Source organism: Humulus lupulus, chromosome 5, assembly GCF_963169125.1.
Source record: "Humulus lupulus chromosome 5, drHumLupu1.1, whole genome shotgun sequence".
In the NCBI taxonomy this organism is placed as follows: domain Eukaryota; kingdom Viridiplantae; phylum Streptophyta; class Magnoliopsida; order Rosales; family Cannabaceae; genus Humulus; species Humulus lupulus.
In genome coordinates, this window is record NC_084797.1 from 105,890,603 (window position 1) to 105,962,691 (window position 72,089).

The following is a 72,089-nucleotide window of genomic DNA, read 5'->3' on the forward strand; positions in this document are numbered from 1 at the left end:
TTGCAGTTATGAAGATAGCTTCAGAGCATAATCTTGCAGATCCTTTCACAAAGACTTTATCTATAAAATCTTTTAAGGAGCATGTAAGAAACATGGGAATGAGAGAGATGCATCATTTGCTTTAGGGCAAATGGGAGATTGTTGGAAAAGTGCCCTGAAAGCATATGTAGTGACATTGTTTTTATGAATTGAATTTGTTATGCATATATTTTATGGACTATATTATTCTATGATAATATTAAGTAAATATCAGGAAAATTCCTAAGTTCATATATGTGATCTCAAACACGTATTGGTACTGGAGGATTGTGTTTGAGATAAATGAACTTGAATAGTTCACAGTAAAATAAAGTTATGGAATCTTTAGATTAATTACTGCAAGTACGATCCACTAGTATTATGAATACATGTGATCTAGATCCGGATCACTAGTGTGGTAGGACACTTTAGTGGAGGTTATTTATATATTAGAGAATATATAGAACTGGACCAGATATGTTTATTAATACTTAGTTAAATACCGTTTCAAAGTATTAATTAAATATATCAACTGATGATCATATACAAATAGATCTTAATCCTGAAGTTACTATGAACTCCTGTTTATGTTATATGAGTTCTTTGATTCACTTGTTAGGGTCTATCATAATGATCAGGCTAGAAACTTTTGTTTTGGGAACTCATTAATATAGATGGCTGGGGACATAGTATACAGATATGGAATCTATACCTTCTCGCAAGAGATTGAATGATGGTTCTCTTAAGGGTTGACTTTTGGGACTGAAAGATTATTGAGCTCAAATTCATAATTTAGTTATGAATTAACCTTCACTTGTAGAGTCAATGGTACTTAAGGAAACAAGAGATAATTAAAAGGGTAAAATGGTAATTTTATTCCCGATTAATTATGAACCATTATTAGAGGGTCAAGTTGTATGCAATGATTATATCAATGGACGCTCTATGATTATAAAGTACTCAGTAAATGAAATGTCTATAATTACAAGAGTGCAGTCTCATATTTATAGTGGAATAATCATGAGATTAATAAATTAAGATTATTTAATTAAAGAGTTTAATTTATAATCTCAAATTTATTGGAGCTTGGAATTATAGGTCCATAGGTCCCCATAGCGGCTCTATCAACACTGTTCAAGGTAAGAGTTGATATGAAGGGAAAACAGTTTAAAGACATATTTAAGAAGAAATTTGTTCTTCAGGCCCAATATGCAATTATATGATAATAGTGATTAATTAATTAATTAATTACAAATTAGTTGTAGTTAACAAAATTAATTAATATTTAATTATTGTATTATTTTCAAAATTATATTAAATAATTAAATTAATTTCAAATTTTAATTAAATAATTAATTAATTATAATTTTCGAAATTATAATAAATTAAATATTTATTTTTGAAAATTTTGGATTTAATTAATTGGTAGAATTAATTAAATATTTTTATTTGAGTGGGAGATAATAATCTGATAAGTTCAAATTGGATTTGAATTTGAAAGATTAATATTTATTCAAATAATTAATTATATTTGATAATTAATTAAAAAGATAATTAATTTGAATTCAAATTTCAATTAGTTATCACGTTGTTAGATCTTATCTGACAAAGTATTCTGAATAAATAATTAAATAAAAATTGAAAAACCAACATCCCTAAAATTAGGGAAGCTACACGTGCACACACAGTCCATGGACTGTGTGTGGCGTGTAGGGAAATTTTCAGTTACTTACTTGATACCAGTTCGATTGTCATAATCATAACTACTTACCTTACTTATGAGCATGGGAACCTCCTTATGACAACAATCTTAAGTAACATTCTAGACCTAGACTTCAACTGTATACTTAAGTCTTAAGTTAAGACTAGTCATGCCATGTTGTAGCAAAACACTCATAAGTTGTCTTACCAGTTGTCCTTAGGAGAGAAGCAGGGTGTTCGGTTAATTATGTTTATATCTTTAAGTTGAGAAATTAATGAAGAACTTAACTTAACTAATTTTCAAGCCTCTAAAAATATTTGCTCTTAATTCTAAATGGTTACACTAAACCCTTGAAATTTATGGTCTTATCACATTTTTCGGAAAAACATGCCTATATATAATGGTGCCAAAAATTTGGAAATAAATTCACAATTGCTTAAAGAGACCTTATTCTTAAACCTATAGAAAACTTCCATTACCGCTTTCTTATTTACCTTACAAAATAAAAGTATTAAACGCTATCTCTCGATTTATTAAAATTGTAAAGGAAAATGTTCTGAAATTAGAATTACCATGTTTAAATCTTTTTAAAAAAATGTAATAGTTTTATTTATTGAGAAAAGTTCCATCTTTTGTAGTACGTTACAAAATTTTGGGTATTCGGACCCTTTTTTCCTTATTTGAAAAATAGATATTTATTTTACTAATCTTTTAAATTAAAAAGCCCAATATTTTAGTAAATTAAGAAACCCATAATTTTTACTATCCAAAAAGATTTTATTTTCTAAAATAACCAAATAAAATATAACCCTTAATCTACTTAAAGATTTTTCAATAAAATATAAAATTTCATTATATTTAAGCCACTTAAATGTTAACCCTTAATCAATACTGTTGACTTGGTTTTTCGCCAATAGTCGATTAAGAAATCTAATAGGGATATTAGTGCTAAATTTTAAACCATAAAAAAAATAAGAACTGTCTCGTACACACAAAACTTTTACATGGTTTAGTGGTTAAAATTCACCTAGTCCACGAAACAGTATTATTATTTTTCTCTTGCAATTTCTACAAAGTTTTAGTAATACAAAAAGGCATCCTCTTTCCCTGTCCATTACTCCTAATATTTATAGGGGAATTTTCGGGACAGATATGGGGATCCGCGTAAATAAATAAGTTATACATTTAATACAGGTTATTCCATTAACATGGGATATGATTTGGTAACGGAATAGAATATACTCCTGATATCTCAGATAATAAATGATAAATATGCAATACAGTCTGGGTATTAATGAGCGTATTACGAGCCTCCGGATCAGTTGGGATCCTTTAGTATGTGCTCTATCTAAGTTTCCACGAGCTGAATATCTCACCCGAACTCGTGTTCAAAGACTATCTAAACCTTAGCTAGTTTTAAGCTCAGAGCGCCCAAATTTGGATTTTCCCATTATAGGTCTTGAACTAGATTGTTATCCTGAGAGGCGGTCGTATAATAACTTTTATATCATGTACGAACTGGATTGAGTCTTGAGTTGCTCACATCATTGTAAATTAGATATCCTACTTGGATATTTTTCCACATATTCATCTTCCAGCTGTACTCGAGCTGAGTAATTGAACTTGTGCTAATGTTAAGTTACAACATTTGCTCCCCAAGCTCGTGCTCATGCTCGATATTGTCACTTTATGACATGCACAATAGGGGCTTTTATGCTTCTACCATGTAAAATCGCGCCTGCCCACTACTCGAGTATTGGACACGTGGCTGTCTGTACTTGGTGTTCGTTCTGTTTCGTGGACTGTGAACTATCCTGTCAACTTTTTACAGCCGTATGGTTCATTTAATCTTGACCTTTGGATCTTGAGTTAACCCCACCTAATGGCCCGAACTAATTCCCGTAGTTTACGTATAAATAGGGTGATCAGACCTGAACCCTCACCACCTTTGCATTCAAAAAGAGCCCTTTTCAAAAAAAAAAATTCACTTTTTCTTCTCCAACTTCTCCCAAAAACTCTTCATCACCTTCCGGATTCTCAGAAGCTTTCAAGGAGTTTCCTCTGGACGTATCAACACTTTCTTTGGACTGATCATATAAACTGTAAGTATTTCCTCACCTTGTATGAAATTTTCAATTCTTTGCTTTCCAATGAGTTATTTTTGTGAAAAATATCCTTTGCTCAATGTCGATTAGGTTACGTCTGAGTGTAAATAGGAAATAGGGTTTGGTTTAGGTTAATGAATGATACTAGGCTTATTTAGAAATAAGGATTTCATAAAAGTGTACCAATTTTCTGGGTTTTTCAAAGAAAATTCTACTGGTAAATCGATTTGAATACTTGTTTGGGGGTGTAGAAGCTGAAGGGATTTTAGGTTTGGTCTTGGGTAGCTTAAAGGATACGATTCTTGAAGAGGTTTTGCATTAAACTACTTTCAGGAGAAAAGTAGTGGATCTGACGAGTCTAATACACGAATCCCGAAGTATCAGGGAGTTTTAAGAAATTGAAGCGGGTGGTACCATGCTTTGAGGATAGAACACTGCTTAGCTCATACAAATTTTCAGATCCCAAAAATAAAACACTTAAACCCGAGGATTTTCGTACCTCCACCACCGTAGCTAGTAATCATCTTAGGTCGCCACTAATAGGACACCCCGTCATCAGGCGATCTAAATTATGGCCCCTGCAAAGAAAAACACCACGAGCTCCTATCCTTTAAGAAAAGACAAGGGAAATCAGGTCACCTCTTGACTCTCCCATCCCTCATTTCGGCCCTATGGTGGAGAGGAATATCGTGCTCAACCCCAACGCATTCTTTGGGCTGAGCACATAGCATCCTGGATCACGACTCAAGGAAAAGTTAACAAGATTCTACTAAGTCATGGGATTGAGATGGGAGCTGATGGCCTACATGCCCGACCTGCGCTGGAAGGAGAGTGGAGCTACGCCCCTCTCCAAGATGACTATAGAGCTTGGATTAATGAGCAATTAAAGGCAGGTGCCTTCCTCCCCTTGGCCCAGTATTTTGTAGACTTCCTAAACTATGTCAAACTGGCCCCATTCCAGCTTCCACCAAACTCATATAGACTTTTGGCGAGGTTGAATTATTTGTTTTCGAGGCATGAGTGGGAGGTCCCCACTCAGGCAGACATTATGTACTTCTTTTGCCTCAAGGCCAGTCTCGACCAAAAGTGGCGAGGTGATGATTTTTACTACTTCACTCGATTTCCCAACTCAATATCTGTCATCGTCCTCCCCAGCCACCCAAATGACTATAAAGACTTGTTCTTTATGTCAAATGGGTTCAAGAACTACGAACATCGATACATCAAATGTTCTTTTAATTCTTCTATCTTTATGAATTCAGCACGTGAACTTTTTATCACTTTTACACATTTTTTTATTCTACCTGAGTTATTTCCTTGTGCAGCTATATTTGCAAGGACAAAGCGATCTAAGACCCTTAGAGGCCAATATGAGACCTTGTCTAGTCTTCCTCCGACAGAGAAAGACTATCATCAGGTTATGAATGACGTTACCATGGTGGCCTGCAAGTTGATTAGCAAGGTCTAGACGTTGGCTCTTAGGACTCGATATTCTCTTCCTGTCATCCTCGAGCTCCCCCTCCTCAAGAAGCCTTGCCAGGCGATGAAGAAATTGAAGATAAGGAAGACGTGGCACTGTTGGTGGGAAAAAAGTGAGCTCCTGAGGATAATCAGGGGGCTGACCCAGAATGAGTTGTGTCCGGGGCAGCAGCCGGCCCTTCTGGCCAAGTTAACCCATACCCATACAAAGAGTTAGATCGGGCTGCTACCAGTTATAGACTAATTCGATTCAACCCTAACTAGCTCGTTAGTCATCATCATACCGATCTAGACCTAAACACAACCCTCCTCTAGTGTGTGGATCATTTTGTGATACGCTATGACCACATTTACCCTAAACGTAACATCGTGGTTGACAACACTCTCAATTTTAGGTCCACCATTTTTCAAGAGTATTATACAAACCGTAGGACTTGGCCTTCCTTGTGTTAGGGTGTATAAGTCCCTAGTTTTAGGAAGTACGTAGATGAGTCCATCCCCGAGGAAGGACATGAACCCCTTAGGACCCAGGAGGTCATAATTTTAGATTCTCCCCCACCTACATTAATCAAAGAGGTAGAGGTTGTGCCCAGCCAGGTCAATAACCCCGAGCTGATTGTAATAGATTCCTCCCTTAGCCTGGAGGGTAGGGTTCTTACTTCTTTAATCTGAATTCCTCGTTCGCTCTTTTTCAGATGAAGAGATGGAGCTGCCAGAAGCCCCAGGTTTGAGGGGTGCTTTTAAGGCTGGTGTGGCCGGAGCTGGTCCCGTGGTGAAGAGAGCCAGAGTGACAAAGAAAACAACTCTGAAGACTGGGGGTACCACCGAGTCTCTGGCTAAACAGAAAGGTGCCAGCTCCACCCAAGAGCAGCCACAAAAGAAACTCCCCTCAACTCTGGTTACAACAATCACGGTTCACCAAGCCCATCCTCCCCTTCCTCGTCATGTACCACCCTCAAATCCTTAAGTGATCCAAGGCGAGGCTCCAACCATCTAGATCCTGGTCAAGCCACTCGACCTGGAAAAAATCCCTGACGCTTTTCGGGGTACTATGTATGAGGTGGTAAACAATTTTGGCCAGCCATGCTAACAGAGCCCATGTCAGAGACATAAGGGCTATAGAGGAGCGTACTCCTGAGGACATCCTTGAATCTTTCATGGGGATGAACCTCACTGTGAGTCTTTCTCACTCTCCTAACTTATTTTTTTCTCTTTAGTATTTTTTTTATAAACTACCCTTGACTTGCCTAATTCTTTTCCAGTCTATCCTGGCTCAATTACGAGGAATAGCTCGGGTTAAAGCCAGGGACGAGGAACTCCAAGCTACCCTGAACGATGCTCAAGAGGGCGAACAGACTGCCAAAGCTGCCCTGGTTTCCTCCCAGGAGAGCGAGCGGTCTACAAAAGTTGCCTTTTCTGCCTCCCAGAATTAGGTCGTGAAGGTGAGTCGTCGCGTGTACAAGCTTCTGGCCGAAAAATGAAGAACTCAGGAAGAAGCTAAACGAGGTCGAGGTCAAGGCCAAGGAAGAAGTTGCACAGTCATCGACTTAAATGGAGGAGATGCTTTACCGTTGCTGGGCTTTCAACCAAGATGGAAACTTCTCCTTTATGCAGCCCGAGCGGTGAGAACCATATCTTGCTAGGTTAAAGATTCGGTTCTGACCGGAACCATCGGAGACCACCGAAGCCTCTAAAGCTGTTGAGGGAGATGGCGAGGAGGAGACTTCTCTGAAGCGAGCTGACGGACCTCAGTGATTTATTTTTCACTTTTATTTTTTTTTAGCTATTGTAACTAAGTACATTGGGGCCAAAACAATTGCCTTCAGGCTCACATCGAGATTTTTGAATATACATCAAACTTGTGATCTATTTGTATTTCCCTTAGTCTATTATTTTCTCATGTTTATGAATCCTTAGATTCTTGTACATTCGAAATCTTAGGGGTTGACTTTAGATCAAGATAGATCTTATTGATATCTTAGTTGTATCCAAGATTTTTCTCACTTATTTGCATCATACCTGTTAAGAATCAGGCCTCGCACCTGGTTATATCTAGGGTTATATAGATTTCTCAAACTTAGTTCGCATTTGGTCTTTTGAAAATACAAGCTTTAAAAAGGCGTTGAATAATCAATTTTTCCAAACTCTAAGTTTTAATCTTTATCTGAATAAGTTAACTCTCTTTAATTATGTGCCCCCAAGCAACTAGAACGTATAAACGTTCTTGGTTGTTTTTAGAAAGTGAGCTCATCATAATTGTAAAATCCTTTTAATTTAGACAAAATATTTTAAAATGTTTAAAGAAAATTAGTAACATATCTCCATATTGGTTTTTGGATTAATTAGCAATATTTTCAGCTGATTTTGTAATGTGAAAATATCTTTAAGTGTGAATATATTTGCTTCCTTATTTATCACAAATAATCAATTTTTGGTAAAAATATATTGTGCAAATATCTTGAGATTATTTTCAGGGATTATGTTTATTTTGGAATAAAGAAGGTGTCGAAAATAAACATGGTCAAAAGAAATGACCATGTTCATTCTGCCAGATAAAACTGATTACGTTGCTGACTCATCAGTTTCATTTTCTGTCGACACAAAATTCATCTGGCTGGCTGATTTCCTAAATCAAAGGAATTCAAAAATTGATTTCAAATACACCAGAAAATGATGGCTTTGGACGATTTCCCTGCCTATAAATATCTTGCCAAGGCCTTTGGAATTTTCACCTCTTCCATTTTGAATATTTGTAAACATTACGTTATTTTGAAGAGTGTCTTTATTTGTAGAGATTAAGTTTGTTCACCTTAATCTTTGTGAGAGTGCTGAGTGTACTTGTGGATATCTATCCAGTCCATTGTAAACAGATAGTGTCTATTGTGAACGTGTGCATAAGGATCTTTGGGAGAAGATTCTATCGAAGTCTCACTTCGGGAGGAAGTGTGCACTCGCTATTCTTTGAAGGGAGTTCAAGAGAATCAACGTTTCATCAAATCAGATTTGTAGAGAAGAGTACAACAAGATTGCGGCAATAGTTTAAGAGGAAGTCTTACATTGTTTAAGTCAATGCTTTTGTACACATTGTTTCTTTTCTAATTGGTTTATTCTCTGGGCGTGGCCCCAAGGAGTAGGTTATCCGAAAGGGTTTCTGAACCTTGTAAGAATTTGGTGTGTTCATTATTGTTTTGCACTGTCTATTTATTGTGTTCAGTTTCTGTCGTTACAAGTTCGGATTCTGACCCGATAGAACTGTTATCTGTGTAAACAGTTAATTACCATTCCGCACTTTAATTAATTCACATGGTTTAATTAATTGGGTAATTACTAAAAATGGAATTTCAATTGGTATCAGAGAGGGTCACTAAACTCTTAGTGCGATCATGTATTTTTCCGTTTGTTTTGTGCCTTGTGAAATGTCTATCTTTGCAGAAGGTGGATCTATAACTCGCCCTCCATTGTTGAATGATACAAATTATCCATACTGGAATGTAAGGATGAAAGCTTTTATCAAATCCCTTGAAGAAAGGGCTTAGAGATCAATATTGACCGGTTGGACACCACCTGTCGAGACAGATTCGAAATTCGGTAAGACACAGGTGAAATATGAACTTGAATGGTCTAATGAAGAAGATAAATAGTCAATTTATAATAATAAAGGTTTACATGCAATTTTTAATGGTGTTGGTAAGAGTTATAGAAAATTGATTTCATCTTGTGAGTCTGCCAAAGATGCTTGGGAAATCCTTCAAACTCAATTTGAAGGAACCACTGATGTTAAGCGATCTAGGCTTGTAATGTTGACCACAAGATTTGAAAACCTTCGCATGTCTGACAAAGAAACCCTCACTGAGTTTTATGAAGAATTGTCTGACATTGCTAATGAATATTTTTCTTTAGGAGAAAAATTGTTTGACTCTGTTTTGGTTAGGAAAATTGTTACATCTCTTCCTGACAGGTTTCAATCCAAGATCACAGCCATTGAGGAGGTAAAGAACCTTGACACCTTGAAAGTTTAGGAATTGATGGGATCTCTTCGAACTTTTGAACTTAATCAAAAGATTCGGCAACAGAAACCAATTACCGTGAAGGATAAATTGATTGCCTTGAAATCTTCCAAAGAGAAAATGGAAAGCTCAGATGAGGAAGATGATGATGAAATGATCTTGTAATCGAAAAAATTTAAGAAGTTTATGAAAAATATTGGTAACAAGAAAAACATGTCTAAATCCTCCAAAGGTAATAATTTTTCAAAACCTTTTGAATCTACTAATAATAAAGGTATTCAATTTAGGGAGTGTGAAGGTTTTGGACATATTCAAGCTGAATGTGCCAATACCTTACAGAAAAATAAGAAGGTCATGGCAGTCACTTGGAGTGACCAGGACTCTAAAAGTAGTGATGAGGAAGAAAAGTCTAATCTTGCCTTAACTTCTGTTTTTTCTTGCTTACCTCCTTCTGTGCAGGTGAATGAGAACCTTGTTTGTTTAAATAATACTATTTCAGCAGATGAGGGTTCCCATGGTGATTCGGATGAATCCAATTTGGATGAGGATTCTTTGAAAGAATCATACAAAACATGTATGATCAATGGTTGAAAGTATGTTCAGATAATCATTTGATGGCAAACAATAACAAAGTTCTCAAGAAGATAAATGAAGAACTTGACTCTCTTGTTAAAAAATATGAAATTAAGATTGTTGCTAAAGATTCTGAAATTAATCGTTTGTCTAATGAAGTTGATAAAATTGTGAAAGGTGTCAAATTGCTTAATCATAGATCTATGGTTTTGGATGATGTTCTGCTTGCAGGTCAAAAAGCTTGTGATTTTTCTAGGTTAGGATCAAATGGATCTAAACCTAAAGGAAAAACAATTTATATTTCTGGAAATCTTCCTATTGTTTCGACAACTGACCTTTCTGCAAGAACAACTCAAACTCATGTGGAATCATCTTTTCATTCTATCACAACACATGAGAAACAGACCAGAAATTTCGAGAATAAAAAAACTGGTCATTTTATTCCAAGTTGCAATTTCTGTGGAGTGAAAGGTCATATTTGACCTAAATGTTTTACCTTGATGAATTTTCTTCACAAAAAATTCTTTAATCATCATGGTAATTTGAGACAAATGCCATTGAAGCAAAGGACTCCACCTAAGAAAGTTTGGGTGAAGAAAAATAAATTCAAATGTCTTGCTGCCTTTACTTGTCTTAGAACATGTGCTTCTAACTCTTGGTTTTTTGATAGTGGCTGTTCAAGGCATATGACAGGTAACAAAAGCATACTCACTGACTTCAAGACTTTGAAAAATGGGGAAGTCACATTTGGAGATGGTATGTCTTGTAAGGTACTTGGTAGTGGCACTCGAAATTCTGAAGGACTACCAAAGTTACAAAATGTTCTTTTGGTTGATGGACTTAAAACTAATCTAATTAGTATAAGTCAAATTTGTGACCAAGACTTGTTTGTCCCAGTTCGGCCCTAACACACCGTCCTTTAGATCTTTATCTGCTAAAAATACCCTTCAGAGAACCAGATCACCTAATCCAATTCTGTGTCCCTTAACCTATTAATTGAAATAACGAGTGATCTTCTGTTGATAATGGACGAGCTGCAATTGTGATGACTCTCATTTTTCTTTGATTAGATTGAGGGATGCACTGAGTAGCTCGTGATTATGATCTTGATCAAAGGTATTTTGTCTGTGAGTCGTTACCATTGCCTCAATTGGGAGCATAGCCTCGCTTCCAAATATTAGGGTAAAATGAGTATGTCGCATGGAGGTTCTATGTGAGATCTGGTAAACCAGAGTACTTGTGGGAGCTACTCGAGCCATAATCCCTTGGCCTCATCTAGTCTTTTCTTCAATCTTTCCTTCAAAGTTTTGTTTGCGGCCTCGACCTGCTCATTGGCTTGTGGGTATGCTACCGACGAGAAACTCTTGGTTATGCCATATTTTTCACAAAAGTCTGTGATGAGATTACTATCAAACTGAGTTCTGTTGTCTGATAAGATCTTTTAAGGGAGTCAACATATGATATTCTTTATAATAAAATCTAGGACTCTCTTCGAGGTGATAGTTTCCAATGGCTCAGCCTCTACCCATTTCGTCAAATAATCGATTGCAACTACTGCATAATGAACTCCTCATTTTCCTGTTGGATGGGAACCGATTAAGTCAATTCCCCATCTGCAAATGGCCAAGGGGAAGAAATCATGGTTAGCTCGATTGGAGCAGCTCTGGCAACTATGAAAAAATGTTGGAATTTGTCACACTTGCACATATGAGATCAAGTCCTTTGTCAAAGTGGGCGAAAAATAGCCCTGCCTCAGTACCATTAGAGCTAGGTTTTGCCCCCTAGCATGATCTCCGCAAAAGCCTTCGTGTATTTCTTGCAAGAAAGTCTGTGCTTCCTCGGGCAGAACACATCCCAGGAGGGGCAACGAATGCCCTCGTCAATAATGGATCCCCTCAATCATAACATACCTTGGAGTTTGATACAGAAGCTTTCTCGCATCCTTCCTATCATCAGGTAGTCTTCCAGTTGTGAGGTACTCCACTATGGGAGTCATCCAGGTCAGTTTTATGTCAATCATTCTGACCTCAACCATTCCTGCTACTGTACTTGGGCTTTCCAGGAACTCCACCAGAATTGTATTCAATGTATCTACCTCTTTGGTGGTAGCAAGTTGAGCAAGAGCATCAGGATTGGAATTCTGCTCGCGAGGTACTTGCTCAACAGAGCTAAACTCAAACTCAGACAACTCTCCCTTTACCTTAGTGAAATAGGTCACCATCTTGATGCCTCAAGCTTGGTATTCTCCCAATATCTGATTGACCACGAGCTGAGAATCACTATAACATTGGATGGCTTTTTCCTTGAGCTCTTTTGCCAACCTTAGCCCTACCAGTAGGGCCTCACATTCTACTCTGTTGTTGGATGCTTCAAACCTGACATGAGGGTTTTATGGAATCGATGTCCTTCTGGTGAGATTAAGATTATCCCAGCTCCCGATCCGTTTTCGTTAGACGATCCATCAACAAAAATTTTCCATAGTTCCTGCATCGGCTCCCTTCTCAGCTCGTCTAGAAAACCTGTGCACGCAGCCACAAAATCAGCAAGGGCATGGCTCGTGATTGTCGTTCGTGGCATGTATAATATCTTGAACTTGCCTTAATGGTTGGTCGGTTAAGACATGAATAGAATGGGATAGAAAGTATGCCTTGAGCTTCCTTGAAGCCAAAATGAGACAGAACGCGAGTTTTTCTATCAATGGGTATCGTGATTCAGCTTTCATAATATACAGGTTTCTGCGCCCTATTTTCTTCTCGAACTACACAGCATTGACTGCATTTTCTATCACGGCCAAGTAAAGAAACAAACATTCTCTGGATGTTGGTTTTGATAGTACGGGGGTTTCAGTTAGGTGTGTTTTTAGGCCATCAAATGCTTGTTTGCATCCTTTAGTCCATTAAAATGTCATATTTCCCTGAGCAAGTTATAGAATGGTAGACACTTGTTAGTGGATTTTGAAAGGTATTTGTTTAAAGATGCTACCTTTAGAGTTAGTCTCTGTACTTCCTTATGCGACTTGGGCAAAGGAAATTCTTACAACGACATGATTTTTTCTAGATTCACCTCTATCCCCCTCGTGTTAACTATAAACCCCAGAAACTTTCCCGACGTAACTCCGAAAGTGATCTTCTGGGATTCAGCTTCATGTTGTACTTTCTCAATATGCGAAAACATTCTTCCAGGTCGGATACATGGTTACTGGAAGTCTTTCATTTGAGGAGCATATCATCGACATACACCTCCATGTGTTCTCCCGATCTGGTTATCGAATATTTTGTTGACCAACAGTTGGTACGTAGCTCCAACATTTTTTAGCCTGAATGGCATAAATTTGTAGCAATATACATTATGATCGGTTATAAAACTGGTGTGCTCTTGCTCTGCAGGGTTCATTGTGATATGGTTATATCAAGAATATGCATCCACAAAAGACATAAGCTCGTGACCAGCCGTGACATCTACCAACTAATCAAATATTGGTAGTGGGAAACAATCCTTGGGACAAGCCTTGTTGAGGTTGAAGAAATCGATACAAGTTCTCCACTTCCCATTTGGCTTCGGGACCAGAATGGGGTTAGCAACCCAAATCGGGTATTTTTCTTCAGTGATAAATCCGCATTTAAGTAAGCGAGCCACTTCTTCCTCTAATGTTTCAAATCTTACTGTCCCTAAAAGCCTCCATTTTTGGGACTATGCAGGAAAATTCTTGTCAAAGTTTAAATTATGCATTAACATACTCAGACTGATCCCCACCACATCCTTGTGCGACCAAGCGAAAACATCTATATTCTTCCTTAGGAACTCGACCAGCTCCTTCTTCCTTTCAACTTCAAGATTTTTTCCAATTTCGATAACTCTTGATGGTTCTTCTGGGTCGATGTTGATTTCCTCTAGCTCTTCTATTTCTTTAAGCTCATATATGTCTTCACCTACCCATGGATCAATGTCCACCTATTGGGTGTCCTCATCGTTTCCTTCTGGAGGTCCTTTCGTCCTACGGGTAATTTCCATTACCCAAGACTCCTCATCTCCTTCACCTATAACAATCGCCTGCTGCCCATGTTGTGATTTCCCTTCATTGCAATGTAGTAGCATTCTCTGGCACACGTACTGGTCTCCTCTTACTATACATATTCCCAAGGTTGAAGGGAGCTTCATTGCTAGGTGTCAGATCGAGGTGATGGCTTCAAAAGCCATCAGTACGGGTCATCCCAAAATCGCGTTTTACACAGTCGAACAATTGATTACAACGAACTCAAGTATTTTAGAGACCATTTGTGACTCTTCTCCCAATGTAACCACCAGTCCGATTGTCCCTATGGTTGTTTTTCTTCACTGGAAAATCCATACAGAGTCATTGAGATCGCCTTCGAATCGGTTACGGACAATCCCATCTTTTCTAGGGTGCAGCCAAAAAGCACATTTACGAAACTTCCGTTATCCACTAGTATCCTTCATAGCCTTCTGTTAGCGAGTTTCACGGTTACCACCAGCAGGTCATTATGTAGGAATTTAACATGGCTAGCATCCTCTTTCATGAAAATGATTGGTTTTTTTTTTCACCGATGCTGTTTTGATAACCGCTGCTCCAGGACAAACTCCACACCATTATGACTTTTCAACTCATTAATATACCTCTTTTGGGCCACGTTGCTCGTGCCTGCCAAATGAGGTCCTCCGACAATAGTAGTTATATCTCCTCCTACTATCGAGGGGAGGGTCGACCTGATTCATATGAGCTCCAGGCTAACTTATCAGGGCTTCCGGAGCTGGATAAAGATTTTGCCTAGCAGGTTGATTGGGAATTACCCATTTTCGAGCGTACTGGGCTAATGGTCCAGCCTGAATGAGAGTCTCAATCTCATCCTTCAGCTGCCGCCAATCATCGATGTTATGATCGATGTCGTTGTGGAATCAGCAAAACTTTGAGGGGTCTCTCTTCATCCTTTGATGCCTTAGAGGTTCTGGCTTCTTCCATGGGAGGTGATTAGAATTTTCCAGGAAGATATGTTCCCACATGTCAGTTAGGTCAATGTTGGTGTCATAAACAGGCTTGAATTTCTCCAAAGACTTGTTCTTCTTTGTGTCGTTCTGGTCTCCCTCACCATTCCCCTTCCTCTTGTTGTTCCCTGCTTGGTTATTCAGGGTAACAAGTTGCACTATAGCTGCGACATCCGTTACCATTCCAACAGGTTGGATAAGGGCCTGGCTGGTTCCTGAGACAACACATTGTGCCTCTTCCAAGTTTATCCATTCCTGAGATCGGGCCAAGAATTCATCTACACTTTTAATTCTTTTTCATTGAAGTTCTAGCAATAGGTCGCCTCCCACCAGGATTCCTATCCGCATCGCCATGACCTTGGAGCTATCATCAGTGTCCCTAGCTCGTCTTACAACATTGGAAAATTTTCCCATATATGCTTTCAATGATTCACCAGGTTGTTGTTTTACATTGGCCAAAGAATCAGCCTCTACACAAGCTGCCTATGAAGCTCGAAATGTCTCTTAAACTTGAAAGACAACTTCTTCAACAAGTTTATCGCGTGCTTCTTGTATTGTTTAAACCACTGTCTGGCAGGTGCGACCAGTATCACATGGAACATGATACACCTTAGATCGAGCTCGAAATTATGATCCATCATCATTGTGTTGAACATCCCGAGGCGATCGGATGAATCGGTGTTTCCATCAAATTTCGGCATGTTTGGCATCCTAAAGCTAATAGGATACGTAACTGCTGCAATGTTTGGAGTGAAAGGTTCGAGCTCTTCATCTGAGTCGCAATCATCTGCCCCCTTTCCAGATAAGAGCCTCTTCATCTGTTCCTCCATCAAGGCTAGCCACTCAAGGGTTATGTCCTTGGTCTGTAGGTTAGCTGGGGGCTGTTCAGCAGCTCCCATCATATTATACGTGTTTGATGGGTTGTTGTCCCTCAAAGTTCGAGCATGGTTAAGTGGGACAATCACATTGTTGCGTACTATAGATGGACCTCCCTCATGTCGAGTATAACTAACATCCTTGTTATGAGCTAGATACGTTCTTTGTGAGTTCAAATGATTACACAGGTTGGGTTGTGGATCATACTGCGGACTTTGTGTTGAGCTTAGATGATTCCTCAAGTTGCTTTCAGACCTGTCTCCATGTTGGCTCCCTGTCCAATAACTTCCATTTGAAAAATTTACAGCCTGCGGCTGAGATCAAGGACCTGGATACTCAGCACGTGCCTGAGGGGGGTAAGTATCTACGGATAGGGGAGGATTTCTCCTACTATTTCCATGAGCTAGAGCATCTTGTTGTGGGTGAGGTGGTGTAGGATTTCGAACCAGTGATGGCGGATGCCCAATTGGTGATGCTATCCTCATTCCATCAGGATGAACTAAATTAGTCTGCCTCAGCTCTATCCCAATGTCCTGAGTTCTCTATGCCTGAGGTTCTTATCGTAGCACAGGAGAATTTTCTGGAGCATTTTTCCTCCATGAACTTGTCCCAACCTTCCCTGGTGGGTTGTTGTGGGCACTCCTGGGAAATTGTGAAGAAGGCATAGAGCTGGGGGTCGCAGGTCTGACTGACCGACGGACATACTGATGATGATCCCTATGATGACCAATGGGCTGAGCACTCCTGTGGTTTCCCTCTGAAGGCATAGAGCTTAGAGTGGTGGTCCTACAAAACGACTAGGTTTAGAACATTTATTCCTATAGGACTTATGAGACCCACTTTGCCTCTTTCCGACATTATTTTCGGTTGCAAGAGAGGGTAACTGAGCCAAGATCTCTTCGATTTTTCTGTTTGCCCGAGCGATATGGCTCAATTAGGTGTTTTCCATCTCTACGATAGTCAAATATCATGGATTAGGATTTAGCGGGAATGATGTTGAACTCCCAGCGTCGTCCTAACCCACCAGTTGCTTTCCAGGACATTGTTGAACATCTGGGCCCCTTTCAGCGAGAACAGCAGTATGATGGGCCTCCTGCCCACCAGGCTGCTCCATGTCATTTTGATGCATCGATCAAGTGAGCACCATGATGAATGTTAACTGAAACTTGTGAAACACTAATTTCCTCTCAATGAAAGCCCCCAAACTATTGATGCAGTTTTTCGCCAACAATCGATTAAGAAATCTAATTGGGATATTAGTGCTAAATTATAAACCATAACGACAAAATAAGAATCCTCTCGTACACACACAATTTTTACGTGATTTAGTGGTTAAATTCCACCTAGTCCACGTGACAGTATTATTACTTTTCTCTCACAATTTGTACAGAGTTTTAGTAATACAAAAATGGCCTCCTCTTTCCCTATCCATTATTCCTAATATTTGTAGAGGAATTTCCTTGATAGATTTGGGTATCCGCGTAAATAAATAAGTTATACATTTAATAAAGGTTATTCCATTTACATGGGATATGATTTGGTAATGAAATAGAATATACTTCCGATATCTCGAATAATAAATAATATATATGCAATACAGTCTGGGCATTAATGAGCGTATTACGAGCCTTCGAATCTTTTGGGATCCTTTAGTATGCATTTTGTCCAGGTTTCTACGAGCTTAATATCTCACCTGAGCTCGTGTTCAAAGACTATCTAAACCATAGCTAGTTTTAAGTTCAGGGCACCCAAATTTCGATCTGGCCATTATAGGTCTCGAACTCGATTGTCACTACAAGAAAAAACAGTATTCATAACACTTAAAAAGTGCTATCTGGGACTATTGATAGCACTTCTGAAAATGCTAACGTAGCCCATGTTATTAAAAGTCCAGTCTTTTCTATAACATTTTTTGAATGTTATGTTCGGTGTTATCTTAAACTATTCAATAACACATTTTTAGGTGCTATAATATTCAAATAATAACATTTAGATAGAGTTTTTTATTATAAATTTGAAGTTTAATCTTGTATTTTTTTCATAACACTTTTCAACTGTTACATTTGATTATTTTGATAACATTTTTAGTTTGTTATATTATATAAACCATAACGATTTTTTACGCTTATAATATGCTTTTAAATCATAACATATAGTAATAAAATTTTAAATTTTATTTTGATAAGTATACTTATATGGTTTTTTTTTTAATTAAAAGATTTTCATTATTGTATTTTGATAAAAAAAAATTCAAAATTAATCATAAAATGTAATTCTTAATAGATTGATAAACCATAAGTATTACATTAAACAATAACTAATTCAAACCATGAATGTGTCTACTTCATGAGATCTTAGTTCTAACTTAAGTTTGAAAGCATAACATAATAAAGTTTTATAATCTTGAACAATTTTTACTTCAAAAATGAAAAATAGAAACATTACAAGATACACAAAAGTAAACCATGCGTGAAACTTGCTCCATCCTTCAATTCATCATCATTTGTGCACTTGTCTTTGTTGTGAGTCCATTTGTTTAGCTACAACAAAATTTAAATAAGTAATGCTTCAACTTAAAGTTATAGTAAACTAAAAGAGTACATAAAAGACATTAATTACCTAATTATAACTTTATCAGCTGGCCATGCAATTATACTACCTACAGCATCTTCTATAGTAGACATAATTGTTGAAGGCCTCCACAGAAATGCATCATTCTTTCTCACAAGATCTATCCCCACTTTCATAGCATTAGGCCCAAGAGGAACATGGTGAACCTCATCCTTTGGGTCACTTGAGATAAAATAACCTTCTGCAATAATTTCTCCAGATCCAATCCAATATAATATTTTGCATTTTGAGCCAAATGTGTGGTTCTTGACACTCTAACAATATATCAATATAACAAATTCAGCAGCAGTAAATGATTTTATATTAAATATTATATGTTTTAGATTTTATCATTTTCATATAATTAGTATCATAATTACCTGAGTGGAATGAACATGAGAATTTGATTGAACATTGACATTTGATTGCTCCTCGCTCTGAGAAGATGTATTCTATTTACAAGTAAGATAGAAAGACATGAATTCAACATCAAAATTAAAAAAAATACAAAAGTAAAGACTAACCAAAATATTAAACATGAATCTTAGTTATTATTGCAATTCAGCCACATGAAAATATAGTTTCAACATCAAAATACTTACTTGATTTTTCATTAAAGAAACAATGAGTTGCTCCATGTGTTGCATTTTGTCATTCAAATTTTTGCATTGACCTTCTATCTGTATCAAATGGTCATCTCTTTCTGACACAATTTGCAACTTTGACCGAGTAACCCCTCTTCCGAAAGCTCTCATGTATGAATTTTTTTCAGGACCAAGGACTTTTGTGAGGATGTCTTCATTAACACTTGTAGTTGAAGACATAGCAGGATCTTTCTTATATTCTTCAACCAAATCCTTCAAAAATAAATAGTATCAATAAATGTATTCAAACAAATGAGTAAGTTAAAACTAAAGTCACATGATTTTGAAAGGGCAAGGTGTATACAAAAGCTTCAGCCACTTCTGAATTTACTGGTTCGCCATTTTTCTTCTTATGTGCTTTGGTCCAAACATCAACTCTAGAAGGTGGTGTATTGGTTTCACTATGGTTCATCTATCAAAATAAGAAAATAAATTAAAAAAATATCTAAACCAAATTCTATAATAAAACAACTGTAAATATGTTTGGCTTTACCAATTCATCAATCAATCTTGCATAACCTTTGCGACTACAAGTGTGGGGTAGTTGCTTTGTCCGTATTTTTTTGAATTTCTCGCTTGTAGCCTAAGAATATAAAGTTAATAGAGACATTAAACTATAAATTTTAATCATAAATATATTTGGTTATAAGATGTTAAGAATAAAATACCTTAAACTCAGCACTATTTTTTTCCTTAACAAAACTTTTCCACTCATTCATAGATTTAATATTATCAGGCTTTAGTTTCAATCTTGCTTCTTCATTTGGTGCATTTGTTATTTTAGTAACTAGCCTTGATTTCGAAGCTCTCCAAAGATCTGCCATACTTTTGAATATATAGGTCTTTTGCCAATCTTTGTCAACCTTATATCTTGCCTAGTAAAATTAATAATAGGTTAGTATTAATGTAAATGAATTTCAACAAATTTCATGTTCAATGCATAAAACCTGAGTATATATACTTGAATAGATTTCCATAAGACCTCTTTCATTCCTAGAGGAATCTTCCTCCAATCTTTTATTGTTACTGGTACAATTTCTCTAACAAGTGCACCCAAAAATGAAGACAAAGATATTAATGTTGCACCTATTGGTTGTCCCTTTGAGTTAAACTTAACTTCCAAATGACCATCACTGTCTATTGCAATAGACTTCATTTTACTAGGGCCTCTAGTTCTCTTTTGGGTAATAGGTGCAACAACTTCTTCAGGTAGTTCTTGTTCGTCAGGCAAGTTTTCAACAATTGTGTCTGGCAAGTTTTCAACAATTGTTTCATTTGGGTTTTCTGGGATTTGTAGGCGTTGTGATTTTGTTGTGGCTGTTGGTGAGATGGCATGGTCATTTGAAGGACTAATTTCTACTTCAACCACTCTTTTAATAGATCCCCTAGTGGCTGTCTTTGAAGCTAAGAATGGAGAAATTAGGTCATTAGTAGGTGGTCTCACTATTTTTTCAAGAGAGTCTATTGGTTGTTCAACCTCAAATAGATTTTTAAGAGATCTCCTTGTCACAGGGGAGATGGGTACTTCTTCTTCATCAGAAGAGTCATTTCTTACAATCATTCTACGTGTATTTTTCTTTGGAGACACATCCTTAGTATATCTCTCTTCAACAACCTTATCCATTTCCAAATTTAGTCTAAAGCTCTTCCTCTTTTCATTGAGGAGTTTAACTAATTTTCCTGTAGGTATGTGTTTTGGCCTCTTTCCTTTTGTAGATGGAGGTGACATATCTTGTACTTGGCAAACTCTTTGACTAGTTTCTGATCAACCGTTTCTATAATTAGTAAGATTTTTGATGAGTTGCAAAAATCATATATAACAACATATTATCAATTATCACAAAAAAAACATATAATAAAAGTCTGAAAGAAAGAAATAAATAGTCATTCTTGGCATCAAAGACATGTTTTCAAGAGTTCTTCGCTAAAAATACACAAATAAGAAACAACCAATTAATAAGCTAAAGTATAAACTGAAATTTCCATTGATTACAACTTTGAATGTCAAGTGCAACATCTTCTACAATTTACAAAAAACACAACAATAATCAAACTAATATACCCTCACAATCATCTCTAACATATTGTTCATCTTCCACTACATTATATAACCTAGATTCAGTAACTTCAGACATTACAGGCATGAATTCTTGCTCATCATAATTTTCCATGTCATAAAAACCTCTAGGGGGTGCCCTAATCACCACATACCAATTGGAAGAATCATGTTCTCTTGAGTAGAAGACTTGTTTAGCTTGTGAGGCTAAAATAAAAGGGTCTCTACCAATAGACCATTGACTTTGGTGTAGATTAACTAAAGTGAGACTATCCTCCACCCTAACACCGTTAGGGACATTTGCCCAATCACATTTGAAAATTGGAATCTGAACTATATAGTAATCTAACAAGATTATCTCCCTTATAACCCCATAGTATGAAACTAAATTAGGAACTTGAGATACATCTTTGGCACTAGATCTACACATAGTTGTAGCTTCAATTGAGACACCACTATTCTTTGTGGACTTCTCAATGTCATGTACATGGAATCTTTGACCATTGATAATATATCCAGTGTAAGAAGCAGCATGTTTTCTGGGTCCATATGCTAGCCATTTCAACAAATCAGTTTCATCACAAGTTGAGGAATGCATAGGAACCTATACAAAAAATAGTATGACATTGTTAATTTTCTTAATGATATTTAAAACAACTGATATGAACCAGTTAGTTTGCATTAATTTACCTTTTCCTTCATCCATGTTGAAAAAGTTTGTATATGTTTCTTCCAAAGTAATCCACTATTTCTCTCATATATTTTTTTTGTTTTTTTCAACTCCTCTAAGTGAATCCTAATTTATAGGACCAATGAGTTAGTATTACTACATTTTTAATAAAAAAAAAAAAATATTTCTAATATCAGACACTTACTCTAGAAAAGGCTCCACAACAGATGTATTTAACAGAATGTATCGATGTGCAATTTCTAACAACTCATCTGTCAATATAATTTCTTTCCTCCTAGAAATTGGACGACCTTCAAGTATCACATCATTTGACCACTCTTCATTTCGACCTTCTTTTGTGTTTAGTTCAATTGAATGGTCAGTGAATTCATTACAAAAGCTCACACACTCATCTGCAAGATAACACTCTGCAATACAACCTTCAGGCCTTGCTCGATTTCTGACATAATCTTTCAATATCTTCATGCGTCTATTAATCACACAATTGCTCATCATTAATAGAATGTTCACATAAACTAATAAGAATAAACAAAACAATTAAGTCTTAGTGATTCACCTCTCAAATGGATACATCCATCGAAATTGGACTGGTCCACATAGTCGTGCTTCTCGTCCGATATGAACCACTAAGTGAATCATGACATCAAAAAATGATGGTGGAAAGAATCTCTCTAGTAAGCATAAAGTTTCAATAACATCATTTTCTAATGTCATTATGCTTTCCCTATCAAGAACACGTTGACATATTCGATTAAAGAACGTGCATAATCTTATTATAGCATCTCTTGGACCCAATGGCATCAATCCTTTTATAGCCACCGGTAGTAATTGTTGCATCAAAATGTGGCAATCGTGTGACTCAAGGCCCATGAGCTTGCATTGTTCCATTGAAACACAATTTCGAATATTTGAACTATATCCATCAGGTACTTTCAATGAGAACAACCTTTTACAAAATAATTCTTTCTCAAGCTTTGATAGTGTGTGTAAAGCTGCAGGAAGATAGGTTCTAGTCCCCTTCTCTTGTGGGTGTAATGCACTCCTAATACCCATATGTTGCAAATCCAAGCGAGCTTTTAGTCCATCTTTACTTTTTCCAGCAACATCTAGCAATGTATTACAGATGCTTTCACAAACATTTTTCTCTATGTGCATCACATCCAAATTGTGACGAACATACAATTCCTAAAAAAATTGCAAAAGAAATAACTAATGAAATTCCTCCAAAAACAATAATTTACACACAAAAAATTTAGAGTAGTAAGAATGTGCTAACCTTCCAATAAGGTAACTGAAAAAATATGGATCGTTTTTTCCACATTTCTTTTGAATCATTTTGTTTCCTTTTCTTTGAAGTGGATTTTCCCCAAACATTCACAAAATCTTTAAGGTGTTCAGCAATTGTAGTCCCATTCATGATTCTTGGGGGATTTCCATGCTCAACTTCTCCATCAAACCAACTTCTTTTACTCCGAAATGGATGGTCTTCTTTAAGAAATTTCCGATGACCTCGATATGAAAACTTCCCACTATGTTTTAGCCACTCTGAATGAGTACCATAACCACATAGGGGACAACTAAAACATCCCTTATTTTTACAACCAGCAAGGTTCCCGTATGCTGGAAAATCTTGGATTGTCCACATCAAAATAGCCCGCAACTTGAAATTTGTATTGTCCAATGCATCATGAGCATCAACACCCTCATTCCATAATAATTTCAAGTCCTCTACGAGGGGTTCTAAGTATATATCAATATCATTCCCAGGCTATTTAGGTCCTGGAATTAACATTGATAATAAAATATTCTCCTGTTTCATGCACAACCATGGGGGTAAGTTGTACATGACCAACAAAACAGGCCAAACACTATACTTAGAACTTAAATTACTAAATGGGTTAAATCCATCTGTGGAAAGGCCAAGTCTAATATTTCTCTCTTCATTTGAAAATGATGGCCATTTATCATTGACTAGCTCCCATGCTGCTGAATCCACTGGGTGACGCATTTTTCCATCGCAACTTTTATTGTTGTGATGCCATCTTAATTCCTTTGAAATTATTTTAGACATGAACATCCGTTTCAACCTAGGGATTATAGGAAAGTACCTCAAAACTTTTGCTGGGACACCATGTCGAACCTTTTTAGTCAGCTTATCTGACATCCAACGTGAAGTTCCACATGTTGGACATTCTTGCAAGTTTTCTTTATCTTTTCTAAACAAACAGCAATCATTAACACAAGCATGAATCTTTTCATATCCTAAATCAAATAATCGAAGAAATTTTCGAACCTCATACATAGACTTGGGGATCATATTATCTAAAGGAAACATATCATTCAAAAGTCTTAACAATTCATCAAAACTTTTGTCAGACCATCCATTGGTAGTTTTAACCTTATACAATGCAACAATTGACGATAACTTAGTATATTTAGTGCATTGTGGATATAATGGAGTGTCTGCATCTTCTATTTTTTCCATAAAAGTGTCATCATGACCTTCTAGATGACTTTCAAAATCACAACCATCAATATTTGTAGCCCTAAACAAGTTGTAAGAATCAAATGTTTCCATTGTCTCTACATCATCATCTCTTGATAATTCTTCCCCATGATGAAACCAGATTTTGTATGTTGGATCAATCCCATAAATGACTAAGTGTTCATACAAAATGTTAATACATTGGTGACTTAAGTTTCGACAAACTTTGCATGGACACAATAACTTTTCTGGATAACCAGCTAGCTTTTTTGACATTTCTACAAAATTCTTAGCGCCTTCTCTATACTAATCCGAGGCTCTACAATTCAAAGACAAGTTCATATTTATAATATATTAGTAACAAATACAGTAAGTTACTAATTTTACTGAGCTAGCACTAATTAAATCCCTAATTCTTATTACCTATTGAAGCGTAGCCAATTTTTATCCAACATGATCACCAATTTAGTTATCCTGTTCTAACCAACAAAAAGCAAAATTTTGATAAGTCTATGTAATGGTAAATACAAAATTGTATCAACCAAAATATACTATATGATTTGATTTTTAAAATTACTTGATTTTGAGTTCAGAAATGAATTTAAGCTGTTTATTTAGTCTTATTGCTAAACTTGAGATAATTCTGGCATTTCTAATCCTCATCTCAAAGAAATATTATATATATTTATATATATATAAAGAGTATTGTCAGTTCAAGAATTTGATATCTATTTCAATATGGTAGTTTGAGGGAGCTTCTGATGAGGGAAATAAAGGAGTTAGTATATGGGATACATTTACAAAACAACCAGGTGAGAAGTTCAAAAGCCCCGAAAGTGTCAATTGTAATTGTAGTCATGCATATTCTTATCATTGATTGAACCTAATAAAAAAGCACTCATTGCAATTCTTATCTGTTGCTTACTTTTGTTATAATAATAACAATAATACACTGTTCTTTTCTTCTTTAAATATAACACCATTCAGATTTTAGATCATATATGCTAATCCAATATAGAAAACCACTGAGCTATCCAGCCATGCATGCACTTTTGGTAGTTTCTAGAGGACATTTTGGCATTAGTGTTATTCACGTATCTTATATTTTATAAAGATACACTATGACTATGTATGTTTTGTATTAAGAAAACATAAGAGGAAAGAAAAAAAAAACAGAGGCAGAATAATAAAAAGTTGTTTGATTGGTAGCCGGAAAAGTGGAAGAAAAAAGTTAAAGGGGTGTTGTTTGTTTTTTGGTTCATCGATCTATGGATAGGAAAGAAAAATGAAGGAACTTTTCTAATTTATTATTCATATAAACCCATTATTTAGTTCTGAATTTTATAACCATAAGTAATTAAAAGTACTAAAAAGCCTCAGTTTCCTTCTTTTTGTCTATTCTTTTTTCTATCCTACTTATTTTTTATTTATGGTTAAAAGTGATAAAATTTATGATGGTAAGGAGTTAGTATATGTTTGTCCAAGCCTCTTCTTTACTTCTATGGTATTTCGTTATTTTCTCTCATTTTCCTACTTCTAAGTTACATTCTTCATCACTCCTCTCTCCCGCCAAACATACAGACTTTTCTCATCAACCAAACACTTTTCCTCTCATCTTTTTTTTTTCATCCAAAACTACATTTCAATTCATATTGGTTTAACCCTGACTTAAGGGCATTAATGGGATCTACACGCAGTGTACTTCTTACAGGCTTGCAGTTTATGAGGGCCAATTCGGGTCATGGTACTGTCAACTGCACATTCACCCCTTGCAAGTGATTATTTTGTCTCAACTGAACCCACATCATCTGATATATATCAGTATATCTACCAATCTTATATAGTTCAAAATTGTTGTCCCAGTGATTATAAAGTACTAGTTTATGTTTTTGAATAAGAGTTTCTGGAGGGAGGTTAAAATTTTGGTATCGATTCGATGAAATTTAATCCTCATCTGAGTTGATACAACTAAATAGATACATATTTTATCTGTACTAGTATTCTATTCTAATTCTATAATAGTTCTTTCTTATTTATCTCTACAAACTCCATTAGCAGCCTTCTGAAATAGGTGATGACTTTAATTATGCCAGCTTTGTGAGGGAGAAAAGATCTAAAAGATAAATGGAAGCTAGTTAAGTTATACTTGTACACACACACACAACACATATCTTTATAAGATACACACAAAGAGTACCACCTTTTATGGCTTTGGATTCAATTCAATGGAGCAAAATCTGAATAATGGCACCCATATCGATATGAACTTCAAATTGACATACATAATCTAAACTAAATACAAAATGAGTTAAATTATACAATCCCCCATGAGATTTTAAAAATTATTAACCCTTCTCTTTAAATTTCATTTTATAATAAATCTATCTCTTAAGTCAACATACAATAAATAATAAATTTAAAAAATCATAAAGTTAATTACTTAATATGTATGTGTTTTTTATGGTCATTTAAGTTTGTTTTGTTATTATTTAATTTTACATTTTACAACTTTTCTGTCAGGATCTTTTTGGCCGCTTTCCTTATTAGTCTTTCAACTTTCTGGTTCAAGCAGTCACCAATTTTTAGTTCTCCCAACTTGGTATGTTTATGATTTTATATGCAAATCTAAGACTTGTCATTATAAACTTTGATTAAGTATTTATATTAAAATTTAAATAATAATAATAATAATAAAATGTCTTGTCACATAATTTGCATAAAAAATTGATCAAGTTAAGGTTTTCTTCTATGTCTAGTTCTCTAAACCAGAAGCTGGAGTAACACATGTGCTGGTAACTGGTGGAGCTGGCTATATAGGTTCTCATGCTTCACTAAGGCTGTTAAAGGACTCATACCGTGTAACCATAGTGGTATGGTATTTCGTTATTTTCTCTGTCTTATAGTTATACTTTTAAGTAATGCATAATTTCTTTTCTAAGCATTAGATGAAGACATCAAAAGCCTCTGAAGTTTCCTATTGATCCTACTTTTTGTGTTGCCTTGCTTCTAGGCAACTAAGGGAAAGAAACAAAAAATGAACAAATAATTCCTGCTGTACACTAAGCCATATGGTCCTACACACCTAGATCACTCACTGATAGTAACTATTTTTTTTCTATGAATTATTTTTGTATTTAGTATTGTTAATATGATTCTTCTTACAAGTTTAGTTCATACGATATTTCTATTTTATGAACTAAGGGAGGGAAAACTATTAGAACACAGGAGAAAAGCGAGGTATTTTATTTTTATTTTCTATATTTTTATGTTTGATATGCTATTTGTATTAAATTAATTGTTGTTGGAACTAAATCTGTTGATATGCTCTGTTTGTAAAATTAATTTTATTGGCTCTATTGTTCAGATAAACGTTTCTTAGGATTGGGATTCAGCTATTTTGTGTTCCTTATTTGTTTAACTATGAGTGTACGAGACTCTTGAGCTAAGGGATGGAGGATAAGACTCTTGTGTTCCTTTTTTGTTTTGATAAGTAAAGGTAGCCATGTTTTCCTATATCATATTTAAATGTGATTATTTGATTTTTATTTTTGCTGATTTTTCTACAATGTGATTAAATGTATTTTATTATTGTAATAACAAAGATGCAAAGTATAAAAGGAGTTGTTTTAAGCAGTTATGGATTATGGTTTTAGTTCACCTTAAGATTTTTCAAGTTCACTTTGTATTTAGTTGATTGATGACTAAATTTCTATGGTTTCGATTTTCCCCACATGGGTTTCGATTCTACTTTCAAATTTCTATGGTTTTTGAAGTTTATTAGATATACATCAAATAACTAACAGAAAATCAGAAAACATTCCAGCCATATTTATTAACCAACCATCAATCATTATCAATTCAAAAGATTCAATCAACACACAAGTTTTCTTCCTTATCTCGCTGCAGCACACAAATTTATCAGAACCTACTTCACTAATACACACAAGTTCTCAACCTTCCGTTATCACCGCAGCACACAATAATAATAATCTCAGAACCTACTTCACTATGGATGAATATCTAAGATATTCAATCTCCTCTAACATTTGCAAAGTATTTTAACAAAAATAAAAGAAAACATACCTCTTGCAAACTGCTGCAAATAAAGTTCCCTCCAATTCTGAATTTCTGAAAGAGTTAAAGAAATTTAGAAACTTGTGTAGAGAACCCAATAAATCAAAAAGTCATGTCACAATTATGTTCAACCATGTAAGTCGTAACTTTGCATGCTAACATATATGCACAGACTGTGAATGTGAGGAGCTTATATAAATTAAAAATATTCCATAAGCAAAATATATAAACTTAAATCATATGATTAGCTGAGTTTGATTTATTATATAATAATACTAAAATTTTAATAGAGTTTTGGGTTATTTGGATCAGTTTATTACCGTCGTACTTAGTTTGCTCTGGTAATTGTATTATTGAAAATCTCCTTCGGTTGAACAAATAACTCTTCCTCCGGCATGTACTAAATTGCCCTGTATCAATCGTATGTTAAGAACACTAAAATTAAACAACAAGCATAAAATGTATATTTATATATATGTAATAATAGCCTTTATAAATTATAAAGTATATTACCATACAATATTCAAACAACTAGCTTAGTGATAGACATGATGAATTCCTCACAAGTGGCCTTCAGACTTTTCTCCAGTTCCTGCAAGAAAAAGTGTTACTGACAACTCGATAAATGTTGCAAAAACAAAAAGTGTACTGGAACTCTTCTCCACCCACTCCCCCAAATATCCCATCCATCACTTATTAGAGAAAACAGAGCACAGCAATTATATGCTGCAAAGAATAGTAGAAGAAAATTTAAACTGAAGAAAGACTAGAGCCCACAGGTTATCTTGATGAACTTAGAAGAAACCTTGATGTCATAGAAATACTTAAAAACACTCAATTTCCCAGGATTTGCAGATCTCCATATAGTAGAATACCTGAGAAAATTCTTGATCATGAGTGAGTATTCTATAATAGTTGATTGAAAACTTGAACAAAATTTTATCTGATTTTTCTTTTTATACTACAGGATTAGAACCCTTTCACTCACACACTCAACCACTTAAGCTAGTCTCAAGTAACAGATTTTTATCTGATATGTCTGTTGGAAAACGATTGTAGTCGGATCATATGGCTTGGGGACCTGAACTACCGGATTTCCTTGAGCTACTCTGACACCCGGAAACTTCTAGAGGCCAAAAACTGGGATGCTCTCTTTGACAGTGATCAGGTATTTTGCATTAATGACTAAGAAACTTAATCGATTTTCTTTTTCCCAAACAATTTGATGGCACTGTTTCATTATTAAAAAAGAAAAAGAAAAAGAAGCTATTGAATTTGTTTGGTGTATTGAGTTGAGTAATTTCAGTTTAAACCAAATATACTTACAGATTCAATACTACTCGATGAATAACTAGGGGCTTCAAATTGTAAACACTTGAACTTTCAGGCATTTCAAAATGGTTCAACTCTATTGTCATAAACTTCCATGCACTAGTCTATGTATCTCATAGATTTCTCTCATGTAATTTGTTCATCTCCACTAGGTTATCATTTATTCTTCCCTTAAAGCATCAAAGCTGATATCATCGGCAAAAAAATATTCAAGAGCTTGCTGAACTAAGAACTAAACAGAGTTCTAAAGAAATTTAAGAATTTAAAAAAAATTATATACTTGTATGTATATAAGTATTACACACTAAAAAATAATAACAGCATAAATAGTTACAAGTGAATCACAAACCTTCTTAGCATCTATTTGACTTTCCAAAACTCTGGGTGATAAGGTCCTCGCCAGGGAAGAAGATCTAGACCAATCAAATAGAGAGGCTTGACCTCTAAGTAGCCGTCTTAAATGATCCTGGAAATACAGTTCAACAACAATTGAGACCTTCCTTCCATTATATGAAATTTTTAGTTAAGAATAGCAGCAAAAGGTTTAGCTCTGGAGGAACTAACCAGCAAATGAGAGAAGTCAAGTTCCTTGTGTGTCACTAAAAACTCAATATCGAAAGGTGCAATCTGGGGATGGGCAAAAAAAAAATTTGAAGAATGAGATAAGGTGATTAGTGGAACATCCACCACAAAAACAGGGTAAACATGGATCACCTGAAATAATGAGTTTTACTCTCACTTTAGAAATGGAAAGCTCCAGTTTTTTTTTTTAAATGAACTTTATAAGAAAATCTAACAACGATTGACTAATAGTAGAGCAATACCAGCCACGATCGGAAGAGAGTGAAAGAGACTCCTCGTCGCTGAGGCGATCGGTGAACACAACAACTGTCCAGACGGAGAGGCAGAGAGACGCGACTCTGGAGCGAGTCTTCGTGAGGCAGAGACTTCGGTGAGGGCGGAGAGACTTTGTGAGGGCGGAGGCAGAGATGAGTTGAGGGCGGAGAGGGCTTCGTGAGTGAGAGATTGAGGCTGAGAGAAAGGGTAACTTAGAGAAAGGCTTGAAAAAATCTGAGAGAAAGGGAATTTTGGCATAAATTCATTTTGCCGCCTGGGATTTTAGTCATATGGCGCCAAAAATTTTAATCCCCACTATTCATCAGTTCCGTGTTAATTTTAATCCCCCATTAATAATAGCATTTTTAAAAATATGCTATTCTTTAATGTAATATATACTTGTTGTAGTGTGTTATCATGAGAGGCGGTCTTATAATAACTTATATATCTTGTACGAATTGGATTGAGTCTAGAGTTGCTCACACCATTATTAATCAGATATCCTACTTGTCTATTTTTCCACATATTCATCAGCCAGTTGTATTTGAGCTGAGTAATTGAACTCGCGCTAATTTTAAGCTTCACCACATACATAAGGCTTTAAGAAAAACGTGATTTGACTAGTGAATTATGACTTAAAGATTAAAAACCAAATCTTTCCAAAACATAACTTTATTTGACTACCTTTCTAGAAAAATCAAAACTCACAATCATGGGGTATTTCTTAGTCAACTATTGCAGGGATTTTAATTAATATAAAAGAGTATACATAATTAAAACTAGCTAAAAATGTTGATTTTAATCTTGTTAAAACGTTGTTTAAACATGGACTCATTAATCTATCAGTTTTTCACTCCAGCTTGCACATCTATCACAAAAAGCTTATAACATGACCTAGACATAACATTTTTAAGTGCTTAAAAATGCTAAAATTACGTAATTTTCCTAAATAATGAAATTCTAAAAGTTCCATTTTAAAATTTGACCAATGATTTAAGGTTTCGCCCATTGGAAGCCACTGTAACAACACCATTTTGTCAACAAACAATATTGAGCATCTAAGTTACAAAATTCATAGCTCACAAACCATAATGAGTATAATAAAACTAGATTATGTGATTCATATTTGAGTATGTATATTATATATCTACAAAATATCCTCTCCTAAATGTAAACATAGCATGTTCAGCAATATTTTACAAAGATTTAGGTGCAAGCTATCAGGATTCTAATTTCAGGTTAAGTATAGATTTGGCAAGGGCCATAACTTCCACTTTAGAAAACATTTTTAAGTATTTAAAAAGCCTAAACTGAAGTAATCTTTCTGACGTACAAAGATATGCAACCCTTTTTAACAAATCAGTCCATAGAAGTTGTGTTAGCCCATTGGAAATCAGACTAAAAACAAGACAGCAAGCAGATTTGCACATACCTAAGGAAACTTTGAATTTCAACTAAAAAATCAACATAGCACGCATGGATGAATCATCTAATGCTATCATACACCTTATTACAATATATACAAGAGATTAAAACCTTCCATGTTTCTCAAAAATAAAGATTGGAAGATTAAACATAAACTATTACCAAAACACAAGATTTTTACCTTTGAAGTTCTAGATTTTATTTCTTTTGGGTCCTTGAGCTTTTCAAACCACTCATCCCAAAGTCCCCATGATCAAATTCAACAAGAAGGAAGAAGAAAATAAGTGAGAAAGGAGAGTGAAGGTAGGGTTTTCAAAACTCTAAGCTTTCCTTAGCCTTCAAAGAAAGTGTCTTGCATGTACTTGATCTTGCATACAACTCTCCTAGACTCTAAATTGATGATAAATGAGCTTCAACGAATGAGATCCTAGCAAAAAAAAAAAAAAAAGAGGGACAATCCTCTAGGGCATCGACATTGAGAAGAAGAAAAAGATGCCAACTTACATTTAAATCTTTGGTTCTATAAGTTTTTATCTCAAAGCTTCAATGGAGATTTTAGTGAGAGAAAGGGAAGGAGTTTCAAAAATTCTAGATATAAGGGAGAGCTTCTCTTGCTGAATACCAAAAGAAAAATGAAATAAAAAAAATTAATGGAGAGAGAGTGAGCTAGGCGTGTGGGAGAAGGAAAGAAGAAAACAAGGTGAGACATTTGATTTTTCTTAAGTAGTTTTGAAGAAAACTTGGTAAATGAAGAAAAAAATGATCACCCCTTCACCACTACCTATGGAAAATACACTCATACCCTCCCATTTGTGTTTTAAAATAAAGCTACTAACTCCCCAAGACTAGAGAAGTCATTTTCCATAAATGAAATTCCCATAGTTTATAACTTAGAGACCTCGGATAAAATTACTTTGATTAAATGTCACACCAAAATAGTTTGATGACATTAAACTTACTAAAATAAATATTACATAATTTTACGTATGTAATTTAATTTGGTCCTAATTCTACCTTAAGTAGAATAAGTATTATCCCATAACTTGCACATATTGGATTTTCCCGAAAAAATCATTAAAATTATTTGTTTTCCTTTCTTCATAATTATTTCATGCTCAACTTAATTTTTTTAAGCAGATTAGGGTTTTTCACTCGATCCGCGACCGCTAAGGGTGAGCATCGGTCGGTGTGGTCGATTTTTTGACTCTTTAAAAATCTAGATTTCTGTTTTCGATTTGAATACTTTTGGACAAAAAACCGACAAAAATTTTAAGCATAAAACTGATCGTTTCAATCCATGGTTTGGTCGGTTTAAACCTTTCAAACTGATTTTATTTAAATCTGTGAATGCCAAATGTTGGACATGATCCGAAGAGGGCCATAGTCAACACTCGAGAGAAAAGTTGAGGTTTACCCTAAGTGACCTCGGGCACGCCAAGAAACCTCGTGTATCACCCCATGCGAGACAAATCCCTCATGCGAGACCTTCACTAAACTGCCCCGTCTCGCCCCACGCGAGGCCCTTGCAAGGGGGTGACCCCTAGTACACCCCACCTTGCCTCGCCTAGATGAAAGTTCGAAGGGCCATGTTCTGGCGTGCATCGCCTTGCATGCCCACCAACGGCCTCACGCCCCTAGGCCTCAGCAGACCGCCTCGCGAGACCCCAGCATCTCGTGCCTCGCTCACCACGCACCCACGCACCAACTAACCAATGGCCTCGCACCCCTGGACCTTGGCAAAATGCCTCGCGAGACCCCAGCGTCTCGCGCCTCGCGCACAGCGCACCAATGGCCTCGCGCCCCTCGCCCTCGGCAAACTGCCTTGCGAGATCCCAGTATCTGGCACCTCTGGCCCGCGCCTTGCGCACCAGCGCACCAATGTCCTCACACCCTTGGCCCTTGGCAGACTACCTCACGAGACCCCAGCATCTCGGGGCTCTAGCCCATGCCTCGCGCACCAGCGCACCAATGGCCTCATGCCCTATGCCCTCGGCAGACTACCTTGCAAGAGCCCACTGTCTCGCGCCTCTGGTCCGTGCATCACGCACCAGCGCACCCCCAAACCAGTGCACCCCTGCACCAGCGCCCCAATGGCCTCGTGCACTCTGGCCCTCGGCATACTGCCTCGTGAGACCCCAGTTTCTCGCACCTCTGGCCCACGCCTCTCCCATAAGCACACCAATTGCCTCACACACCTAGCCTTAAACAAGCCACCTCACGAGACACCACCTCGCACACGGTCCTCCCCCCCACCCCCACCCCCCCCCCCCCAACAAGCACCTCGAGGCTCTAACCTCCCATTCCTTGTGTGATCGTATCTCCCATGATGACCCATAAAGTCTCCAACACTTAAATTTTAAGAGAGCATGGTACATGATGAGTATAAGTAAACCCATGAATGACTCAAAAAAAGATCATACGGCTATGAAGTATGTACGAATCCTTCGCCTGATGAGAACCATCCGAGATCAGTAGCTGCTCCTATGAGAGAATCCTCTGCCACCCAAAAATGTGAATGCACCAAAGGTGCCCAAGGTTCCTGAGGATAAAAGGGAGGCCTCATCTCCAGTTATCCCGCCTGATGAGAACCATCCGAGATCAGCAGCTGCTCCTGCGAGAGATGCTGCAGAGTTCCCGTCTCCAAATTCGCCACAGGTGACGAACTTTGGCCGGCAAGATCAGGGTCCATCAACGCGCAGGCCTGACAAGAATCTACGAGTCCATTCCATAAGCTAGAGCTCTATGTCTAGATTTTACGAAGAGGAGATACGCGAATATGCAAAAGGCTAGAATCCACCTTAGAGAATATGCAAAAGGTGTTGAATGGCCTGCTATAAGGGAAATCAAGCATGTCTCTTCCTAGGCGAAAAGAGAGAGGCCAAAAGTGGGGCAGAAACCACAATCTCAGTGGATGATAGGAGGACTCGACTCACCACCACTAATACCCGTCAGATGAAGCAGCATGAACATCCCGGACAATCGAAACAACCTCAGAGGCCAGAGCAAAAGAACAACACTGACCCTCGTAACAAAGTTGAAGTAACTTCGAGGAAAAGACCCTCAGACTTAAGGCCAGAGCTTAACAAGAAAAGGATGAACAAGAGGCCTACACCTCCTATGGCTTGCCGGGAAGACAAAGGGAAGGGAAAGGCTAACCCGTCCACTTTAAGAGACTCCTTAAACAAAAGGAGACAAGACCTAGACATAGAAATGAGGAGCCTCCAGAGCAGGATAATCACCACATTTGGAGGGCTAGCCATCGACAACGAGCTCGATTACGAATTGCCCTTCATTAAGGAAATCCAAGCCGTCTGGCTCCCGGCCAACTTCAAAGAGCCTCACATGACCCCTTATGAAGGAAATACGGATCCCAAATACCATCTGGACACATTCAACGACCTACGTACAAATGGTTCAAAAGACTCCGAACAGGGTCCATCAAGTCTTGGCAACAATTTTCTGATGAATTTCCCCAACAACATCACACCGTGCGTGATTACACAATGCCGGGAACCAACCTCGTTAACGTGAAACAATGAGAAAATGATAGTCTAAAGAGCTATATCCACTGTTTCAATATGGAGGCAGCCAAATTAGGAAGCTTGACCCGTGGGGAATTAAAAATGGCCATTACAGTCAGAGTACGCCCGGGTAGTAAGCTATGGGATAACATGCTTAAGAGGGAGGTCACTGACTTGGACGATTTCTACAAACGGGCCCAGAAATGTATTCGTGTCGAAGATGGTCACGAGAGCCTTCAGGTCGGAGAAGATAAGTCCCCTCCAAAACCCTCAATCCGGGAAGGCCTAAGTAGCGTAAAGAAGAAGAGGATCTACGAAGGGTCGAGAGATGATCCACCTTGAAAGCCTCAGCGCATTGATGAGTGCAACCAGACCCCCTACACCTTTTATACTGACCTCACACACGTTAGGGAGCATATTTTCTTTACAAATGAATATCGGGTTCCTTTCAGGAGGCCCCCACCAATGAAAAAAACCAATAAAAATGAGACCCTAGTAAATATTGTCAATATCATAAAGATATTGGCCACACCACCATAGAATGCACTCATTTTAAGATAGAAATCTATGAGCTTATACGGAGGGGACACTTGGGCAGATACATCCGCAAAAAAAACCAAAGACCGGAAGAAGGAGTATCCTCACCACAGGCATGGGATGTAGCCCCAAAGGTGCAAGGAGAAGTTAGGACCATCTTCGGAGGGCCAAGGTTTGGAGGTGAATCAAGAAAGGGGCGAGACAAATATGACAGGGAAGCTAGGCGAAGTCCACCCCCATGCGTCTTAAGTTTGGAGCAACGCCCCTCAAAGAGTTTTAAGGGGGAGAACAACTCGATAACCTTCACCGAAGAAGACGCACGAGGTATGCATTTCCTTCACAATGATCCCTTGGTGTTTACTATCCAGCTTGCTAACATGAGGGTCCATCGGGTCTTGGTGGACAATGGAAGCTCCATAGTCATCCTGTATCGCCAAGCTTTAGAGAAGATGGGACTGAACATCAGGCACCTAAAGCCCTGCAATACCTCCCTGTTTGGATGTACAGGAGATTCAATAAAACCCATAGGCGCAATTGAGTTAGCCTTCACCATGGGAGAACAACCCAAATAAACCACCATAATGGCAAACTTTGTCATGGTAAACTGTGCCTAGACCTTCAATGCGGTATTAGGGAGACCCTCCCTAAGAGAATTGAAGGTGATAGGCTCAGTATATCACATAGGCATGAAATTCCTGACTCTTGGGGGAATAGCGAGCATGAAAGGAGTGCAGAAGGAAGCGAGAGAATATTATAACACATCCCTCCGCACGACCATAAAACCGCCAGTGCCTATGGAAATGGTAGTACATGGAAGCACATACCCACACTAATTGGACCCGCGGGTCGCAGAGGAACCCAGGGTCAAGCCAGTATAGGAGTTGGAAGAGGTCACAATCATGAATAAGTAGTTGAGGAAGTTGAAGGTAGGTAGAAACCTTCCGGGTATCGTGTAGGAAGAACTGGTAGAATTTATGAATGTCAACCTCGATGTATTCACCTAGATTCATGAGGACATGGTGAGGACAGACCAATCAATCATGTGCCATCACTAAAACATCGACCCAAAAGCGAGACCTTGAGGCAGAAAAGGAGAAGGCTAGACCCAGAAAGATACGCGACCCTAAAAGAAGAAGTTGACAAGTTGAAGGAAAATGGGTTTATCAGAGAAGCATTCTACCCAGTATGGGTATCCAACCCAGTTTTAGTCCCGAAGCCCAACGAAAAGTGGAGGACGTGCGTAGATTTTACTAACCTCAATAAAGCTGCCCTAAGGACAGCTTCCCGCTTCCTAGGATAAATCAGTTAGTAGACACCACAGCTGGGCACGAGCTACTCAGCTTCATGGATGCATATTCCGGGTACAATCAAATACCCATGAACCCGGTCGATGAGGAGCAAGGGGCTTTATTGCTACAAAGTGATGCCTTTTGGATTAAAGAATACAGGTGCTACTTATCAAAGGTTGGTGAACAAAATGTTTGCGAATCAGATAGGAAGAAACATGGAAGTATATGTAGATGATATGTTGGTAAAGACAAAGAAGGTAGAAGAGCTCACAAGAAACCTCGGTGAGATATTTGACACCTTCCAAAAATTAAGAACGAAGCTAAACCCGCTCAAGTGCACATTTGGAGTTTCGTCAGGGAAGTTCCTTGGTTTTATGGTGAATTTCTGAGGTATTGAGGCCAATCCTGACAAAGTCAAGGCATTGTTGGAAAACCCACCACGAAGCAAGAAGGAGGTTCAATGCCTAATAGGGATAGTAGCAGCCCTCAATAGGTTCATCTCCAGATCCACTGACAAGTGCCTCCCTTTCTTCAACATCCTAAAAGGGAGCAAAAAGTTTGCGTGGGATGAAGATTGTCAGTAAGCCTTCACTAAGCTAAAGGAACACCTTGGAAAACCACACATTTTGGCTAAGCCAGAAAATGGGGAAAAAATGTACTTGTACTTAGCAGTGTCAGAGCGTGCTATATGCGCTACCCTGGTCAAAGGAGAACAGAAGCATCAGCAGCCTGTATACTATGTCAGCAAGTGGTTGGTAGATGCAGAAACCCATTACCCAAAATAGAGAAGTTAGCATATGCTTTGATAGTGGCTTCGCAAAAGCTGAGGCCCTATTTTCATGCTCATGCTATTGAAGTGCTCACCAACACCCCTTTGCGTCAAGTCTTGCACAAACCGGAGACTTCGGGAAGGATGTTAAAATGGTCAATTGAGTTAAGTCAGTTCAACATCATTTATACCCCAAGGACCTCGGTCAACGGACAGGTACTAGCAGATTTTATAGTTGAGTTTGCAAATCAACCTCAGGAGGAGGGAGAAATAGAAGATAATGAACCAACGGGCAAAGGGGAAAAGCAACCTGAAGAATGGAGCCTCCATGTGGAAGGGGCATCGAACGAATGAGGAGTCGGCGCTGGCATAGTAATGACGGGACCTGGGGGACATAAGATGTCTTGTGCATTAAGATTCAGATTTGAAGCTTCCAACAACGAAGCACTACTTGCTGGCCTACAACTAGCCAGGGAGTTAAAGGTAACACATTTGCATGTCTCTAGTGACTCACAGTTAGTAGTATTTCAGGTGAAGGGTGAATATCAAGCTAGAGGCCCAAAAATGGCTGCATATCTTGCCAATGTGAAGGGGTATTTGGATTAGTTTGAAAAATACACCATAGAACAGATCCCAAGGGAGCAAAACACAAATGTCGATGCTCTCGTAAAACTCACGCTTGAGTCCATCATTGTCAAATACCTCTCCAGGCCGAGCATAGCAAATGAGGAGGTTCAAATGGTCAATAATCCTAAGGAGTCATGGTTTACACCCATCTCAAGGTACTTAAGTGATGGAACGTTGCCTTTGGAAAAAAAAGACGCCCATAAGCTGACTTACAAAGCCGCCCAATACTCCCTAGTAGATGGAGTTCTGTATAATAGAGGCTTCTCCACCCCGCTCCTATGTTGTATAGACAAGGACGAGGCTTTAAAGGTCCTGCAAGAGATACATGAAAGAGAGTGTGGAAATCATGTTGGGGGGCAATCCACGACAAAAAAGGCCATACAACAGAGGTATGATTGGCCTACCATGGAGAAGGATGAGGGCGATTTCACGAGAAGGTGTGACAAGTGCCAATGACAGGAAAATTACCCCCAAATAGTCACCAAATGAGCTGGTGAGCATGACCAGTCCATGGCCCTTTGCTGTGTGGGGGATTGACTTTATCGGAGCGTTACCAACTGGAAGAGGAGGAGAAAATTATGTGGTTGTAGCAGTCGATTACTTTACTAAATGGGTGGAAGCAGAGCCTCTAGTCAACATAACGGCTAAGCAAATCACCACATTGTTCAACAAATTTATCGTCTACAGGTTTGGAGTACCCTACAAGATAATCTCTAACAATGGGACACAGTTTGAAGGAGGGTTATTCAAAGAATAGTGCAGAGAAAAGGGAATCAAGAGGAGTTTCTTCGCTGTAGTGCACCCGCAAGCCAATGGACAAGTGGAGGCCATCAACAAGATCCTAAAATGGAACCTAAAAACAAAGTTGGAAAAGTTGAAAGGACCCTAGGTCAAAGAACTACCCAATGTGCTTTGGGCCTACAAGACCACACCCCATTCCAATACTTGAGAAACGCCTTTCGCCTTAGCCTATGGGTGCGAGGCTGTTCTTCCAATAGATATGAAATCAACTCCTTCTACATGCAAGCATATGATGACCAAGCTAACCACGTAGCATTGGCTGAAAATTTAGACCTGTTGGAAGCGATAAGAGAAAGGGAACAACTGAAGTTTGCAAGGTACCAGCAATGGGCAGCAAGATACTATAACTCAAGGGTGCGAGAGAGGACGTTTAGGGTCAGAGACCTCGTGTTAAGGAAAGTTTTTCCCAACACTCGAGACCCGAGCGCGGGTGTATTAGGGGCAAACTGGGAAGGGCCCTACCAAGTTGCCCAAGTGGTGCCCCCTAACACCTACAAGTTGGCACGTTTGGATGATACCATGGTACCCAGAGCGTGGAACGCATAACATCTAAAAAAATATTATCAGTAAGACCTCCATGTTTGAGGCAAGAATATCATTGCTTTGTTTAAACATGCAAGTTTAATTGTAATATCTATGAAGTAGAGGGCTAACTTAGACTCCTCGATATGTAGTAAGAACAAAGTCACCGTAGGTAGCTATGTACTCCACTCATTTCCAATGAATATGTATCTCTTTGGCATCCCATGAATATGTAGTAAGAACTCTCGTGTATGAGCAAAATAATCACACTATCTAACTCTCATTTCCAATAATTATCAAAATGTGAGAGATATGGTCAAAGTGCCCGACGAGATAAATCTCACCAACCACATGGAGGGCAGAGTATACAACCAAAAAGGGGTCCTAAAAGAGACCCTTATATATATAAAAAAAGACTCTTATAAATAAGGAAGAAGACCTTGCAAGGCACCTCTTGAGTTCACGAGGATTAGGCTACCCTTATGAGCATCAAGAAAGCCAAAAGGTCCTACTGGAAAAGCCTCCTAATAAAGGCTGATACCTCCACGAGAGGAAAGGCCTCAGGAAGAGCATCCACCAATAAGTCTAGAGCGGCCACCAAGCCATCTAGCCAAAAATGGTCCTAAAAGAGACCATTTCAAAAATAGTACTATGCATAATGGCGAGAAGGACACTTCTCGCAAGAAATAATAAGTGTGCGCAAAAGTATATAAAAGGATGACTAGAACCCAAAAGGGTCAACCTATCCTTATAGATACAATCAAGGTTCACCAAAGAGAGACCTATTGAACCGCTTTTTGCGGGCTCAAAAGGACCTCAAGCATAGAGAAGCAAAAACAAATGATCACATATATATATATAAAAAAAAAAGTTGCGATAATGTGGCAGGACATAGAAAAGTTCCAAAAAAAATGATAGGCTCAAATGAGCATACAACCAAAACAAGTTAAATGATAAAAACTACATAAGCAAAATCTCAGGGCCTCCCGCCACGAGCATTCCACTCAGCTACCTTGGCGACGACATGCTCACCAAAGGAAGAGAAATCAAAGTTAGGATTTTGCCTCCACATTCCATAGAGGGTGCGCTCAATGCATTTATATTCGATCTCACCCAAATTCGACTCCAGGAGAGTGACCCTCTCCTGCAACGTTGCAACCTTGGCCTCCGCTCACCCAAGATCAGCCTCCAGGCGAGTGACCCTATCCTGCAACATCACAGCCTTGGCTTCCACTCTTCTCCTCTTTTTTGACGACGAAGAGGCCTTCGCCAGGGCCTTCTCAAGCTTAAACTTGGTGTCAGTAAGATCCCTTTCAAGTTGCTGAACTTTGATTGTTAGACGGTCCCTTTCAGTGTTTGACGAAGGGAGGTCCTGCACTGAGTTGACAAAGTGTTGAGCCACCTGAGAAGCCTGCAAGGAAGCAAAAAGAAAAAAAAATGATGAGCAAACAAAGAACCCCAAAAAAAAAGAGAAAAGAAAGAGAAAGACCTATGTAAGACGCATGAACTCACCCGGGTTGTGGAGCGAACAAGGGTCTCCCCAAGCTCCACCATGGTAAGACTCCCGAGACCTCTCCACTCGGTCTCAGGAATACCCTCGGCAACACGGGTGTATCTTTGCCCATAAGAAACCACCATACGACCCACCCAGGGTGTCCCCTCCGAATCAGGGGTACCCAGGTGAGTGGGGAAAGATGACCCACTCACCGAAGAAGGAGGAGGCGCAGGAACATCAGAAAAATGGGGCCCCAAAGGACCAAGATTATTGGGAGCATGACGAAGATTATCGTAGTCCTCAGAGAAGGGCACGACGAAGCACCCTGGCATGGCCTATGGACCGCGAGAGTGAGAGGTCATGTCGCAGTCCACAGGGGCAAAAGGAGGGCACCCCCTGGGGGACGTAGATGACCGGGGTGGGCATCTAGATTCTGGAGAAACCTCCTTAGGCACCCACTCCGCATCACCCCTGTCCGAGTGAGGCTCGACTAGAGTCGTCTTCTTCTTTCATTCGGAAATATGCCACAGCAAATCAGGCTTCAAAACTGTGGATAAACCATAGCGATTAAGGTTGGCCACTGTGAAGAGACGGGCGACCATTTTTTTAGCGGGGTGGGCATCGAGAAAGGTGTCCACTGGTGCTGCCTCCAACTCACGAATGTCACGGATACTAAATCTCTCTGCACAATCAACATAGTTATCTATATGAGCATAAGTTCCAAAATATCAAATTCAAAGTAAAAGAAAGAAAAGATTGAAGTACTTACTTGGGGATGAGCAAAAATGTTCACGTACAGAAAGGGGACCGTTCACGAAGAAAAAGTCCTCCTTCCAGGACCCCGGGTTGGACATGGGACCCTTTTTCAAGGAGACCTGAGAATTGGCTTTCTGCTATAAATAGAAGCCTTTGGATTTAGGGGTGGGCATGAGGTTGTACATAAAGTGCACCTCTTGAGTCATAGGAGCAGCTTAAAGTCATGTATAGGCAGCTTAAAGTCAACCAACTATTAGGCGCCAGCTGGAGCGAAGCCAGGTCGAAATGGTTGAGAACCATGACGAAGAACGGGTGTAAGGGAATGGTCCCACCTGCCTTTAGGATGCGCTCACTCATGGCCACGTACCCCTGGGGGATTATCGGCCTGACACTTGTTGGAAGGAACGTACAACTTGTACTCCTTGCCAATATGGTATTTATCGGATAACTCCAACAGCCGGTTCTCCGACACGTTGGATACGATAGAAGACGCCAACAGATGACCAGAATCTGGCCCCTCAGGAGCCACCTGTTGCCGCACTCTCTTTGACATATCTGCAAAATCCAAGGAAAAAGGTGAGGTCGAAACAAGGCACTTTACCCTCCATTTTTTCTTTTTAGCAAGAGTTTTCTACCAAGTCGTTGAGTGTGGAAGCACAAAACAAGGGTGGCCCGAAGACAAGGGTTGAGAGGAACTCGGGGTGACCTCATGGCAACTATAAGGGGAGAACGGGGCAAGAGTTTTCCCTCCATGAACTCCATTTCCATTTGTAGATCAAAAAGGCTCACTCTAAGGTTTTGAATGTGGTCACCAAGGTCAAAGGGGAAAGGGACTCCATCACCCCTTAAAAATGAATCTATTTCGCTCTCCACCGCCCAAATTTTATGCCTAGCCATGTGCTCAAGGTGACATATACGAGCCTTCCTCAAAATGTCATTGTCTTGGTAAGGGTTGTTTTCGAGGGACCCTGAGTGTATCGTCCTGCGTTTCGGAACCTTTAAATGACTCGGGTCAGGATTTTTCCCCGAGTTAAGAATATTATTTTAAATAATATTATATTTGTTTGGAATTTCTTTCCATGAGTTATTGCTAGCCAAATTATGAATTTTGTGTTTAAAAGTGAAGATAAGACTTTCGGTCACCGACACAAAAACCCTGATCGGGTAAAATTCTCGGAAAATAAAATGAAAAACTACAGCAAATATATTTTGGGCATAAAATAAATTCATAAAAATTAATGTTTGGTCAAAAGTAATAAACCTAAGGGAAAATGGAAATTTTGGGGAAATTTGTGTTAAATGCTTAATTTTACCGAGTTGGAGAATTTTATTCCATGAATGGACTTTAGGTTAAAAAAATTTGTGTGATTAATTAAATTAAATGTGAGAGACATTTAATCTCATTATTATGTGTTAAGTTTTGTTTTTAGAACTTAATAAGAGTGAAAAATGTTATAGGAAGTCAAATTGGATTTTTCTTCTTAGTAAATATTTATTAACCTTTATATATAAAAAAAACAAAATATACAATCACATATATAAATAAAGGGTGGTCAGCCATGTGAGGAAAAAATATTGGGTAGACCAAATTAATTAAGTTTAATTCCATTGTTGAAATATTAGGGTAAATAAGCAAGTGGATAGTAAAACACTTAAGTGTTTTTAGGATATTTTAGAAAAGTCTAAACCCTTCTACCCACAAAACTGATCACTCTCTCTCACTTTCACTCTCATCTTTTTTTGAAAACTCTCTCTCAAGTTTTCTTTCCATCTTCAACCTCAAGAACACTAAGAAGGCTTGGAAGCATTAAGCTTTGGTCTCGGAAGGGTTTCCCTAAGGTAAAGTTTAAAAAAACTTGACTTTGTAAAGTTTTCAACCATAGGTTTTTTCAATAGCTAACTATCTATGTTGTTGGGGGGAGTTGGTTAAGTTATTGAAAGATTTTTTAAGGACTCAAAGCTAGTAGAAACATAAAAGCTTAGAGCAAGAACAAGAAGAGGTAAAAAGTTTACTTTTTATGGTTGTTATTGTATGGTTTTTATTTTTAACCATTATTTTGTATATTTAATGCTTAAAGTTTCTTATTGGTGATGTAATAAAGCTATGGTAGTTGCTCTATAATTTTTATGATGCTTGTGTGTTGATTTTTGAAAATAGGGACCGAAATCCCTAAGGGTTTTGGTGAGAATCCTAAAACAAAATACAAGTTTTGAGCTATGACTTCCAAGGGGTCAAGCATCCACTGTATATTTATTATATAAAATTAAATTGGACTGTGATGTTTTTTAGATTGAGTACATAAAATTGAGCATTTGAAACACTCGAAAATGTTGAAAATGAGTGAATTATACTATTTCAAAGTTTAGGTAAAAAACTGATTTTTCGTATTCTTAATTTCGGGACCAAGTTTGGACAGCCACTGTATAGGGCAAATGAACCCAGATTTTTCTAAAATTAGGTGGACATAATCTAAGAATAACCTAGTATTTCACTGTAAAATTTGCTAACAAAATACTAAACAGTTTGAAAGTTATTAAGTGCCAAACTTTGGAAAAATTAAGGACTTGAAAATAAGGTCATTTTTACCTCATTGTGGGAAAATAATTTCACCAATAAAAAATTCTCCCTTTGACCTTAGATTTTACAAAGACCCAAATGGCATACCGAAAATGGAATTGGGAAATTTTTGGAAACTGTCGAGCGTTGCTCTCGAATTAAATTGTGATATATTATATCTGCTTACTCTGGGATTTTCTTAGTGAGAGGATTTATTTGTTTATATGAAATAGTTGTGACATATTATATCTGCTTGCTCTGGGATTTTCTGAGTGCAAGGATTTATCTGTTATAGGAAATAGTTTGCCATTGGTTATCAGGCATAACCATAAGTTTGCCAGGACATTTTTTCTTTCTTGAAATTGATTGCGTAGGGTACGGATGGATCCGGAACCCTAATTTTTGTGAGCTATTGTTATCTGTGGACAGTAACTTGGTCAGTGACCACCTGCCTTCTCTACATGCTTTTGTTTTTAAAGTTGAACTTACTAAGCGTTTTCGCTTACCTAGTTGTTTCCTATTGTAGGTAAGAACAAGGGCAAGGCAGAGCAGTGAGCACTAGAGTCTACCTTGCGAATGTACATGTGGACCGACCTTTTGGGAAGCCGTTTTATTTTTGGAAATGTTGTGCTATTTTCATAAACTAGGCTTACTCTACTCTTTATAAAATATGTTTGTATGAAATGTTAAGTATGGCCATACGACTTTTAAAAAGTTTTTTTTATACGGTTTTTTGAGACATTTGGTTAAATGAAAACATGTATATTTCCGCATTATCGAATCTTAAAAATCCGGGTCGTTACACTGAGTGTAAAGATAAGTCTACAAACTCGACCCCCGAAGGAACGCCAGACGATCCCTCACATGCCATGAGTGACAATCAGAATCCCATGATCCGTAAGGGGAAAGACCGGGTAAGCTGTGCAATCCCACACTACCTGGGGAAGGTCAAGTGTGATGATTCTAAGACTGTGTAGGTATGGGACTGCACAGTTGAAGAGGACTTAAATGGATTGATCAGTACTACCTATATCAGCAAGATGCATCTTCTTTTCGGTATCCCATCACTTGAGAACTCCAATGTTAAGCATGCTTGACCTGGAGTAATCTCAAGATGAGTGACCTCCTGGGAAGTTTTCCCAGGAAGCATGCGAGTGAGTACAAAGCACGCTGGAAGGACTCGTGTTGGTTTGTAGGGCTAGTCGTCATTCCAGAAAGCAGCCATAGTGACATGGGGCGTTACACCATGGCACCTCGTCTCGTAGGTAATAAGGGTGCACGTGTAGGTGAAGGGGGTGCTACAAAACACAAAGGAATAGGCTCAAGACCTCTAGACACAAGCGCTCAAAATGACCAACTTCGGGGTACAAGCAAGGGCATATGTGTGGATTAGCTCACGAGGAGCTCCGGCCAAGGCAACTCGTCCTGAGTAGTGCTAATTTAGACCCATTGAACATAAGAAAGAAATAAAGTATACCTTGAGTAAGTAAAATCAAGCACTATCGTGGTCAAAAGATGGTCAAGGGTCAAAAGCATAGTCGCGGTTGAAAGGAGGCCAGGGGTCGAAAGCACCGTCACAGTGAAAAGAATGCCAAGGGTCGAGAGCACCATCACGATCGAAAGAAGGCCAAGGGTCAAAAGCACCATCGCAGTCGAAGAAAGGCAAAGGGTCGAAAGTATGCGTCTGCAAAAAATAAAGGAGAAATGTGTTTTTATCTCCAAGCACCTATATGGACGTTTGCATAAAAGAAAGGAATTTAAATAATAAATAGGAAAGACAACTAAAATGATTTTGTGAGGAATTGAACCCCTTACCTTTTGGAGGAAGTGAAGAAACTAATACCACCAACCTAAGAAGAGAAAATGTAAACATTATGCTTGAGATGAAGGTCTATTTATAAGAATCACAAACTCACCTTAGCCATTGGATCCACTGCTTGATCAATGGTGAAGAAGGGGGCTAGGCACATGCCTTGGGATCTGCGGAGCACAATGATAGGCTCACATTCACTCTCAACATCTCATAATTGTCCTCAACTCCAATGTATGTTTCTCTATAATGCCACAATGAAGAAGCAAGCTAATACCTCAGGGGCATCCCAAAAACATCGCACCTTGAAGTGTACCTGATAGCCTGAAGACCCTCTCATAGACAGGGGACAAGTGTAAATGCCAAAAATTGGACATGATCCAGAGAGGGCCATAGTCAATGTTCGAGAGAAAAGTTGAGGCTTACCCCAAGTGACCTAGGGCACCCCAAGCAACCTTATGTCTCACCCCATGCGAGACCTATGCCTCACGCGAGACCTTCGCGAAACTACCCCATCTCGCCCCATGCGAGGCCCTTGCGAGGATGTGACCCCTGGTACACCCCACCTCGCCCCACCTAGATGAAATTCCAAAGGGCCATGTTCTGGCATGCGTAACCTCGCACGCCCACCAACGGCCTCGTGCCCCTGGCCCGCGACAGACCGCCTTGCAAGACCCCAGCATCTCGTACCTCTGGCCAACGCAGCCGCCCACTAGCGCACCAATGGCCTCGCACCCTTGGCCCTCGGTAGACTGCCTCAGGAGACCCTAGCATATCGCACCTCTGGCCCACGCCTCGCGCACCAATGGCCTCACGCCTCTGGCCCTCAGCAGACTTCCTCGCGAGACCCCAGCGTCTCGCGCCTCTGGCCTGTGCCTCGCGTACCAGAGCACCAATGGCCTCGCACCCCTGGCCCTTGGCAGACTGCCTTGCGAGACCCCAGTGTCTCATGCCTCTGGCCCTCACCTCGCGCACCAACGTACCAATGGCCTTGTGCCCCTGGCCCTCGAGAGACTGCCTCGCAAGACCTTAGTGTCTCACGCCTCGCGCACCAGCGCACCAATGGCCTCAAGCCCCTGGCCCTCGGCAGACTGCCTCGCTAGACCCCAGCATCTTGCACCTCTGGCCCGCACCTCGTGTACCAGCGCACCAATGGCCTCGCGCCCCTGGCCCTCGGCAGACTGCCTCCCTTGACACCGCCTCGCACATGGTTCTTCCCCCCGTAACAAGAACTTCGAGGCTCTGACCTCCTGTATCTTCTGGGACCGTATCTCCCATGATGACCCATAAAGGCGCCAACATTTAAAGTTTAAGATAGCAGGGTGCATGATGAGTATAATAAAACCCACGAATGAATCAAAAAAAGATCTATCAGATACGAAATACGTACGGGGGTACGACTCTCAATGACCCAGGTGTCTAACCCTAGACCACGCCAGACAAGTAGTGGTCGTACGAATGGGGTACCTGATGTGGTCATTCCCAGCCAACCTCTGATGTTCGTACCAAACAGATGGTGGAGGTATAACTAAGTACTAAATTTGAGGTGCTCCCGTAGACCCTGAGCATGTACTAGAGCTGACCACCACGCTCTTGGCACCACTACTATCTATAGACTGCATATGCAGGGTCATGTCCCCAGTGACCACCATGTACAATGAGCCAATAGTGCTCTATTATAAATACGACCTCCCTTCACCTGAGAAAGGGGGAGAGGATTTTTGGGAGAATTTTGTAACCATACATTGTTAATGGGAATAGACACTATACATTCTCTCTATTTTTCATTTTGAAATTTCAGCATTTACATTTTGTGTTCTGGAAATCATAAGAAAGTTTGCTTAAATTCATTCGATTTGAATCTACTTCTTTTTCAACTCATGAAGTTCTTGATCTAACATAGTTGACGAGTTCTCACAGTCAACAAAATCTGCCTATACAAAAAAAATAGCAAGGATAAAAAGTAAGGATCATTGGAATCCATTGTTAAGCATTTTAAAATAGCAAAAAGAATCTAAGATAGAGATGATTTAACGTTTACATAAGTGCTATATTTTAAAAAATTTAAGTAAACTAATTAAAATTCAAAATCTAAATCCAATACAAATTTAAATACAATACACAAACATAGTTTAAAGTACATGTACAATACAAATTGAAGTTCGAAACCATGCACAAGACATAAAACACATTTAAGAGTCCAAATTATAATACAAAATTCATGTCTACAACTAGTCAAGTCAACAACAAACACAAAACACACATAAAAGTCCAAATTACACAATCCAATAAGTATGTCCATGTCAATTGACTATGGAAATTACAAACCAAAGTTCAAATTCAATAGTAGATAGAAAATAACTCTCAAACTCAACATTCATGGTACTTGGTAATACTAAAGTTCAAACAACCACCTACACCAACAAAAGAATACACAAATAATTGTTTTTATGTCATTTCAATTGCTTCAAAGAAACTAAATTAGGAGAAATTTTAAAAGATAGTAAATACCAGACCCACATGATGAGCTAACATATAAGTTCCTACCAATTACAAATTTTGCATTAGCCTGCTCCAAGACATTTTCCAACCCAAGATCTCCATTCTTCACTTTTCCATAATTTTTGTTGATAAGAGTTCAAGTGAGAAATCAAAAGCATATTCAGTCTTTGATGTTACTACTAGAGCTGCTATATTACACCAGGAATCATATCCAGAGATATATAAATCATTATGAATATCATTTCCCTGACATGAACAATGTGTATCTCCATAACATGTAGAAATTAAGAATGAGAGTCAATATAATATATATGCACTATAATATATATGCTCTCATTTCAATATTAACCAAAAACAAATATTTGACATTGTATGCATCTCCATATCCTATAGAAATCGAGCAAGAAAGTCAATATAATATATATATATATATTTATGCACTATAATATACATGCTTGAGTGCATCTAATATTATTTCAATAAAAACCAAAAACAAATCATTCAAAGAGGAAACGTGAAATTTAATAAAAAAATTTCATGCACAAAATTAATGAAACAAATAAAGAACGGTTCAGAAACTGTTATATATACATTTGCATGTTAATTAAATTTTCACATAATTTCCTGTTACTTCATTTGTCTATATAAAAAGTATTAAGTGTATATGACCATCTTAAACCAATGGAAATGACGTTCATCTAAAAATGACCCAAAAAAAATAGGATACATTGTTTTGAGAGCACATTTTCCAAGCACATCTTTGTATCTGTTAGAGACAAAATAAAATAAAAATTTATACCAATGATTTAGATGTGGTAGCAGAGAAAATACAAATCAAAATATCGATCAATTAAGAAAAATGGATAAAACATTACTCTGATGTATCGACTTGTCAATCTCAAGAACATCAGGATCGGGAGGCCACAGAAGGTCATCTCCATTTTCAGAGGCTCTAACATATATACCCACATATGACGTTTACATGGCCTTGGATTATATTCTGTTCCCGGAACGGTTCAGTCAGAAAATAGTCAAAGGGGGCCCCAATTTGTACTACTATTGGACTGACATTGTAACACTATTTCTGATAAAAAGTGAGGCTAAATAGTGTAGTTTGTCCCATCACACAGTTAATGCAACTGTGCAAGCCACCGGAGATAACCGGTTTTATAATATTTAATGTGAATAGTTACACGTTGGGGGTGGTTTTCTGGTAATTGCACTTCTTGAACTTTTGGTCTTTTAGTAATTTGTAGCTTCATAACATATTTGTTATTTGTTTACATTGACTGTACATTTAGTACATTGTTCTTACTATTTTGTACATTGTTTATGATTTCGCAACACATACTGTTTAACACAGGTAGAGGGGCCAGTCCAAGTCCATGAGCACGGCCCAAACGAAAAGGGTCTATTACAGTGAAATAAACTTTAAAATTGAGATTTTTTTTATTAGGCCTAAAGTTATGAGTGGGGCACGTAAGATAAATTTTTGTAATGAAGATGTTTTATTTAATATATCTTCCCCTTTTGTTATGCTACCAGCAGACAAAGTAGTGATCAATTAATATATCAAAAGACGTAGTATTGAATATTGTAGTGAAAAGTTAGTAAAACAATGAGGACTGCTAAAATCAAAACTAATTAACACTTTTTTTTTTATCCTAATTAACGATAAAGATAACAATATTATTAGTTTACTTAATAGAATAATATTGGTAAATTTGTAATAGTTATAAACAAGTTTGGTGAGTTGCATTAAACAATGAAATTTTTTTTTTTTTTTATCCTAATTAATCACCTAATTCATATTAATATTATGCTTTAAACATAGTTTTAATGATTTTATGCCTATTTGGTGAGAAGCATATATACTTTAAGCAATCAATTAAAAAATCTAACAAAGTTACTTACTATCAAAATCTCGTAAGTATAGATAGTAGGCTCGAATCTACACGATATGATTAAGTAAGTGTAATTATGTCATATTTTGTAATCCTTCATTTTAATTGTGAAGATGAATATTTTTACTAATTTACTCTTTAATGTACAATTAATGAAATTTCAACAATAGTGATACGCATGATATATAATGAAGAGAAAGAAAAGAAACGATTACAGTCAATTTGTTATCTAATTTTATCAATTAGAGTGAAGTGTCACTAAAAAAGGAACGTATATTTAGGATTGGTCATTTGATTATCATTAATCTACCTTTCTAAAACATTACAAATATGATTGAACTGCCATAATCAATAATTTTTTACCATTGAAACAAATCTACTATTTAGCTACAATTTGAATTCACTTACATTAATGCAATTGTTATACTAATTCAGCCACCTAAACCATTACAAAACACTTTAATTGTTAAGTAGGACAGAAAGCCTACGAAAATAGACACTTAGTCAATTTGCACTATCATTCTGTCATAAAGTTCGATGGTCATCTAGATTTGTCGAATTTAGCCGAATGCTAAGCTCTCTTACTTGGTGAGGGTTGTTGACTGTGAGGAAGCGGTAGACCGACCAGCTGAGGGCATGTTCTTTGATTGTGGTCTGCAGAATAACAGTTCGAACACTTCCTTTTAGTTTTAACGGCTCCATCCGACATATCTATCGTAACATTGTCCCTATTTTTTCTTGCATAGGCGGATCCTTTAGTTCTACAAGGTGTTGGGTCCCTGGTAATGTTTTCATTTTCTTGATAGGTTTGATATCGTCCCGAGTCGTTGTCACCGGTGTTTGATTCCAATGGAACTGCATCCTTGAACATTGCAGTTAGTGTTGCCACTTCTTGTTTCGCTTTGGTGTAAGATTGCTCAGACTTGGAAGCGTAATAGCTCAACAAGTTTGTATCCAAAGCGAGGGATGCCTGCCTAGCCATTTCAAATAACTATTGCTTTTGAGTGGAGTGTTGCTTTAGTTCGAGGGGGAGGTCTGCTTTTGCATTCTTACTCCACCGTTTCAGCAGGAGAGACTGTGGTACTATCTTCATATGACGGTATTTCATTACGGCCCAAATATGTCTACACGGATAGCCGTCTGTCTCAAAAAGCAAGCAGTGACAGGTGAATGTCTCCTCTTGTGGGTGGTAATGAACGTTGTACACTCTATCCTCGTGTTGGAACTTTGACAAACTGTAGGAGAATGATTCACCGTTGTCTTCACAATTGTTGACAAAGTACGCATGTTCCGCTTTGATTTGATCAGCCACTTTATAGTACATATTTCTAGTGTATAATTTGGCACACTGCTTATGGTACGTCTTAAGAGCATTTTTGGGACCTGGTATTGGAGGACTACTGTGTCGACTATTGTAATTATCTTCTCTCTCGACGTGCCTCAACTTTGTCATAGCAACGTCAATCGAGGTAACGAATTCACGGAGACTATAACTTGCATGTCGGAATTTTTTAATACTTGAATTCATGGATTCACATCTTTGGTTGGTCCGCATTCCGGCGACAAATTTCCCTCTTATGTATGTCTCTGCCCATGAACGACGACTGTGATAAGTGTTGGTGCACCATTGGCTAGAATGGAGGTCAAAATTGTGTATTAATTCCCCCCATTTTTGCTAGAATTCCTCTATTGTGTAATAGTTGTACATGACATCTTGAAATCCTTGTAAGAATCGGGGGTCTTTTGAAATTTTCAAAGCGTTGGTACACAGGTGCCACACACACAACCGATGAGTTACATTTGGGAAGTACTTCAAGACAGCATTTTTGATAGCTCCATCTCCATCTGTCACCACAACCTTTGGTGTTACATGATTGTGGCATTCAATAAATTTGTCAAGCAACCAAAAGTAAGTTTGCTCATCCTCGGAGTTAAGCAGTGCCATTCCAAATATGCAGGTCTTGAAATGATGATTGACGCCCAAAATAATTGTCAGGGGTTTATTATATTTGTTTGTCATATATGTTGTGTCGAATCCAATAACCTCACCGAATGCGACGAAATCCCGTCGAGAATATCCGTCCGCCCAGAATAGGTTCCCCAATCTGTTGTCCACGTCACATTGACATTGAATGACAGACAATCCAAATATCCCAAAGCACCATCTGAATCTGTACATCTTTTCTCTTTTCTTTTGACATGGGCGACCTTGTTGTAAATGTCTCGTAGCTGGCAAGGCATCCTTTCATACCCACCAGACTGCATTGCCAAGTGGGAGATGATGTGTGAAGTTCTTATCCCAACTTGGTTCATTGACCTCACTTGAGCAACTAGGGTTTCTAACACAGAACGGTTTGATCTCAGAAATCGTAACTCATCTAATGCTGCCTTGTCATGGTTGTGCAGAGGTTGGAATTCCTTGCAAATCCACGGACCCTCATCGCCCATCATTACGACTCGAAAACTAGCTTGGCAACCAGTCCTAGTAATAGATGTTTTTCGTCTGCTCCCACTGGCCTTGTCAATTTCCATGTGTTTGCGGAAACCTTCTTTTGAACATACCCATTTTCTCATGGTGATGTTCCCATTTTTTTTCCGTACATCTGCTCTGCGGACACTGAAGCCTACCCACAATGAGTATGTGTAATAAAAATCCTCCCACTCTTCAAGGGACTCCAAGACCTTTCCCTGGACATCCTCCGTCTCAATATCATTTGCGAGTTTCTCAATCCCCAAAGATTGTAGTATATTTTCCCAATTTGATGTTTCTTGCAAACTTCCTACCTCGTCCATATTTAAGTTAAATCTGGGAAAGAAAAGCCAAGTTTTAGGCAATATATTATGAATAGAGTTATTGTATGTTTTACATAGCCCATTATACATACAATTTGACCTGTAAACTCAGTCGATATTGGTGAAAAGCTTGATATTGCAAAGGTGTGTAAAAACATGGCATAAATGTGAAACTGGATTTTCAAAATAGAAGAAAATTCCTATTATTATAATTTTTCCTTATTTGGTTCCCATAGAAAATGGGAGACATACCCAAATTAAAGGAAATGTGAACGTAAATAATAAAGGCCAATACATTTTCAAGTGTAAGATTTATTTGGGCCTTCCATTGATATTGAGGAGATTAAACAATAGGCCCAATAAAATGAGCTAGTCAATATATTGGAAGAATTTCTAATGATGAGGGAATGTGGGCATTAATAGACATAAGACAAGTTTCCTTTGAAAATAAAAAAGAATTTAAATTAATAATAAAACGATTTTTTTAACTAAATTAAAATTTGACATCTAAACTAAGTGATTGTTTATGACAACCTTGAAAGTTAAATATGTGCATGTGTACAAACTTTGAGTCATGAAATTGATGTTTAAAAATATGGTCAGTTTCTATTACTTTAATTATAGCCCCTATTTGGTTCCCACATAAAATAGGAGACATACTCAAATTAAAATAGTGTCAACATAAATTTAGTTTGATTGAAGATAATAAAATAAAGATTATGCTCACCTTGTTCAAGGAGATTCGTGCACTGAAACTTTTGAAGGTGAACTTGGCATATCCTCCAGATTTTGTTATATTCTATTCAATTGTGAACACAAAATGTGTTGTTGGTTAAATTTTAAAGTTGGGGGATACAGGTTTTTATCCAAGAAAGTTATTAGGTAGACATATTTATTGGGACATTTAATGTTGAATAAAGTGTACACCTTTTTTAACGAGGCCCAGTTGATGTTTTGGGCCACCTGAAATATATGTTTTTAATGAAAATATTTTATTAAACAATTGACCCTTATTTTGCCATGTATGTTTATCCTCTAATTTTGGTTGTTACTTGATTTAATTTGTAAACTTTGTGTTGTCGACTAGTGGTTTCTTGTGACTTACAATAGTTAAAACAATAAATCCATTCAACATATTTTATAATGTAAAATAGTCAACATTTACTAAAATCTAGAAACTAACCACATCACCAAAAAGTTTGTCATAATGACATTTTCGTACAAGTACATACAATCATTTAATATCCATACTACATGGTATTTTTAATTCAACCACAACATATTGAAACACTAAATAACCTAAGAGACCAAGTAAGGTTATCTGAGTTAAGACTCCAACAAATACAAATTAAAAATACTTAACATAGTGAAAATGGGTTGATGTGGGCTTCATTGTCTGGTAATAGTTGTCGAATCAATCAACATTGTCCAAGTTCAAACATGCGGCCATACTCAATTGATTGTTCATATTATCGACCACTGTTTCAATACCTTTCATGTGCTCATTTGCAAGATTGGTTGTCTTTGTTAATTTGTAGATCAAATCTGACAAATCAAGCAGGAGGTCTCTTGCTTCCTTAGAAAGTCTATAGGCCTTATTCCTCATCCTCCTCTCTTCATACAACTTATCCTTAAGAGTAGTGCAATTAGAACAGTTAACACACTTAACAGAAACACGTTTGGATTTAGTCGAGATTGATGAAGCCTTCATCCTTGACGATCCCGGGCTCCCGCAATGCATCGGGCATGCACTGTTTGGAGTACCACATTCTCCAGACGACATAATTAATTTCAGGGGGAAAAGTTGTCTTCTTGGTGGTTTATACATAAATCTCTAACCAATTAATGCACTATACCAACCATCCATTATATAGGTGTTCATTTCGTGTAGTCTGATTTTTATTAGTCACCAAGTATTATTCACATACTATTTGACCCATACTTTCAATAGTAAAATGTGTCTATGCCATGCCACATTAAATTAAGTGGACCCTGAAAATGTAAGGCCACGGCATGGGAAGTACTGTTCACATACTATTCTGCTAATAGTTTCAATAGTAAATTAGGTGGCATGACAGTCCATTGGACATTGAATTCCGTGGACCCACCAAATATAAGAACCACCAAACTAAAAGATTTTGTCCTCATTCATTGACATGACAATCTGAATTAACATTTTATTTTTAGATACATTCATAACAAGTTTTAATAAAAAAAATTATTTTCTATTGTCCTTATTATTCACTACTAATAATTAAAAATTATTTTATAACGGCTAAAATTTTGATATATTCTAATTTTAAAAAAATGATTTTTAGTCACATTTTCAATAAATTAAATGATATATTTATTGCCAAAGAGTTATTAAATATTTATGCTTAATTATATATTCAATCACTAATTATTTTTTTCGGGTATTATGGTTGAAATTAACAATTATATAAATGTTTAACTATAATTTAGAAGTTTATGCAATCTTATTTGTAACCTGTTGCAAGGACCAATGAGAAGGAAGGAGGTGTTGCCCCTTGAATGAGCTAAGCCGATTTGGTGGGGCCATGATTTTATTTTTCTATAGTGGGATTGGGATTGTGATTGTGAGTGAGACCGGAGGCAGAGCAAGAACCAGTCAGAAGAGGAAGAAGAGAAGGTGCTGGGGTAGTGGATCCCACCATACGCATACGCAGTGGTCTTGGGTCATTGGCCCCACCTCGTCACCCAACTTTAGCGTAGGCGACAGACATAAATGGGCCACTACCAATGTAAATGGGACAAGTCATACTTTTATGGAATGTTACAATTTATGTCTTTCCCACAACTGGTACACCTTAAAAGTACACATATCGTGTCTGGTACAACCCAAAAAAAAATTTGTTTAATCATCGTTTAGGTATTTTAAGAAGTGTCCAATGTACACATGGAAATTTTTCACAAAAAAAAAAAAAATTCAATACAAAACTCTTAATATTATTTTAATTTTTTTAGGTCCATTAATATGATTTCTTCATGGAACTATCATACATTCTAAAAAGGTGAAATAGTAGGATCACACGGATAACCAACAAATGAGGTTAAGAAGTAAATAGCATTAAGAAACAAAATATGTAAATAGTAACTACTACAGTACCGTTAAAAATAGCATTTAATATTTTAAAAATTATCTAATAGTTACAATAGTGATTGTCACCCACCTGGATAGTACAAACATTATAAACATATTGAAATATAGTTAATAATAACCATACTTTTAAAATGGGTGTAGCACCAACTTAAAATTGTACTTGTTCGAATAACATTAATAAAGTTTTGTGTACTTAAAAACTAATTATATATGGAATAGTAAAAAATCAAGTCAAGGCATTGCACACTGCCTTGGTAGCACTCCTCTCAGCCAATTTTTTGGAGCACTCTTCCACTCCTTCAAATATTCTACCTTCTACCTTCACACGTGAGATAAATGTAGGACAATGATCCGGGCCAGATTTTTTTGTATAATATCTTGGCAAGCTCCAATTCATTTTTTGGAGACGCTCTTGCAAGATATTTTTCCACGACACATCTTTTTCAAAAGATGTGTAAGGACACCTACTACCATGGGAACTTGATGATGACCCTTAGTTTAATAAAGTGGGATTTAAACATTAGGGTTGAGAAGTAAATAATATGAAAAACGTAATAATTGTTTAAAGAAAAAATATATTTGACCCTTTATATATTTAAAATTGAGTACCTCCATTAAATCCTGAAGGCTGAAAGTTGGCTTTCTCAACAGAGAGGAATCCATATGCAATCCTTGCTACATCATTCATAGCTTCCTTCTTCGTGTTAAATGTTGCGGGAACACGAAATGCTTCATCATAGACTGTGACGGAGGCAGCAAACATGGCTTTGTTAGTGGACCCATGATTTGTGCATACGTACAAGGGAGATGGTAAGTGATTTTTTTGACAAAATTCATTCAATTTTGTTTTATAGGCCATGTTGAATGAAGGTAATAAGTTTATGAGTTTTGAGAGGTACTACTTCTAACACACTTCCCACTAGCACTTATGAAGTATTATTTTGGAAATGATGGTCTAAACCATTTCGGCTGGAATAATTTCGATAAATATGTAGGAAAAAATATTAAAATATCATGTCTTTCATGCAAAAGTTGACCAGATATACGTGCTATATTGTCTATATGTGCACTTTTTTAATGGGACTATTTTTCTACACATGTATAATTAGTGAGATCACCCAAAAGGCATGAAGTAATTTTGAAGTTCAAACTCACAATTATATTTTAAAATAATTGTGAATTACCCTTGCATTGTTCCAACAATCTACATCACTGTATTATAAAAATATGATAAACAAAATTATTACCTTTCTACCCTCATAGAAAGAATGATTTTCTTATTTGTTAAGTGAACATTAATTGTGGTAGTTATTTAATATATTACAATATTTTTGTAACACTGTAACTTTTTAACTATATAAGAAATAAGTTCATGTAGAACAACTTTTATTTTTCCCACAATCTTCAAATTCCACTAAACAAAACATAAAAATAACCCAAAAAAAAAACAAAGTTCAGAAAATATAAATAAAGCTTGAAACATCTACAATTTAAAAGTCTAAAACATATTATAAAAACAACTAAACATAATGAAGGAATGATTGTCTAGTTCATCCCCTAAATAGTTGTGACAATAATTCCACCAAAGTGTGGATATTTGTCTCCATGTCACGGAGCCTTTTCTCTAGCTTCTTCACAATTAACTTAACATCTTTGTATTGGGCCTCCATATCTAAATCGTAGCCCGAGACTGTGCTTGCTAAGACAGATACTGTATCATTGACCATGACAACTTCCTCATATTGCTTGGCCACTTGCTGAGATACTCCACAAAGAGGGCAGTTATGGGAAGGGGCGGGTAGGGCATGGTAGTGTGGCTGGTTTGGAAAATTTTCAGTGCAATTATGGTCCATTGGTTGAATATTAAAACAATTGTCTTCTTCGTTTGTTTGAGAGATTTCTCTAGACTCTTGGAAAATATGAGTTGAAAATGGCTAATGAATGCTCCATTTATAGGCCTTACCTCATTTGGGAAGGAAATGTGACATTGCAGATTACAAAAGTATTGGAGTAGGTATGCTTTTCTAGAAAATTAAAATAAATCAAAACACATGTCAACTCATTGTAATTATTACCAACACATGTGAACTCATTTTGATTACACGACATGCATACATTGAAACTTGACCACTCATACTTGTAAATAATCACATTTTATATTTTGACAAGTAGTCTACCCCTCCAAATCATCTTTATAATACAACACCCATTTAGAGCAGTCCCAATAGAGAACCGGTCAAAAACAGAGCTCCATCACATAAATGTTTTAACCTTGCTACAGTACTACACTACATTTATAACATACTGTTCATACTCTAAATTATTTTTTTATTAATTTCTCATACTTTCTCTCTCTCCTTGTCTCCTTCAAGCTCTACTTCCATTTTTTTTTATTTAAATGTCTTTCTTTAGTTATTTTATATTAATTGAAACTAGCAACACAACCAAAAATTAGTTATGATTAATTTATTTAAATTGTAATTATTTTTTTCTTTTTTTATATATATACTCTAATATATATATATATATATTTTCTCTCTACCATATATTTTTGTATAAAAAATCTTTCAATATCTTTAGTTATATAAATATTTGAAATAAATATTAATGTAAATATGAAGATATATAATAATATTATTAATAATTAGATAAATATTTGAAATCAATAAAAAATAAAATATTTAAATGTTGTAAGAAAAATATATTTTGGGTTATTTTATAAATTTGGATTAATTGAAAATAAAATATTATTATATTTGACATTATGCATAAATAAATATTGCAAGTATTAAAAGATATATAAATATTATTGTAAGAAATAGATATATTATTCAAAGTGATAGAAAATAATTAAAATTAATAATATATAAATGATATAGAGAAAAAAATAGAGAATCTGATGTATGGTGTAATGTAAAACTTAGAGGTAAAATAGAAAAAAATGTGTTTTGAGGAGGTATTTTAAAGGATAGAGTAGAGCACTCATTGGGAGTGCTCTTAGAGAGGTGAATTTAAAGTGTGTGAATTTAAAAATATCTTAATTCGTCCATATTTACAAACAAGTTTATTTCTAAGTAAACACATATAATATCAAGTTATAAAAGTTATCAGGTTCCCTTCCCAACTCATTCACGTGTACCCTCCCACAACAAAAAAATATATTAAAAAAAGGTCAAAATGCACACTATAAGACGCCACGCCGGACCCCACCTATAAAGGACAAATAATTATATAACTATCCTCCTTGAATTGTCACTTCGAGTATAAGAAATCTATTAAAAAATTCAATGATTTTATTTTTTCTGAAAGGTCACTTCAAATGTAACATTTTGCTACCCACTTTCGTCTTGGTCATGTTTAATAGTCAAATTCTTCAGGCGATTATGGTTATGTTTAATATTTGTTTTAGGTTTGAAACAACTATCTAGACAATGATTAACACACTACCCTTAGAAATGGGTATTAATTTACTTTCTACGTTTAGAACAGAAAAACTTATTCGCCCCATTTATCGATTAATTTCCCTTCAATTCAATGTTCAACAAAATAACATAAATATCAGACATCAATAAAAACCATTATGCATTTTGAATGTCACACGTTAAATTAAAAAAAACATAACAGCAGTTTACAATACAACAATTAAAAATAAAATTACAAACATAACATCGAAGGTGCTTGAACATTAAAAACTAAAGTAGAAAGACATCTAATTGAAGGAACATAAGTGGAACTACCTGAGTACAGGTATCACCCTTCCAGTGTATTATTGATAGCCTCTATAATACGAGCGAGTGCGTCGAGCTTCCTCTCCATCTCCTGAATGGCGGCTGATAAGGTGGTCATCTCGTTTGCTGCAGCATTATATTTTTCTACCACTTGTTTTCCCAATTTGATGATTTTGTGCCGAATGTTGTTGGATTTGTTGATCCCCTCAATTGACGAGCCGCATTTTTCACAAGGATTCAAGAGTATTCGATCATCAAACTCATCCTCGCCATTGTCGGACCCAGAATAACTCTCTGAACCCCTTCCACCTATGAAGACAGACATTTCATCATTAGTAGAGGGGTTATTTGGGCTCCTCATTTTTCAATTTTCTTGGCTAACAATTTCAAACAAATTGAGACAATATGAGGACGGTATTGTTTTTTATATAGTCTTTCAAATTTCCCAAAAAAAATTCTAAACCTCTGAAATATTCCCTGCACAAGGTAAAACACGTTTTCTTCTTGGGAAAATGTGACCGTTGATGTTATAAATAATAAATAAATTTTTTTGGACAGTGGGATTTCGTGGTGCGCGTAAATGACACATGATGAAATATTGTTTTATTTAAAAAAATAAAAAGATAATACAACACATTTTTATCATATTATAATATTGTATTTATAAAATAGTAATGTGAACCCTTGTGGATTGATTTGATGGGACAAGTCAATCTTTTCACAATTTGACCCAATGCCACAATTATTGAGGTAATGGGTCCTCTACTCTATCATTCAACTATATCATTACTATTTGAACTTCAGGTATACTGTTAATAATATTATAATTTATAATACAAATTAATTTCCTCTAAAACATTATATTTTCACTAAAAAAATTAGTTAATAAATAATTATTTCATGGTCTTAAAACATATAAAAGAAAACCCACAATTCTATTTTTAATTTAGTACATAACATTTCACTTATATATTCTAAATTGACCATTTGTAAAATACTATAGGTCTTGTAACATTTAACAAATGTGCAACATATTCGTGTGTGGTCACATCTCCCAACTAGTTATGTCACTGGCATATTTAATTTTGAACATTTTTCCTACAATTCAATTCAAAGCTTTCCTCCAATCTAGACTAGTCGAATTAGTACATATATAACTATTCATAACCAACTTCATTTATAAAACCAAAAAGTAGGTGTTCTACATTTAGCCACAAAGTAAGTTTTACATTACTTTTCGTTGGGTAAAAACTAATTCATAGCCCTTATTTAGCCAGAATTGTCCTAAGTTGGGACATTTATGGTATGTTGATAGTATGGACAAAAAATAATATTAATTGTGTCTATTTTTACTAGTATTTTAATATAAATTATATTTTCGTTGTTGAAAATTTTTTATTGACCCAAATTAAGAACTCAAGCAATGAAAGACACAATTAAAAATATACACCAATTATCTTCACTTTCAATAACTTATAATTTTAACTACGAAACCCATACAAGTCATGTGACGTTCATGATGAAGCAAGCTGCTAATTAATTAAAACTTAACCAATTTGTTAGAATAACTGGTCCAACTTATAGTAAGACAAGTTTACATGTAACTTGACACATTGTTCTAACTTAATAACAACACATGGTAGGAGAACTAATACAAAATATTGCAGGTGAATTGTTACGGAGAGGAGGTTACTAATAAATTTTCCGTACTCTCAAAAGGGCTTGTCGAGTTTGTGGCAGGATTTCAAAGCAGGAATTCAATCTACAGGAGTAATACTCTCCACCAAGGATGATGGGTTATTTAGTAGGTCTGCAATCTTCTCAACAACTTCATCAACACTCCTCGTCTGCTCTCTTACCAAGCTGGAAGTCTTCAATAGCTTGAATATTATTTCACTCAATTCAAACAAAAGGTCCCTAGCTTCAACACATTGTCGGTTAGCCTTTCTCCTTAGTCGCATCTCCTCCTCCAACTCATCTTCCAAAATGGGGCATCTCCTACACTTGACAACTTTATGAGCTAACTTGTGTCGACTCGAAATTGATGAACCCTTTTTCCTTGACGAACCAGGAGTCTCGAAAACCATGGGAGAAGCACTTTTTGGTGTACCGAATTCTTCGGAAGACATTGTGTTACACTTTGTTTTTTAGTGTGTTGGGTCTATGAATGTTTCCAATAAGTTTATATTTTTTGGACTGTATTCTTTCAAGTAGAATTAAATGAAATGCCTTTTAAATAGGTGTGCTTTAAGAAATATGAATAAAACTTATACCCAAATAGACAACAATAATAGAATACAATGCACGAGTATTTTGTTTGTTTGTGAGTATCAACATGTCAAAACATTGAATAGTTTCTGACCATAAGTTGACATGACATCACATTGTGGAAAATTTTCCAAATCGTGTTCAACCTTCCAATTTTTAATATACATTTTATTGTATTATTACTATTGTATTCTATAGCTTGAACACATTAAAAGTAATTATAAATAAATTTGGTTCCATTCTAACTATAAATTTTAAATTATTACTTATGATTCATTACATAAGTAATTTAATAATCAAACCAATTAGATAGTAAGCACATATAAAGAGTGGAAGATTATTTAATAACTCAATAAAAATATTACCTGAATATTATTGTTTATTTTATTTTTGTTTGAATTAAGTCTGTTTTACTTTATGAACATATGTACATGAAATTATAACTAATTGAAAATATTAAAGGATTACTATTGTTTCATATATTGTAACATTTTTTGTTATAACTAAAAAGTGTTATCATTCATATATATATATACTCGTAATCTATAAAAAAAAAGTTTGGATATTTATTTAATGGTTGGGCATGGTTATTCCTGTGCACTTGAGTGCCAAAACCTAAATAATATATTATCTCCACAATTGAAGGGTCATTCATGTCCACTATTTCAATAGTAAAGTGGTCATTCACGTGCACTATTTCAATAGTAAATGGTCATTCGTGTTAAATAATATATTATGTCCCCAATTGAACGATCATTCATGTCCACTATTCCAATAGTACAGTGGTCATTCACGAGCACTAGTTCAATAGTAAACGGTCATTCGTATGCACAATTTACAAAAGTAGTCTTACTTGTCTTTTCATATCATATCTTGCTAACTATTACTAAAACAATCCGATTAATTTATTTTTTATAAAAAAAAAATGTAGGTTTTTTTATATATAATCCCAAGGTTGGTTTAATAAAACAAAATCCAACCTAATTGACCTGGTTTTTTTTTATAAAACATAATCCAAACTAGTTTTTTTTCAAAATAACCCAACTATTACAAATCAATTTTCTCCACAAAAGTAAAAATTTTAAATTATTACTTATTTTTATATTAGAAAAGTTATATAAATAATGAAGTCAATTACATAATAAACAAATATAAAGAGTAAAAGATGATTGAATAACTCAATTAAAATATTACCTGACTATTATCGTTTATTTTATTTTTGTTTTAATTAAGTTATGTTTTACATTATAGTCATTCAAATAATATCAAAACTAACTCAAATTATTAAATGAGTTCCAATGGCATTGTTTCATATATTGTATCATTTTTTGTTATAACTAAAAAGTGTTGTCATTGATATATATATATACTCGTGATCTATAAAAAAAAAATTCGATATTTATTTAATGGTTGGCCATGGTTTTTCCTGTGCACTTTTCATAGTGCCAAAACCTAAATAATATATTATCTCCACAATTGAAAGGGTCATTCATGTCCACTATTCCAATAGTAAAGTGGTCATTCAAGTGCACTATTTCAACAGTGAATTTTCATTCGTGTTAAATAAAATATTATATCCCCAATTGAACGGTCATTCATGTCCACTATTCCAATAGTACAGTGGTCATTCATGTGCACTATGTCAATAGTAAACGGTCATTCGTGTGCACTATTTACAAAAATAGTCTTACTTGTCTTTTATTACCATTTATTACTAAGATTGTGTTACATTTATCTTATCATATCATATCTTGCTAACTATTACCAAAAAATCCGAATAATTTATTTTTTATAAAAAATGTAGGTTTTTTTTATATATAATCCGATTGTTGGTTTAATAAAACAAAATCCAACCTAATTGACCTGCTTTTTTTATAAAACATAATCCAAAATAGTTTTTTTTTTTCAAAATAATCCAACTATTAGAAATCTATTTTCTCCACAAAAGTAAAAATTTAAAATTATTACTTATTTTTATATTAGAAAAATAATATAAATAATGAAGTCAATTACACAATAAACAAATATAAAAATTAAAAGATTATTGAATAACTCAATTAAAATATTACCTGACTATTATTGTTTATTTTATTTTTGTTTGAATGAAGTTATATTTTACATTATAGTCATTCAAATAATTTTAAAACTAACTCAAATTATTAAATGAGTTTCAATGCCATTGTTTCATATATTGTAACATAAAAAATACTCAAAAATCGAAATATTAAAAAAAAGTCAAGTTTTAGTAATCAATACATGTGTTTGAACAATTAAAATGTCTTATATAACCACAAATTGTAAAAATCTAATATTCAATGAATAATTGAATTTGATCGGTTAGGCTTAATTCTATTAAATGTGATCCATTCAATTACTCAAATTTAATATAAACTTCTAATAGGTTTTTAAAATATACGTGTGGTATTAATCATAAGCTGGAAAAACAAAGTCATGGGATTTAGTACATGCATATATAATGGTTAGAAACAAAATTAGCAATTGTTAATTTAATATACCAAAAAAAAAAGGTGGAAAAACAAGAAAAAAAACAAAAGATTTGACATGAAGTGGTCAACTATAACCACAAATTGCAGAAACCAAATCTGAGATCAATCACGTTACACGTATAAAAATTAAATAAAATTAATAATATATTCATCCTATTTCACGTATAGCATGGATAAATGTAATGCCCTAATTTCTCATAGATTACCGAGAACACAGCGTTGGGTCATAATCGTAAATATTGCTCTTTTATTTAATAAAAGCTTAAAAATAAATACATGGATACATGGTTTTATAAAAAAATAAAATACTTGTCTTTAACATAAAAATGAGCAACATTTAAATAAAACAAACTTTCAAATAAAATTTTTAATAAGTAAATAATTTGGCCCGCTCGATCTTGCTCGACTATATGGTCCCCAACGAATACATCACGAAGCTCTTAGGTCCCACTCGCCACCGACCTTTCTATCTTTAATTTCCTGAAATAACAACATCATAAGGAGTGAGCTTCTAAGCCCAGTAAGGAAAATACAAACAAGGGTTAGTCACATAATCAAACATAACATATATTCACCATAGTCATTCAAACACAAACATCTAGATCATATCATATCATATGACATAATTCTAAATCATAATCTATAAATCATTGGTCATACTCTAAGTCATAAGTCATAGGTCATAGATCATACATCATAGGTCATAACTCATAATCATAACTATAGGTCATATATCATAATCATAGCTAAAAAAAAAATAACAAATCAGATTTAATAAAAAGATAAGTGCTTATACAGGGGTGGCAATTAAGCCCCGAACAAAATTCCGTCATACACCGGACATAGGTCCGTCATAAAGTTTTGGCAACCGAGCCTACCGGACATAGTCCGTCATACATCATTGGACACCTTAGGTCCATACATACTTACCCCTTTATTGTACCTGAAATGTTAGGTCATACAAACATAAATAATATCATAAAACTAAACTATCTAATTTTCCTTACCTCAAAGATTAAGAATGTACGTGAGAGATCGCAAAGCTAGGGCCCTAAAATAAATAAATCTCATCAGTACCTTCCTAAGAAAATTATTTAAACCACCAATCAAAATGTAAGACAACCTTACCTTAAATTTGAGATTCCAAAGAAAATTGGAAAGGTCTACGACTAACTATCCCCGTTTTCTCTTCTCCTTATTTAATATTCCAGCTTCTCTTTCTTAATATTTGACTCACTTCTAATAAAGCCTATATATATATATATACCTAAACACTAACCACTTTTATTCAATTTTGAAACCATAAAAATATCTATTAACTATTTTGTTTTACTTCAATAAAGCCAACCGAAATCTCCTCTTCATAATAGTAAAATAATATATTTTTTTTTCAATACCAATAATTATCTATGCCAACAACTTCTTTTACAATTATCTTATTATTATTATTACTACATGCACGTGATTCCCCATAACACATTCTCACCAAAATAATATAAACCATTAATTCATATTTCAAAATTCTAAATATCTTAACAAATCTACCTAGAATCTCTCAACCATCTAACTATTTAGACTAGCTCCAAATAACTCAATTCAAATTGAATTATGAATATCAAAGAAAATATACATATATATATATATATTCCACTATTAATTAACTGAAATACTAAATACCACCAACTTCTTTGAACATAAGAAAAACAATCAACGTATTCCTATTTTAGTCGACGTATATGTATATAGTCCATTAACTAGATTTTAATTTAATTATCCTTAATTTATCTATAATAGATATTAACAACTATATTTAAACTCAAGGAACTTAAATAATTAAATAGAGTATTTTCTAAACTTCAGACAAATACCAATTTTTTTGATAACCTAGTTCTATGGTAATTTATGCAATCATCTCACTTTTTTCTAAAATTAATTAAAATAATACCACAACTAAAAGTATTATTTTAAATTAACATTATTAATGAACATGTCATAACTAAATAGCAAACAATTAAGTAACCGAGCTACTTGGATATTACACTAAAATATAGGCTATTATTAATATAACACCAGAAAATAAAATTATTTAGAGTTAAACACTTAACATCCTGTGTAGAAAAAGCCAACTTCCAATTTTGGACTTTTACCGACTAAGTGAGTTCCAATGCTATTGTTTCATATATTGTAACATTTTTTGTTATATCTAAAAAGTGTTATCATTGATAATATAAAACATTCTCGTAATCTATAAAAAAATATTGGATATTTATTTAATTGTTGCCCATGCTTATTTCTCTCCTCTTTTCACACGTGATTGATAGGTCATTCATGTCCACTATTACAAAAGTACAGTTGTCATTCAAGTGCACTATTTTAATAGTAAGTGGTCAATCGCTAGCACTATTTAAACAGTAAATGGTCAATCGTCTCTACTGTTTAATTGAATTGTCTTCCTTGTCTTTTTCTCTGAGTCAAAGGTACTATTATCTACTATTGTCCATGTCATGTTCTATAAAGTTCACTCCTCCCCAATGATCAAAATTAGTATATTTGATAAATAATTAACTTATTTTATGCTGTCAAACAAGGAATAGCATAATATTACAAAAATAGATAAATTAATATCAATGCATTTTTTTTCAATAATCTCAAACCTTGTTTAATTATTTTTCCTATAATACTATTCATAGCATTCCCATCATTTTAAATAAAAATCGATCCACCAACTAGTGATCATGGAAAATGAAAGATAATTCTTGAAATCCCCCCACGTGCAATATTGCAAAAGTCTATGGTCATTCGGTTCCACTATTTATATGAAAATTTATTTCTTATCTATTAACAAAGACTATCATTCCCAAGATTTTGTACTATTATTATGATATTATATGTTTGTCTTGATATTTGTGTTTGTCCTCATCTATGATAAATATAAGTAACATTCTATACTATTTAAGTTGTACAATGGTGTCATCCTCGCATGCACGTAATATTATTTGTCCTCTTCTATCTCATGAAGATCAATTTAATTATATACTATTTGTTTCATTCCAACCATAAAAAGTACTTACACGTTGTAGTATGTAGTGCACCAAAAAAAAAAATTAGATTATTTAAATTTTGTGATTTATTTGATTTAAATGTTAATTGTGATGAATTGTTTTATTTAAGTGTTGTTATTTTATTTGGTTGATTATTTGTTTTATTTGATTGTTTATTATTTTATTAAATTGTTAGAATTGTTTGGTTAATTAATTTTAATAAGTGAATAATTGTGTAACATGTTATTTTACTATTAGTGTTACATTTTAATTAAGTGTGACAAATGAGGTAATTATGTGAGCTATGGTGGAATGCACTAAGGTGCATGATAGATAGTAATGCACCCTAGTGATTTAGTGTGTGCTAGTGCATGGTAGCATGGTGCACATGTGTAGATTTTCTACACATTTTATGTTTCCTTATTTTAGATTTTATTGGGTTAATTTATTTATAAACAAAAAAAGGAAAAGAAAAGGGAAATAGGGTGTTTGGGCGTGTGACCTAGTGGGAAAGGAAGGATTTCCTTAAAATGATAAAAATCAAAAATTGAAGACCATAATTATTTTGGGGATAGGCATGATCATTTTGTTCCTTTATATCTTTTTAAAATAAAGAGGAATTAAGAGAAAATAAATGGGAAATGGAAACTTACCTTATTGTGTTAGGGGAGACTTTATGGGAGGATTTTTGATAAAAGGGTTATGAAAGGAGAGAAGAGCCATTGCTCTTGTGTGTGGCTGCCGTGACCTAGAGAGAGAGAGAGAGAGTGGCGTGTAGAGAGAGAGAGAGAGAGAGGAAGAAAGAAAGAAAGGAAGAAGGAAGGAGAAGGTGAGGAGGAGGCCTTCCTAGAGTATGTCTTCTTGTTTTCTCTTTTGCATAATCTCTTTATTTGATAATATGATATTGATTTGTGTTTTTTTTTTTGTGTGTTTGGGTTCTTCCTTCTCCTCATGGTGGTTTTCCAATAAAAATCCTAGGCTTGAACAAGGGTGTGGAGTTTGGGTATTGATCTTTTGTGTTCTTGATTTTACAATCAAGAGAGGTAATGGCCTTTTCTTAGCCCTTATATTTGTTTTTGGTGGGTTGTCTATGAGGTTTTGTTAATGATGCTAATGGTTGATTTTGGTAGGATTGGTGTATAGGATTTGTATATTGTGAGAGTATGATTTGTGTTAAAAAGGGTTGTGATGTTGATTTTGCTATGCATAAAAGTTGTGATAATCTATGAGTGCATGTATGGTGATTTCGGCCTAGGCTTACCCAAGGGTGTTCTTGATATTTTGTGTGATGTTGTGTGATTTACAATATATTAGATCCATGTTTTAGGACCTATGTTATATGGGTAAGAGGATAATTGGCAATCTTGATATTTTGATCCATGAAATTTTGATAGATGCATGTTATATTTTGAATGATTAAATTATAAGATGCATGAAAATAATGATAGAAACATGTTAGGTTAATATAAGGCATATGTGAATATGGTGCTTATAAATTACTATATGTTATTTTTATTGATAGTGTTTTGTTGGTTTTCATGGAATTGCAACAAATGGTTTTTAAAAGGATTCATGTGAATATGTTAGTGATATTAGAATCATGCATATTATAAGAGTATAATGAGATTTTAAGCATGTATGATTTTATGTAATTTTTGAGACAAAAGTTGAGTTTTATAAAGAATTAAGCTTACTGTTTTTTTTTTTGTAAATAATTGGGTAAAAGTTGATAAAAAGATGAGTTGCATGCATAAATAATGTTCTTGATGAATATGTTAATTTTTATGAAATTAAAAGAGGATTTTAAGTCTCATGTTATGATATTTTACTCAATTAATTTCCTACAGAATTTTTATTGAATTTTGGGAAAATATGGGTTTATAAACTTGAATATGGTGATTTTTAATGATAATAATAGTTGCTGGAATTTTGTAATAAAATATGAAGTAAGTTTCACTAAAAATGAATTTGATTAATTTTTGGAATAAATTATTTTTTCTAAGTTATGGTAATATTGAAAAATGATATTTTTAATGGTATGAATGCATATTTTGATAAGTAATGATTTTTCATTTATTTTGATTAAGAAAAATATTTAGACTCTATTTATTTGTGATTTTTGAATAAAATAATTGGTGGCTGAAAGTTGTTTTAAAAAGGTTAACAATTGTTATTAAATTGTCACATATGGATTTTTGCTACTTAAAAACTAAGTCTTAAGTAATTTAAATCAAAATGTATTATTCCACACTTAAAATATATTTTTCACATCATTTTTGTAACACAATGATAAAATATATTTTTCTAAAGAAACATATTAAAATAGGTATTTTAATTAAATCCAAGCTTGTTGGGTAATTCTTGGTAAATTAATATTTATTTAATGAAAATGTCACATATTTTATTTTGAGCTAAAATAAAATAAAGTTTTTGAGAAATTTAATCAACTTAGAAGTTTTAAGAAAATAAAGCATGTAATATGTCTATTGATTTTAAAATAATAAAAGAAATGTAGAATTATCGTTTTTGAAAATGTCTTTATTACGCAATGTTCCCACGTATGCATGTTACATGCAAATCAACTTTTACGTCCAAAATCATGATTATTATTCAACTATGTGATTTTTATAAAACAATCATGTTAGTAAAATGGGAAGAACGAGCATTATTCTTTTTGGCGATAATTGCATGTTTAGTGTAACTGTTATCATGAGTGCATGGCCCATGCACACATGAGTTGTATGGAAGGGCAAAATAGTAATTTTATGAACCTAAGAAACATTATTTTGATTATGATATAGGCTCGTTGAAAGATTGTGAAATTCTTAGCTTGGACCTGAGGTAAGGAAGTTAGATAGATTTTATGATTTTATGCTATGAATGGTAAGGCTGTTATATGAATGAACTGTTATGAAATTATGAATGCCTTAACGTGATGATCTGTTGAATGTGATATGTGTATGGATGTTAGATACATCAAACAGAATACGATGTTAGATACATCAAACAGATTTCGATGTCAGATACATCGAACGAGTTACTAAGGACATTGAGACGTGACTCCTAGGGCGGACGCGCCGAGGTTATTCAAGGACCAGTGATCTCCTGTTTACCTCATAGGGTGACATGGACAACTAGCGTTCCATGCTCATCATGTATGCTGTATGTTTGTGATATGATGATATGTCACATTTATGTTATGATATGATGATATGTCACATTTATGTTATGATATGATGATATGTCACATTTATGTTATGATATGATGATATGTCACATTTATGTTATGATATGATGAAACGTTACGTTTATGTTATGATGTGATGAAATGTTACGATTATGTTATGATATACCATGATGTGTTAGATGAACGTTAGTGTTTGGTTGTTTGTTGTTTTCTTACTTGCTTATTTGTTTGTACTTCCTTACTGGGCTTTTAGCTCACCCCCCTTACTTTTCCTTCCAGGTAGCAAATAGGTTTTTCTCTATGGCACGCGTGGTGACATGAGGAGTTCTTTCATCATGGGGTGTATGGCGTGGGGCAATCTTATGGACGATAAAACGATCAACGTAGAACGCCATTTAAATTATGTTTTGTTTTTAAGAGACTTTCCTAAAATTATTAG

At 35.8% G+C, this 72,089-nt stretch overlaps 1 protein-coding gene and 1 long non-coding RNA gene across 2 annotated transcripts; one reads left to right on the forward strand and one right to left on the reverse strand.

The window, feature by feature from the left end:
- Window positions 1–28,844: 28,844 nt before the first annotated feature.
- Window positions 28,845–34,604, reverse strand: LOC133779357 (conserved oligomeric Golgi complex subunit 3-like). The gene is made up of 5 exons (XM_062219328.1): window positions 34,505–34,604; window positions 34,353–34,411; window positions 30,218–30,280; window positions 30,003–30,119; window positions 28,845–28,913 (listed from the first exon to the last, which is right to left on the reverse strand). Exons 1-5 carry the CDS (start codon window positions 34,602–34,604, stop codon window positions 28,845–28,847), a joined length of 408 nt encoding a protein of 135 aa, XP_062075312.1.
- LOC133780539 (uncharacterized) lies at window positions 29,115–29,468 on the forward strand. The gene is made up of 2 exons (XR_009869400.1): window positions 29,115–29,218; window positions 29,381–29,468. It is a non-coding gene; the product is annotated as an uncharacterized LOC133780539 (long non-coding RNA).
- Window positions 34,605–72,089: the final 37,485 nt, after the last annotated feature.

Excerpts from the sequence above, each read along its gene's own strand:
- LOC133779357 (XM_062219328.1), bottom strand. The coding sequence starts at position 34,604 with ATGGACCCTGATCTTGCCGGCCAAAGTTCGTCACCTGTGGCGAATTTG. Across the intron at positions 30,281-34,352 it reads TCTCATCAGGCGAAGGATTC|ATTGCACCTTTCGATATTGA; the intron begins GTACATACTTCA and ends GCCCATCCCCAG. Across the intron at positions 30,120-30,217 it reads TTGACTTCTCTCATTTGCTG|GATCATTTAAGACGGCTACT; the intron begins GTTAGTTCCTCC and ends CTGTATTTCCAG.